Source organism: Anolis carolinensis, chromosome 3, assembly GCF_035594765.1.
Source record: "Anolis carolinensis isolate JA03-04 chromosome 3, rAnoCar3.1.pri, whole genome shotgun sequence".
Lineage (NCBI taxonomy): Eukaryota > Metazoa > Chordata > Lepidosauria > Squamata > Dactyloidae > Anolis > Anolis carolinensis.
In genome coordinates, this window is record NC_085843.1 from 12924922 (window position 1) to 12997010 (window position 72089).

Genomic DNA, 72089 nt, shown 5'->3' on the forward strand with positions numbered 1-72089 from the left:
TTGGGCCCTCCAGGTGTTTTGGTCTTCAACTCCCACAATTCCTAACAGCTGGTGGGAGTTGAAGTCTAAAACACCTGGAAGGCCCAAGTTTGCCCATGCCTGGTATAGCTTGTGAGCCAGGGGCAATTTCACCCCATTTTTGCAAGCCTTAACCCAACAAAACTACATTTTATTGGCGTAAAATTTCAAAATTTGGGAATGAAAAAAACAAACCTTAAACTGAATCGAATCAAAATGACATTCAAGACATTGCAGATGACACCAAATTAGGAGGGATAGCTAATACTCCAGAGGACAGGATCAGAATTCAAAATGACCTTAACAGATTAGCGAGTTGGGCTAAAATTATCAACATGAATTTTAACTAGGACAAATGCAAGATACTAATGCAAAGATACAGGATGGGCGATGCCTGGCTTGACAACAGTCCATGTAGAAAATACCTTGGAGTCTTTGTGGAGAACAAGTTAAACATGAGCCAACTGTGTGATGCAGCAGCAAAAAAGCCAATGGGATTTTGGGCTGCATCACAGGGAGAAGCGTTTAGATTGAGAGAAGTCATGGTGCCTTTGTAGTCTGCTTTGGTCAGACTTCTTTACCTGGAATACTGTGTCCAATTCTGGGCACCAAAGTTCAAAAGAGATATTGATAAGCTGGAAGGCGTTCAGAGGAGGGCAACTAAAACGATCAAAGGTCTGAAGACCATGAATCCCTATAAGTAGTGTCTTAAAGAACTGGGTTTATTTACTCTGCAGAAGAGAAAGTTGAGAGGAGACATGATAGCCATACATAAATATCTGAAAGGATGCCATAAGGAAGAGGGAGCTGTTTTCTGCTGACCTTGAAACTAGGATCTAGAGCAATCAGTTCAAATGACAAGAGCGGAGATTCCACCTGAACATTAGGAAGAACCTCCTCACCATACAAGCTGTTCAGCAATGGAACTCTCTGCCTCAGAGTGTGGTAGAAGCTTGAAAGCTTTTAAGCAGAGGCTGGATGGCCATCTGTCAGGGATACTTTGATGGTGCTTTTCCTGCATGGCAGGGAGTTGGACTAGATCAGTGGTTCTCAATCTGGGGTCCCCAGATGTTTTGGCCTTCAACTTCCAGAAATCCTAACAGCTGGTAAACTGACAGATTTCTGGGAGTTGTAGGCCAAAAACATCTGGGGACCTCAGGTTGAGAACCACTGGACTTGATGGTTCATGTGGTCTCTTCCACCTCTTATTATTCTACATTCTGAAAACTATTGATATACTTCTGTATAAATCTAGAAATTCGTAAAGATTCGGAGGGGTGCCCTGTTTCAATTCGTAATCCGAATCTTCGAAGCTTTGTTAATATTTGTTCCATTAGTGGCAATGGGGACATTGTCAAGGCTTGTTTCTCAGTCATTTTTATGGCTATCAGGATGAAACTTGGCACGCTTGTAGGCAACATTTATGGCTTTAAGTTTGCCAAGTTTCAGAATGTTTTGGTCCTCCACTGACTTTTAGGAATTTTTAAAAGCTGTTTCAATTAAAAATTATTTTAAATTCCCTCAAATTTTGGCACAGTGAGACAACATCAGCAGGGCAGCAAGCCTGCCAACTTTCAGAACAATCAGTCTATATCCACTGGTGTTTAAAAAAATTAAGCACATGTGATTAACCTATGTAGTTTAGGGTGGGGCCTTTTGAATATTCTGTTACAGAGGTCTCTATCATGGTTTTAAAAGGCACTGTGTTGTGTATGTGTTAACTGGAAAATGAAGTGCATGAAGCCGATTGGCTGAGTATGCGAAGACCTGGGATTGATTTGATACTGTTTCTGTTCTGCTGCTGCAGAACCAGTTTGGACAAGTTTTTTATTGCTGGTAAGAGAGCTGTGTACTCAGAAAAGAGGGTGAAGAACCAGGACTGTACTCTTCTCTGAAGCAGATTTGTGGACTGAAAAAGGGCTGTTTATGACTATGGACTTCTGTAAGTGATCAGAGGGACCATTGTAAATACTACTTTTTTATTTTTTGATCTCTTGGAATCAGTAAAGTTCCTGTATTTTTGCTCTGCAAACCTGAGAGGCATGTTATTGTTCTGCGGGTGACTCTGGATTGCGGGCACACGTAAGAGCTTCCATTTATCATCTCCAATCTACAACAGTCTTTGCCTTCCAAAACCATATTTTCCAGAATTGGAGTTGGATATAATTTCCACAGAGGAAGGCTATACGGATATACGAAGGGTCAGAATTGAAAACAGCAAAAAAGGGACAGCAAGGTGAACAAAAATTGCAATTTTCTACTCTGCTCTCTCTTTTTTTTTTGCTATTCTGGAAACCTGGCCATATTATGACCTTCTGCTTTCCATCCTCCTCTTTGCCAACTGAGGCCTAGCTGAGCCTCTCATTGGAGTACAGTGTACAGTGTTTCCATGGCAACCCTCCCCGGCAACTGCCACGGCAACAACTGAAAGGCCTGCCATTGTGAGAACCGAACAGCACCATGCCGGCGTCTGTTGGCCCAGATGGTGAGACCAATCTCAGTCTTTTCTGAGATACTTTATTTTTTATTTCAACTTCAATGCCTAATAATTTACTCTGCATTAAGTGGCTTGCATTCTGTTGTGATCGTCGCTGTTGTTTTTATTTTAGGAAGAGATACCGTACTTAGTCTCCTGCATGTTGTTGTTGATAATGTGGTTGCTGTTTTCTTTCTTTGCAGGTGGCCAATGGCTTCAAAGGCATCTTAAGCTAGGTGCCTCTGCGTTTAGTCGAGGCATGTGCAAACTTCGTCCTTCCAGGTGTATTGGACTTCAACTCCCACAATTCCTAACAGCCGATAGGCTGTTAGGAATTGTGGGAGTTGAAGTCCAAAACACCTGAAGGGACGAAGTTTGCCCATGCCTGGTTTAGAACAAAGAAGCACACAAAAAGTATACTTTTTTGATGAAAACATGTACAGTAGAGTCTCACTTATCCAACATTCACTTATCCAATGTTCTGGATTATCCAACACAGTTTGCCTGCTGCCCCGCTCCACAGCTGTTTCTCTAGGCAGCAAGGATTGAATTTTTTATGTATTTAATTTCTGACAATGTTGTTACTGTAAGTTCATTTTATGCAATTTTTATTTGCAGTCAAATTGTTAGTAGCCAATTTTTTTTTAGTCAATGTTTTCAATACATTGCGATGTTTTGGTGCTAAATTCATAAATACAGTAATGACTACATAATGTTACCTTGTATTGAAATGCTTTTCTGTCAATGATGTTTTGGGTGCTTAATTTGTAAAAACATAACGTAATTTGGCGTTTAATATGCTTTTCCTTAATCCTTTATTATCCAACATTTTCGCTTATCCAACGTTCTGCTGGCCCGTTTATGTTGGATAAGTGAGATTCTATCTACTTTCCAAATCATCAGACTCTTATCTCAAAACGGAAATACATCCAAAAAACACGATATTACAATGAAAGGTCTTCATCTACACAAAAATATTAATGCTGTTTTCACATAGCTAATCACAAGAGTTTTAATCATGTTCAAGTTTTGTTTCTCACCCTGGAGTGTCAGAGGGGTTGCCAAAGACTATCAGAAAACACATATTTCTGATGGTTTTAGGAACCCCTTTGGCAATGAAAGCTGAAGATCTCTTCACCTGTGCTTCTCTTCCTTTTTCTGTATGAGAAGTTTGGCCCAATTTTATCATTGATGAGGTTCAAGGGGCTCTTTGATTGTAGGTGAATAATAAATTCCAGTAACTACAACTCCCAAATGACAAAATCACCCCCCCCCCCCCAACCCCACCAGTATTCAAATTTGGCAGTATCAGGTATTTGTGCCAAATTTGGTCCAGTGAATGAAAATACATCCTGCATATCAGATATTTACATTACGATTCATAACAGGAGCAAAATTACAGTTATGAAGTTGCAACGAAAATAATTTTATGGTTGGGGGGTCACCACAATGTGAGGAACTGTATTTAGGGGTCATGACATTAGGAAGGTTGGGAACCACTGGTTTAGACAAAACTGGACTTTAGAAAACCATCTCCTTTTTTGCAAAAATGTAAAATATAGGTTGCAATTGATTTTTTATGTTTGGAGGGGATTTTTTCTATTGAAAAATAACAACAGCCACTGTTTGAATACTACTTACTGTATGTTACATGCAAGAAGCAAAAGCCATAAGATGCAAATGGAAAAATTGCTTGATTTAATGAGAGTTTCAACCATTTGGAAAGTATATCTGAGTTGGAGTAATTTGCTTTTGTTGAAATCGAGGCCAATCGCTTTCAGCCAATAGAAGTTGGTGGCTCCATAAGAATGGGGGCAAATTGACTCTGGACTTTGCTCCAAATTTCAACATTTCTATCCAAACGTCCTCTAGAGCACTATTTTCTAAACTGTGGGGCCCAACCCCAAATGGAGTCCCTATTATTATTATTATTATTATTATTATTATTATTATTATTATTAGACACAAAGATACAGCAAATGAGATATATATGCTGGATTTCGTATCACAAAATCACAAGTCGAACACTTCCCAAGCATTTAGGACCATGTGATATATTTTTGGATGATGCGCGCAGATCCCAGTAAGGTGGCCTTTTGCAGTTGACAGATTGTAATTTTGTTTTATTATTATTATTATTATTATTATTATTATTATTATTATTATTATTATTATTATTTATACCCTGCTTTATCTCCTCAAATGGGAATCAAAGCGGCTTGACATAAAAGCATTAGTATACCATTTAAAATTTACAAATATACAAACATTAAATCAGAATTAAACATAAACAGCACTAAAAATATCACAGATAAAATCCATCAAAACACATTCAAAGTTAGCTCAATGTTCGGCTAACATATTTTTTTCTTAATGCCACCTAGTTGCTGTTTTTGGAATTTACACGAATGTATTGAGCATTGTTTACAATGGACTCTGCAGAAGATGCTCCAGCTGTACTTTATAAAAGGGAAAATAATCCTGTTTAGCAAGCCTTGTACATGCTGATTTCTTCTTACGTGTTGTCTGTGAAATGCGCACATATGGTTTACCCCAGTGCGCCTGCGCAGATTTCGGAACCTTCTAGAAGTTCTTAGATGAAACTTTTTTGGCGGAGGCCCCGCCCAATCTCCCCATAGTATAAATATGCCCATAGGCGGGGCTACGCCTCAGTTCGTTTTTCCGCGCAACAGCAGTTAGTAGGACCTTCCTAGCAAATCTCCTCTCCCATTTCTAACGGTTTTTTGACTACGGATTGCCCCCGACCACGTCTCCGTCTTTCTCCCGACTACTTACCTTGACTCGGACTGCATCGACTATTCTTCAGCTACAACCCTAAACGGCTCCGATGACTCAGGCAGGCTATGTCTACCTTATATTTTAAAAATTGTGCGGCCTGCGGGGCGAAACTGCCCGACTCCGATGGACACAACAAGTGTCTTATATGCCTGGGGGAGGGCCATGTGCCTCAGACTTGCCAAATTTGCCAAAATTTTACCCCCCAGGCACGCCGCAACAGGGAAGCCCGCCTTAAAGCCACTCTTTATGAACAGGCCCTGACACCAGAAGCGGCGTGCGCTTCCAAACGGCCATGCCCTGAGACTCTCTCCCGCCCCTCCTCTGCAGAAGAGCAAGTTTCCCCTCCCCCCGCTGAGGAGGAATTGGCTGGCCCACTCGAGCTGCCGGCCGAAGTGCCGAGAAAAAAAGCCAAGGCCGCCAAACCACAGAAAGGGGTTAAATCTAAGGATGGCTTCAAGAAATACAAAAAAGGGAGGCAACTCATTGGCGAAAAGCCCCTGAGTCCCCCGCCACAAGCCTCACCTGAACGCGATTCTCCTCGGAACTGAGACTCTCCGATTCCGCCTCCCATGCAGGAAGCCCCGCCCCATCTATCCCTTGTGGAGCCCTCCCAGGCCCCGGGGGCAGCGGCGACGAGCGTGAGCGCGCACACCAATCCTCAGAACGCCAGCTATTCCCCACCGCAAACTTTGTGCTATCCCCCGCCCCGCCCAACAGCGGAGGCAGGGAGCAGCAGGATGGAGCGCCGAGGCCGGAGTACCGAGCGACGGCAGCAGACCGCCCAGGGAAGACGTCGGTACCGTGAGTGTTCCCCCTCCTCTGAATCCTGGGGCTCGCGTTCGAGGAGCCCTTCCAGGGCCTCCTTTTACCCACGGTCTCTATCTCCTGGCCATAGCTCGCTTTATCGTTATCCCAATTTCTTTTATCCCCCCCCCCCCTCCATTCCCTGGATATCCTCCTTACCATTATTTTGACTTCCATCGAAACCGAGGGGAACTGCCTCTCCCAGTACAAGGGCAAACTCCTGATGCCCTTCCTATTTCAACCATTCAATCCAAAGCTGTTCAACAGCTTCCAGCAGCGATTCCAGAGGCTGCAATTTCCTCTCAGGTAGCCAAACCCCAGTCAGCATTCCAGGAAGGGGAGCAAGTTCAGAGCCAACCAGCTCCATCTCCGGAGGGAATAGATGTGGGAGAAATAGATCCGTCTGTGGAAGGCGATGGACCCTTGTCTACACCTCTAACAGAAACGGAGCAAGATGCTCTGCGTACCGAGGAATTTCGTAATTTTGCTGCCCTTCTCATAAGACTCTCAAGAGCCCTTAACTTAGAAACACCGAAACCCACCAATGTTGTGAAGGACCCGTGCTTTTCTTCCTCGGAGCAGCAGTCACCAATGCCTACAGCTCTCCCAACCCTACCCTATTTGCTCCAGATCATCAAAACAGTTGGCATTGCACCATCCTTGGTTCCAGCTACTCCAAAAAGAGCTGAGAATCTTTACAAGTTGGACCTATCTGCAACCTCCTGGCTTGCCAAGATGCCCAACGCTAATTCTGTTGTGAAAGACTCTCAACCTAAACCAGCCCAGAAAGCCCAGATTACCCCTTCGGACAGAGAAGGGAGAAAATTGGACACTATGGCAAAGAAATTTTATTCTTCCGCTTGCCTTTTCGCCAGAATGGCCCACTTCGGAGTATATATGAGCGTATACCAGAACTATCTTTGGAACAAAATTGGTCCCTTTCTTGAATCTTTATCTCCCAATGATCAAATCTTGGCCAAGGCCTTTAAACAAGAAGCCACGCTGCTCGCGAGTCTCCAGAAGGAATTAGCAAAAAACACCGCCGATGCATCTGGCAAACTCCTGGCAGGAGCGGTCGCTCTACGCAGACACGCTTGGCTGAGAGCCGCTACATTGTCCCCATCAGCTCGTTCCCTCATCGAGGACCTTCCCATGGACGAGGCCGGGTTATTTAACCCTGAAACAGACTCACAAGTGGAACACTCCCATAAAATGAAACAGACCATTAATAAATATGGTCAACATCCTCACCAACCGTATTCTTACCATCAGCGTCAGCGTTGGGGATATCAATCCCAATACTACCGAGGACGTTACAGCCCTTCATTCTCTCGGGGAAGGCAGTGCCAGCAGCCCACCTTCACGGGAAATCGTAAGCCGTCTCTCCCATCCAGAGGTCAATACAGAGGGCCCAAGCCGGCGGACAATAGGAGACGGTGCTCTTAGCCCAATCTCTTCGTTGTCCACGTCGGTCTCCCCAGTTCATTCCGAAGCCCGGTTGGCTTCTAGTTTCTCGTTTGTTCAACATCCCTCTCCTCCAAAAGTTCCCCGTTTATACCTTAACAGGCTTGTTCCATATCTGGATGAATGGTGGCGAATCACATCGGATTCATGGGTTTTGAGTATTGTGGAGGAAGGCTACTCTATAGAGTTCTTTTCCCTTCCACCAGTAGGACGCGTTTGTGCCACCACTCCTTCAGATGTACTCCTTGAGGAAATATCTGTCCTGATTGACAAAGGAGCCATCTCTCCTATCCCGCCCGACAAGGTCCACCTTGCCTATTTTTCTCGTTATTTCCTGGTTACCAAACGAGGAGGGGGTCTCCGCCCAATCCTGGACCTGCGCGGTATTAACCGTTTCATCAAACCGCGCAAGTTTCGGATGGTGTCACTTCCCACAATTCTCCCCTTCATTAGGAAAGGGGCCTGGTTAGCCTCGGTGGACCTCAAAGATGCTTATTTCCACATTTCTGTTAAAGAGGACCACCGTAGATACCTTAGTTTTGCAGTAGATGGCCGTTTCTTCTCCTACAATGTTTTTACCCTTTGGCCTCTCCACAGCCCCAAGGGTCTTCACTAAATGCATGTCAGTAGTGGCAGCATACTTACGTCAACACTATATAATGGTTTTTCCGTATTTAGACGATTGGCTTTTCTCAGCAAATTCTAGAGACCAACTAAAATCTGACATTCGTTTCACCCTATCTCTCCTACAGACTCTAGGCCTCATTGTCAACCAAGAAAAGTCCCACCTCTTACCCACCCAACACATCAGTTTTATCGGTGCTATTATAGACTCGAACGCTCAAAGGGCTTTTTTACCAGAAGAAAAGTTCACAAACCTGAAGACTATGATTACAGAACTATGCCACTGTGGCCGCGCCACTGCATGGTCAATCCAGTCCATCTTAGGCCATATGGCGTCTACCACAAACGTCACCTCATTCGCCCGGCTTCGCCTGAGGCCCCTCCAAAACTGGTTTGTACGGGAATTCAACCCGCTCCTCGACCACCAAAGTCGCATCCTGTCCCCTCCACAGACAGTCTTAAGATCTCTCGCATGGTGGACAAAGGAATATAATGTCTGCTCGGGCCTCCCGTTCAACTTTCCTCACCCGTCTGTATCACTGACAACGGATGCATCCTCCCAAGGCTGGGGCGCACACCTCCAGGACCTGACCACACATGGCCACTGGTCGACTATAGAACTCAGACTTCACATCAACGCACTCGAGCTCCTGGCGGTGGAGAAAGCCCTCAAGTCCTTTGCCCGCCTTGTCAAGAACCGGGTCGTCCAACTGATCACGGACAACACCACAGTAAAATTCTACATCAACAAACAGGGAGGGACTCATTCGCAGACACTCCTCTCCATCGTGTCCCGAATTTGGGAATGGTGCATTCGGAGACATGTCTTCCTAGTGGCAATTCACCTGCCAGCGGTGGACAATGTGTTGGCAGACTCCCTGAGCAGAACAACTCTGAACAACCACGAGTGGCACCTCCATCGCAGAGAATTCGAATTCATCACTCGCTGGTGGGGGACTCCCACAATAGATCTCTTCGCCTCACCAGCGAATGCACAGTGTCCTCGGTTCTGCGCACGGATGCGCCCTCACGCATCCCCAGGATGCTTAGGAGACGCTTTCCTTTTTTCATGGGTGCCAGATCTCCTGTATGCATTTCCACCACTTCCACTCCTAGCCAGGGTTGTGGCCAAGATCGTTTCAGACAACGCCAACTGTATTCTGATCGCTCCCTGGTGGCCACGCCAACTGTGGTTCGCGACACTCCTGGAGGCATCACAGAGCGATTACATTCATCTCAGAAACAATGCAGACCTCCTCACAGTCTACGACGGCCTGGTCAGACACCCGGACGTAGCATCCTTCCGATTAACGGCATGGCAGATCAGACCACAGCTCACTTCTCCGACGCCGTCTGTGCTATAGTCCTTGCAGCTCAAAAGACATCCATTAAGAGATCATATACTTACAAGTGGTCTCGTTTCAAACATTTTATTTCCCCCTCTGGAGCTGACCCCTTCACAGTTCCAGTTTCGACGGTACTTGACTTTTTCGTTCATCTCTCTTCCAAAAAATGTGATTCTCATCTATCAAATGTTATGCAGTTGCCCTGTCCTGGTTCAGGAGGAAGGCAGGACAACCGTCACTTTTCCAGGACCCTCTGCTCCGTCTATTCCTGAAGGGATACAAAAATACTTACCCACCCAGTTCCCTGCCTCCTCCATCATGGAGTCTGGAATTAGTCTTGTCGCAGTTATCAAAGCCCCCCTTCGAACCCATGATGTCCATCGACCTGGCCCATCTTTCGTGGAAAACTGCATTCCTGGTAGCAATCACCTCTGCAAGACGAGCAAGTGAAATTGCAGCTCTCCGAGTTGATGCCCCTTACATCAGATTCTCTGATGATAAAGTGACCCTCTGAACAGACATCTCCTTTTTACCCAAAGTAGTGTCTCGTTTTCATATGTGCCAAGATATTGTTCTTCCCGCACTCTTTCCAAATCCGTCCACTCCTCTGGAAATGTCCCTCCACTGCTTAGATGTCAAGAGGGCACTGCTTTTTTACATCAAAAGGACTGCCGCTCACAGAAAGTCACCCAGACTTTTTCTTAAGTATAGAAACGACGCTTTAGGCTTACCTGTATCCTCACAAAGTCTGGCCGCCTGGATCACCTCTACCATTCGTTTAGCCTACCAACTAGCGGGTAAAGACCCACCATCCCACGTGGCGGCGCACTCCACCAGATCCCTTTCAACCTCCCAAGCCTTTCTTCGGGGTGTCTCATTAGAAGATATCTGCAAAGCAGCCACCTGGTCATCTCCATCGACCTGTGTATCCCACTACAAGCTGGACATCCAGGCCAAACGTGATGCGGCTTTCAGCAGAGCGGTGCTGTTTTCCTGCATGGCATGACCCACCTCCAGGTTGGTAGCTTGTTAGTCCCCATATGTGCGCATTTCACAGACAGCACGTAAGAAGAAGTATAGGTTGCTTACCTGTAACCGTATTTCTTCGAGTGTTGATCTGTGAAATTTGCACAACCCCACCCAGCCTCCCCGCTGATGTCATGCCTCGGTTTCTCAGCTGCTGTCGGCGGCGGAGAACTGAGGCGTAGCCCCGCCTATGGGCATATTTATACTATGGGGAGATTGGGCGGGGCCTCCACCAAAAAAGTTTCATCTAAGAGCTTCTAGAAGTTTCTGAAATCTGCGCAGGCGCACTGGGGTAAACCATATGTGCGAATTTCACAGATCAACACTCGAAGAAATACGGTTACAGGTAAGCAACCTATACTTGTCATCAGTAAATATCTGATTTTATGCCTATTTTATATACCTATACTATTCTAGAACAGGACTCAGTATTTTGGATACCCCCTTAACAGTTCAGACTAAAATGCAGAGTGGAATTACTGGCCAATTGAATACATCATTGCCCAAAGAGTTATTTGCCCCAAAGCCGTCTTAGTTCCAATTGTGTCCCTGTCTCCAAGCAGTTCCAAAGAAAAAGATGCCAGTGTGCAAGACCATACATGACGCAGTCAAAACTGGGAATGTCAAACAGCTTGCAGAGATGGTGAAATGTGGAACTAACCTTAACGAGGCGGACCCCATCCACAAGTTCTCACCTTTGCACTGGGCAGCCCTTTCTGGAAGCCTGGAGGTAAGCGACGGCTGAAGATTGAACTCAAGAAGCGGGAAACTTATCCTATCCCCTATAAAAATATCTGCTTTTATGGGGAAAAGACCTAGAGATTTGTGAGTGATCCAGTGCAAACTGGTGCACAATTGCTTGTATAAGGAAGAGAGGGAAGATCATATATCTCCAACTAAATATCTGAAGTTTGATTACTTACATACCAAATTGTGCCTTCATTACTAAAAAGAGAACATTTCTGGTCCCAGTTTAGTGTCCTGTTTTCAATCTTTGAATTCTGAATCACCTGGTTTGAATAAGAATTTTGGATAATTGTAGATTGTTTCCTTCTGATGGTGTTTTGGGGTTGCTTTAGTCTTTATTTTTCTCTTTTGTCATCTCCCTCCAACATTTTTAGAAGCATCCCAAACATGGACATTTCTTTCAGAAACATAGATTTTTGGATCACCTTTTTATTTTTATTTTTGTACAAGAATGGACACTACAAGGCATCCAATTCTCACTCCACTATAATGGGGATGGAAACAATTGTCATGACAGTGAAATTATTTTCTGTGGACAGCTCTATAATTGAAAGTCATAATTATATCATCTTTATTTAACAGGAGGAAGAAGTAATAAATGAGTTTGTAATTTGGTGGCATTCCCACAATGCTGTACGCTGAATTCAGCATGAAAAAGTAGTTTTCATTGACTTCCCACTCACATTGCAGAATAATACCAGTTTGACACCACTTTCCTGCAGTGGCTCCATCCTATAGAATCATGGGAATTATAGTTTACTAGCTGTGCCCGGCCACGCGTTGCTGTGGCAAAGTATGTGGCCCCTTCTACACAGCTGTATAAAATGCACACTGAAGTGGATTATATGGCAGTGTGGAGTCAAGATAATCCAGTTCAAAGCAGATAATAAAAGATTACAAATGGGTTATATAGCTGTGTGGAAGGGCCTTGAGTCTACACTGCCATATAATCCAGTGCAAATTAGATAATCTGTGGAAGAGGCCGCGGCCTAAGTCTGCCTGTCCCCTGGGCAGAGTTGGTTGCTAGGAGACCAAGTGGGCAGAGATTAGTCCTCTAACTGGCAGCAATTGGATAAAAACAATTATGATGGGTTGTGTTGTCAAATTTCAAGGTTGGGGGGCCTGTAGTTTTGTTGTTTTGTTGGTCGCTGTGATGCCATCACTCATTTATATATATAGATTGCAGCACTAGAATGCCCTGAGAAAGGTGGGTAAATATCTTACAAAACTACAAATCTCTGAATTCCATAGCATTGAGCCATGGGAGTTTATGTCGGATCAAACTGATATAATTCTGTAGTGTGGGTGTAGCCTCATTTAACCCAGCATAGGAGAAAGAAGAGGAAGGGCAGAACCTTACCTTTCCCATTAAGCTCAGGTAAAAGCAAACTGATTCAGACTCTTCTGATTGGTATGTTCCTAACAGTCCTACCGGCTGTTAGGAATTGTGGGAGTTGAAGTCCAAAAACACCTGGAGGACCGAAGTTTTCCCATGCCTGCTATAGTGGCTAAACCTGTTGGGACTTGCAGCCCAGCAACATCTGGAGGTCTATGTGGTTCTCATTCTTGGTAGTCCAAAAACATTATGGCAAAGATGCTAATTGAATAGTTACACTCTGTGTGTCCAAACAGTCTATACAACCCCAAACATGTTGTTCTTGTTTGCTAGTGCCTTCATTGGCTGCTGTGGCATGGAGCTGACTCAAATGCGGTGACAGGAAGGGGCTGGACTGCGGCTCACCTTGCTGCTATCAAAGGCCAGGATGCTTGCATGCAGGTAAGCAGCAAGCCGATGTTGTCTGGGGTTGACGCTGGGTGTTTTTACAATCCCAAGCTCCAAATGTTCTTCCTTGCTTGAGCAGATGGATGTGTGTGGGTGGAAATTCCTGGAGGCCTTACTGTACACTCAATGCACAAAGTCATAATTTCAATGTGTTGTCGAAGGCTTTCATGGCCGGGATCACAGGGTTGTTGTATGTCTTTCGGGCTGTGTGGCCATGTTCCAGAAGCATTCTCTCCTGACGTTTCGCCCACATCTATGGCAGGCATCCTCAGAGGTTGTGAGGTATGGAGAAAACTAAGCAAAGAGGTAAATATATATCTGTGGAAAGTCTAGGGTGAGAGAGGTCAGTGTGAATGTGTGTAGTTAATCACTTTAATTAGCATTGAAAAGCTTATCTGCTGTCTTCTTCCTGCCTCTGGGGCATCCTTTGTTTAGAGTCGTTAACTGCCCTAGGTTGATTCATGTCTGGAAGTCCTCTGTTTTCAGAGTATTGCTTTTTATTTACTGTTCTGATTCTTGAGTTCTTGATTCTTGATAAATCAATAAATCTGGCTACCAGTATTACAAAACTCAAGAATCAGAACAGTAAATAAAAAGCAATACTCTGAAAACAGAGGACTTCCAGACATGAATCAACCTAGGGCAGTTAACGACTCTAAACAAAGGATGCCCCAGAGGCAGGAAGAAGACAGCAGATAAGCTTTTCAATGCTAATTAAAGTGATTAACTACACACATTCACACTGACCTCTCTCACCCTAGACTTTCCACAGATATATATTTACCTCTTTGCTTAGTTTTCTCCATACCTCACAACCTCTGAGGATGCCTGCCATAGATGTGGGCGAAACGTCAGGAGAGAATGCTTCTGGAACATGGCCACACAGCCCGAAAGACATACAACAACCCAGTCATAATTTCGTTCAATGTTTCAGTATATTACAAAGACTAAAGTTGGAAAGTAGGAATTTTGCTGTGTACTTTTTTTCACAGGCCCTTCACCTTAATGGGGCAAATTTAGAAATCCAGGACGATCGAGGGTGCACTCCAGCTCACCTAGCAGCGACCCATGGGCAGTCATATACCTTGCAAACTATACTAAGAAGTGGAGTGGTAAGAAAACCTTCTAATTTTTTAAATCTTCTTGAAAACTCTGATGATTTTATATGTATTTATATGTTTCCATTATATTTTTAATACTAGCTTTTCAGTAATGGGAGTAAGCTATATTATAACCATCCCAATGCACCCTATATCTGTGGAGGAACTGTTCCTGGACTTGCTGTGGAAATGTGAAACTGGATAACACTGAGGTCTATTTAAATGAATGATACTCAGCAGAAGCATATCATAAAATGACACTGGAGGATCTAGAACAGTAGTTTCCAAACTTTGGTATTCCAGATACTTTGGGTTGTAGAACCCAGCACTTCTAACTGTTGGCCAAATTGACTGGGACCCTTGGGAATTGAAATCCAAAACACCTGGAGGACCAGAGTTTGAGAACCACTGGGACCTAAAAAATGCCTAGAGAGAGCACCAATCTTGCTTTTCTAGGTTCTCCAGCACAATTCATAATCAACTTCAAGCAGAAACATACCAAAGACATGTGATGGAGGACCTAAAAATGGCTGGAGAACATATTCTTGAGACATAAGCAAAACCACTTGTGCCAGTCCTGCAAATCCGAGTCACATTATATATCGTTTGAAGACTAAATTAAGGACTCTGAGAGCACAGGGTTCAAAACCAAGAAAATCATAAGATTTGGTTTTCATACATTGAGGTTTACATAACAAGAGCAACCACAAGACAGACTACAAGATGTCTCCTTTTCCTGAAGTCGAATAACTTAAGCTGCTTGCTTGGATGTTAGTGGAGTATTGAATCTTTAATGGAGTCTAGTTTGAACGTTAATGGAGCTGTCTAAAGTACTGACTGAAAAATAGGCCCAATACCATGAACAGCGCATTAAAATTTGGAATAAAACCAACCAAACCTTGTTGGCTGAGAGATAGTAATCTCATAGTGGATTTTTACATGTGACATATTGTAAATTGTTAAAGTCTATCCAAAAAGGTCCTGGTTTTTGCCTGTCTTTGGATAAAAGGACTAAGAAATCAACTCACGATCATTGTAAACGTTCTCCTACTTAGTGACAATCAACTCCCTGCTTCTATTGTGACATATTCCTGATGATAGTTTGATCTTTCCAGGATGGTTGTTTAAATAAAGGGTGAAATAAAAGATAAAGGTTTAGCATTTTTCTCTGAGTATAGATTGCAATTTGATTTGCCTAGTCCAGAGGTGGGACTTTCACCCAACCATTTTTTGATTTATGTCCTCATCTTTCCCTTCAAATAGAATAAGAATCAAAACACATGTTGTTAAAATATCCAAAAAGTGGAGATTAAGCCTGTGTTAAACCACAAAATTGAAGTGGCTTAAAAGATGACGTTAAAACAAAGAAAAAAAAGCAGTACAGCACCAAAAGAGAGCCAATGTGTTGTAGTGGTTTGAGCACTAGACTATGTCTCTGGAGACAAGATTTCAAATTCCCTCTCAGCCATGAAAACCCTTTGGATAATCTTGGGAAAGCCACACTTCCTAAACAGCAGAGGAAAGCAAAAGCAAATTCCTCCTGGACAAAAAAAAAGTGATGGACTCAGCTTAGGGTTGCCATAAATTGGAAACGACTTGAAGGCAAAAAGCAACAAGAAATAGCATTTGATAAGCAATTCTGTTGTAAGAACAAATTGTGCAGCCCTCCAGGTGTTCTTCAATTACAACTCCCAGCATTTCTAATCATTTGCTATGTTGACTGATAGGAGTTTTAGTCCAATACCACCCAGTTCTGAGTCTGGAGGTTAAGAACTAATTCTCTTTCCCCTCCTAAAAACCAGGATGCGAATGTTTCTGACAAGAATGAATGGAAGCCTGTTCATAATGCGGCCTTTCATGGCAGACTGGGATGTCTGCAGCTCCTTGTGAGATGGGGAGGCACTTTAGATGATGTGGAGAGCAATGGAAACCTCCCAGGTAAGGCAAAAGAAATCACTGTCACTTGTATAATGTCCTGAGGGTTGGGAATTTGGAGTGATGATGGCGAGTTTGGTGTCTTAGACCTGCATAAGTTTAAATCCACATATGGCTATACTTTCTGTTTTATTGTATAGTGTACCTATTCCATTTTCAAGTTCTCTACACACTGGTATCTTTTAGTTTAATAACATTTTTTTCCTTTTGTTCCACAGTTCATCTGGCAGCCATGGAGGGCCATTTGCATTGCTTTAAATACATTGTGAGCAAGATGCCCACTTTGGTCCATGCGCTGAAAGCCAGAAATGACCATGGAGAGACTCCTCGGGACCTAGCAGAGCGGTTCTACAAGAGCAGTATTGTTGAGTATATCGATGTTTTACAGAAGGAGAAGGATCCTTTGAAGAGGGAGGAAAGTGAGTAATTATTCATGGGTGAATGCTAGTATGAGGCAAGGCAGTGTGCGATAACAACCCAAAACATGTTGTTCTTGTTTGTTGCTATATGTCATCAAGCCAGCTTTGACTTACGGGTATCAAAAGAACTCCAAAAGTTTCACATCTGAATACTAGATTGGCTACTTAGTTAAGGGGATGACCTTTGTTCCAATCCTCTTACGAGCCAATGAAGATCTGTTCAGCACTTCACTGGAGTGCAAGGAGATGTTTCCATCTCCTTTCCATCCGTAAGCAAAACATAGTGAGGATTTGTGACAGTTTGATGGCACTTTAACAGCCATCGATCAATGCTAGGGCATCATGGGAGTTGAAGTTTTGCAAGGTTTTTAGCCTCTTCTCTGCCAAAGAGTGCTGGTGCCTCACCAGACTACCCAGGATTCCAAAGCTGCTATATCACTTTGAAGCATTTCAAGACTTTCTCTTCCAAACATAAGTTCATGTTGGAGGTGGCATTGTCATCCTTGCATCTTCTTCTTTTTTTATCCTTCTATAGATGTAACATTTCCAGGTCACGAGGCTGCCTTCAAAGGGGATCTGGACACATTAAGAATATTGCTGGAAAATAGAGTCATCAACATTAATGAGAGGGATGATAGGGGATCTACTCTGTTGCACAAAGGTAAGTTAAAGTGTTCTTGTTGGGCTTCTGGATTGTTTGCTCCTGTTTTCTGAATGGCTGTGTGCATTTAATTTTGCTTATTTATCTATCATGGGAACATAGGGACCCACGTTATACTGATTTAGACCTATCATTGGGGAGCCACAGTGGCACAATGGGTTAAACCCTTGTGTCGGCTGGACTGCTGACCTGAAGGTTGGGCTGCTGACCTGAAGGTTACTGGTTCAAAAACGTGAGATGTAATCTCTAACTTACACAGAAATCTATAAATTAAGTGTAAATACAAGGTTGTCCTGTTACTTTAGATTCACTAGTAATACAGGATAGAATAATAATTACAAACTGATTATTATTTATAATTCAAGAACGTAGGGAATAAACACATTAGGACTGGTTTACAACAATGTACCAAACATTATATTCATGCCTGAATGTTTTCCAAAGTAACTGATAAGTTCTACCATAAACTGTGGTCAACACTTTAAATAGATTCAGTATTGTCCCCTGAATAAACCCCACTTGCCTAGTTTCCAACAGACCTCACAACCTCTGAGGATGCCTGCCATAGATCTGGGTGAAATGTCAGGAGAGAATGCTTCCGGAACATGGCCATAGAGCCCAGAAAACCCACAGCAAAATCTAAGTGGAATTTCTTCTTATCTAATTTGAATCCATTGGTTTGCATTTTACAATCTTCTACATGCTATCTCTTCATATATCTGAAGATGGCTACCATATAAGATTAGTGAAGTTAGTTACAGTAATTTCAGTGGACTTACTCCTTCTAGAATTAGGGCAATGTAGTGGTGGCCTCATTAGATTTTTTTAAAGCTTCAAAAAGACAGTTTTCATTGGCACCAAATGAAACCAATCAGACCTACAAGAGGAGAGAGCATTCCACATTTCGGATGTCACAGCAGAGAAACCTTCTGACTAATTTAACCTCTAGTACAGTTTTTCCCAAACTTTTGTCTTCCAAATGCTTTGGATTTCTGGGATTTGAAGTCACAGACAACTGTAGATCCAAAGTTTGGGAACTATCAAAATTTGGGACCTCCGCTCTGCTTATCATTCATGTCATACTAGAGGTAACCTTGGCCTTCATGCTGACAAAGAACTTTAAAATCATGTTATTATATTTCAAGGCATCACTAAGTTCTAAGTGCCAAGATCTAAGAGGGAAACCACTCATTTCATGGTTCTTTTTCTCTTGCCAGCTGCTGGACAAGGCCATTTACATGTCTTGGAATGGTTGATCAATAGAGAAGCGGACTGTGATATTGCCAATGATGCTGGAGAAACGCCAAAAGACATTGCTAAGAGGTGATCATTTACAGTATTTGTCTGGATTTTCTTTTCCACTCATAAAGCCCTTCTGAGATGAACCATCTGGTTTACAAAAAATCCCTCTGACCTTCGGCTTTGACAAAATACCAATTTGAATTTAAAACTTCGCTCTATAGATTCAAGAGAAATAATTCCTCATTTATTAAAAGTATCTATAAATCACTTTTCTACTCTATAGAAATGTACCACAAAATTACAATACAAAAATAGAACAGGCATTAAACCTTATTCCAAAGCAAATTGGAACGGGTTTTAAAAACTAATAAATTAAGATAGTTCTGACCATCTGTTCGAAGCCCAGAAAGGATTGAGCCAATCTGACTTCCTACACTATGTAAGACATTTTCTATTTCTATTTTGAAAGTGTTATTCCTGTTTAATTGTGCAGTAATTACTTTGTAAATAGTAGTTATACTCCAGAAACTTTGTATTTGTGGCTACCACAAACTATGTTGAATTGAGTTGCTGTGAGTTTTTTGGGCAGTATGGCCACGTTCCAGTAGCATTCTCTCCTGATGTTTTGCCTGCATCTATGGCAGACATTCTGAGAGGTTTTTCAGAGGTCTGTGGGAATGAGGCAAGTGGGGTGTATATATATATATGTGTGGAATGTCCAGGATAGGAGAAAGAACACTTGTCTGTTGGAGGAAGTGTGAATGTTGCAATTGACCACCTTGATTAACATGGAGTAGGCTCTGGCGTGGACTGGTCCATGTGGTCACAAAGAGTCGGAAACAACTGCATGAATGAAGAAGAAGAAGAAGAAGAAGAAGAAGAAGAAGAAGAAGAAGAAGAAGAAGAAGAATAGCCTCGCAGCTATAAAGCCTGACTGATATTGCCAGGGGGCATCCTTAACTTGATAGGTGTTGACTGGCATTTGATTGTTGGCTGACTGGAATTATCTTCTTTTTAAGTGGTGTTCTTTATTTACTGTCTTGAATTCTGGCCAAGACAGTAAATAAAGAATCAAGACATTAAATAAAAAACATCACTCGGAAAAGAAGGGAATTCTAGACAGCCAACAATCAGGGCCAGCTAACACCTCCCAACAAAGGATTCCCCCAGGCAAGAAACAGCCAGATTTTGAATCTGCAAGGCTATTCAATGCCAGTCAAGCCGGCCAATTGCAACATTCACACCTCAAAAAAAGTTATTTCTCCCACCCTAGACCTTCCACAGATATATAAACTTCATTTGCCTAGTTTTCAACAGATCTCACAATCTCTGAGGATGCCTGCCATAGATGTAGGCAAAAAGTCAGGAGAGAATGCTATTGTAACAGCCATACAGCCCAGAAAACGCACAGCAACCCATGAAAGCCTTCAATAACATATGTTGAATTGGTTGACACTCAATGAGATATTAATTGAAAAACTATAGCAAAATATGCTGCAGGATGTCCTGCAAAAACAAAGTTTTGCAGTATAATAAACTTTTACCATGTTTTTATGATAGGGACAATTAGGAAATGGCATTTATAACCCAGGGACAAAAATTGTGTTAGTGAATGTGCTAGTGAATGTAGCCCGACTACCAGGATGCTGTTACCAAGAAAGCCCTCTTTAGTGATTCACCAGCCTAACCTCTTCTATTCATGGAGCCTGAAATGGGGAGTGGAAGATCTCAAATTCTAAGAGGACTCATACAGGAGGAAGTAGATGTCTTATGATGTTGTTTATTATATTTACTATGTTTAACTTTGTGGTATGGTGTTTTTTGACAATTGAATGCTTTTAATGTTAATGTTGGAAAGCGCCCTGAGTCCTCTCGAGGAGATGGAGCGGTATATAAATAAAGTTTATTATTATTATTATTATTATTATTATTATTATTGACACAACGACATAGTGTGACACAGCAAACAAGATAGATATGCTGGATTTCGTATCACAAAATCACAAGTCGAACACTTCCCAAGTGTTTAGGACTGTGTGATGTATTTTCGGATGATGTGTGCAGATCCCAGTAGGGTGGCCTTTTGCAGTTGGCAGATCCTAATTTTGTCAATGTCTATTGTTGGCATGGCACCCAAAAGATTATTATTACAGTAGAGTCTCACTTATCCAAGCTAAACGGGCCGGCAGAAGCTTGGATAATAAGGAGGGATTAAGGAAAAGCCTATTAAACATCAAATTAGGTTATGATTTTACAAATTAAGCACCAAAACATCATGTTTTACAACAAATTTGACAGAATAAGTTGTTCAATATGCAGTAATGTTATGTTGTAATTACTGTATTTACGAATTTAGCACCAAAATATCACGATATATTGAAAACATTGACTACAAAAATGGCTTGGATTATCCAGAGGCTTGGATAAGCGAAACTTGGATAAGTGAGACTCTACTGTATTTGAAACACAACAAGATGAGTCCACAGCAGACACTCTGCTGGCTGTTGTATTGGATCACATGTCGGACATATTATTATTATAGATGGGGATTTATGGCTCAATACCTACTTTCTCGCTGGGTGTAAGACAGAAAATATCTGACTTCTTTTCTTCAGAGGTTTGGGTGCAGTTGGACATGTTTTTTATGCTCTAATTTTGACTTTGATCCCTAGCCCGATCTATAGTTCTTGCTCAGTATAAAGCAGACTGCTATATCTTATTTAGTTACCTGTGTCTCTGGTATGAACAAGTTTTCCAGGTTACAGCTGGCATTAAACTGGAGAGTGGATCTTACTTTTGGGATCATGAGCTCTGCCTGCATTCTCTACTGACCAAATTGATTACTCCCATTGTGTAGGTTTGCCCAGTTGGCTGTTGTGGAATATTTAAAAAACAAGATGGGAAATGATTCTGATGAGGAAATTGACGTAAAGGACTCACAGTTCTTTGAAAGACATGGCGTGGAAGGGAGCACGGACTGTAAAAGTGATTTGAATGTAGAGGAGCAGACTAAAATACAAAGTCGTGGTAAGTTGTTGGCCTCTCTTTGTTGTGAGGAGAAGTGCGGAGCTTCAGGAACCTTCTGGATATATGGATTGCAACTCTCATCATCCCTATCCATTGGTTATGCTGTCCTGGCCTGATAGGAGTTGCAAGCCAAAAGTATCTGGAGGGCCACTTTTGCTATGATTTTGCTTTGGGGAAGGAAAGGCTAATGTGTTGTCAAAGGATTTCATGGTTGAAATGCAGCTGTGGACAAGTCTACATAGGGATCACCAAATGCAGCACCCAAACACGAATCAAGGAACATGAAAGGCAATGCAGACTAACTCAACCAGAGAAATTAGCTGTAGCCGAGCACTTGATGAACCAGCCTGGACACAGCATATAATTGGAGAACACAGAAATTCTGGGCCACTCTAACAACCACCATGTCAGACTACACAGAGAAGCCATTGAAATCCACAGGCATGTGGACAATTTCAACAGAAAAGGAGGAAACCATGAAAATGAAGAAAACCTGGCTACCGGTATTAAACAACTCTTAAATCAGGACAATGAATAAAGAACAGCACTCAGAAAACAGGGGAATTCCAGACAATAAACAATTAGGGCCAGCTAACACCTCCCAACAAAGCATTCGCCCAGGCAGGAATCAGCCAGGTTTTGAAACTGCAAGGCCAAGAGTTCTTTCTCCCACCCTGGACATCATTCCACAGACATATAAACCCCACTTGCCTAGTTTCCAACAGACCTTGTAACCTCTGAGGATGCCTGCCATAGATGTAGGTGAAACGTAGCTTATGTATTTTCTTCTCATTAATAGCTTTTGCTATCTTGACCACACTCTGATGTTACCTAGCCACACATGTCCCTGCCTCTGTCTGTGAAACGTTGGTTGTTAGCTAATGGCTGGGTTGTTATTGTTGTTGTTGTTTTTTGCCTTGGGCAGATCCCAGCAGATAAAAAGACTCAGAGAATGGTTTCTCTTCCAGAAAGAGCCTTCCAAAAGATTGAAGAGCTGAAGGGACTTCTGGAAATTGCTATCAACAATTATAAGCAACTTGGCGGAATAATGCCTGAAGAAAGGCAGACAAAAATTGAAGAGAAGCAGCTAACCAAGTAAATGTTGTATAAAATCCTGGAGAGCAGAGGTGGTGAATGGGTGACCTTTCAGAGATTGCCATACTGCAACATCCAGTGTGTTGAAGAACTTCTCAATGTTGGGAAGTAAAGTCCAGTCTGGGGAGCCACACATATCCATGCCATCATATTTTTGAGAAACATTGTGGGACCTTGCAAGGCACATTGTTAAGGAAAAAGAGTGATGGGTCTTCCTGGTGACTACTTACAGAAATCACCAGTAAAAAGATATTGAGGTTTCATAGGATATGTTGCACCACATTGCAGGTATTCCTCGAAATCAGGGGAAGACAACTTGTGGTTCCCACTCCAGGTGTTTTTTTTTTTTACTGCAGCTTCCATTAGTCCTGCTAGGATAGGCTGAAATCATAGACCTTCTATATCAGTCATTCCCAACTTTTGGGCCTCCAGTTGTTTTGAATTTCAACTTCCAGAAATCCCAGCCAGCTTACCAGCTGTTAGGAACTGTGGGAGCTGAAGTCCAAAACACCTGGAGGCCCAAAGGTTGGGAACCACTGTTTATAGAAACCTATGTCACCCAAATGCTCTTAGTGTTTGAGATGCCAAAGATCACTGGCTTCTCGAAACAATGTGCCATATTTTTTCTTCTAAAGAAAAGAACTAATGATCTTGTATGAAAAGTCAAAGCAAATCAGGGGACTAAAGTCCATGTACTAATACACGACCACTTGCTTTGTTTGATACCAAATATCACCTACTTATCAAAACAATGTGCCATTTTTTTCTTCTAAAGAAAAGAATAGTCCTGTATGAAAAGTCAAAGCAAATACATGATCACTTGCTTTGTTTTCAAAAGCCTGATGCGTTTTGTCCACTATTAGAGTTGCTTTTCCCAGGCTACACTAAAAATAAAATTACATTTATTATGTGATCAAGAACAACTGAAAAAGCTATAGTTTCCAAAAACATATAGATTACATTACTTTACATAACATGTCTCACCAAACTACAACTCCCAAGCCATGGCAATTAAAGTGGTGTTAGGCTTTCTTATTCATTAAAGTGTAGATATACCCATAATCCCTGCTAGAGCAAAAAACATGCTTGATCCATCTTCTACATCTATTTTATTCATGGCTAATAGTTATGGTGCCTCCGGTGTGTTAAAGCGCTGAGCTGCTGAACTTGCAGACCAAAAGGTCCCAGGTTCAAATCCAGGGAGCGGAGTGAGCGCCCGCTGTTAGCTCCAGCTTCTGCCATCGTAGCAGTTCAAAAACATGCCAATGTGCGTAGATCAATAGGTACCGCTCCAGCGGGAAGGTACGGCATTCCATGCAGTCATGCTGGCCATATGACCTTGGAGGTGTCTACGGACAACGCTGGCTCTTCGGCTTAGAAATGGAGATGAGCACCAACCCCCAGAGTCGGACACGACTGGACTTAACATCAGGGGAAACCTTTACCTTTACCTAATAGTTATGTATTGATACCACTTAGACAAGATATATCCATTGGTGTTTTTACTAGTCTCTTCTTCTCAAACAAAGCCTATAGCACTTGGTATTCATTGGCGGTCTCCTATCCAAAATGCTAGCATGGGCTGACCCTGCTTAGGTTTCAAGATCAGATGGGATCTGATGCTTTTGGGATATTTAGGTCCTTCATTAAACAATAGCTTTTCAAATATTTAAAGAAGGCTATCATATCACCTTGCAGTCTTCTCCAAACATAATCAGCTTCCTAAGCTCTTCTTCTTAAGGTTTGATTTCTAGGCCTTTGGCTTTCAGTCCATTTACTCTCCATTTCACAAAATTAAGTAAGTTACTTCGCTTTGTTTCATTTTTAAAAACCTGAATCCTCCAAGCTGTTGGCCTGTGGAACAAAACAGAGCAGGAGCACCGCAACTCAGGGAATGTTATTTTCTCAACCTTACCTTGGTTTTGGGCAGGTTGTGCAGGGAGTTGGAGGCCCAGCTAGAGTATGAACGGCTGCGGCGGGAGACGTTGGAGGCCCAGGTGGACGAGTACCGCGAAGAGATAAAAACACTCCAGGAGCAACTTGAGAAAACTCAGCTCGACACAGCCATCATCCCTGCGGTGGGTGTCCCATACCCTTTTCAGCATTTCTTTAGAAAACTGACACCAAGGACTTCATCCTACAACTTTTAGGCTCTGTTTCCATGCACTTCAGAGGCCATCACACAACATAAGGGCACTTCCAGTGGGACTCTGTGGAGCTCCGTTTCCGTAGTGCATGGAAGCAGAGCCTAGAAGGCTAATCCAACTCTGAATGGCAGAAAGCTGGGGGAAAAGGCAGACATTGACATGACCACTGCTGCCAGAATCAGTTATGTGAAATACAGTAGAGTCTCACTTATCCAACACTCGCTAATCCAACGTTCTGGATTATCCAATGCATTTTTGTAGTCAATGTTTTCAATACATCGTGATATTTTGGTGCTAAATTCGTAAATACAGTAATTACTATTTAGCATTACTGCATATTGAACTACTTTTTCTGTCAAATTTGTTGTATAGCATGATGTTTTGGTGCTTAATTTGTAAAATCATAGCCTAATTTGATGTTTAATAGGCTTTTCCTTAATCCCTCCTTATTATCCAACATATTCGCTTATCCAACGTTCTGCTGGCCCATTTATGTTGGATAAGTGAGACTCTACTGTATTGGAAGCAGAAAGAAACACCAAACATAGATGAATGGAGACAGAAACTGAGGGAGATTAAAGATATGGACAAATTAACATTTTTATTAAAGAAAAACTCAGGAAATCCGATTAAGCACACAGACTGGTCTAAAATAGAGGACTACGAAAGAAAGGGAAAATAAAAGAAACACTAAAATGGACAAGTTTCCTTTCTTGAATTAAGAATTATGAAGAGTTGTTCCACCTCTGTATTTGGTTTTTAAGAATTTCTTTTTTTTATCCTCAAAATGGATTTTATAAATGGAGACAAAGACAAAATCACAAAAGTCTAGGAAATTTATTAGGACTTCCCCCCCCCCCTTTTTTTTTCTCACAATTCTTTCATAATTTTCCTACTTTTCTATCACAATATTGGTCTCCCACTTTACTTCTAAAAAAACCTCCCCCATTCCCCTTTTTGCCAAACCCCTTTCCCCTTTATCTACCCATATACCCTTAATAAAATACATTAAAAAAAAGGATATGGGATGGCTGGCCACCCCAGAAGATGGGGAAAGTTGGGAAGGAACGAAGTGCGACAGTTTCCTCCACTTTCCTGCCGCTCATGGGATGAGGCCCATAGTCAGGCTCAATTTGGAAAATGACTTAAAAAAGGTGTATGTTGAAGTTAGCTATAACATTATGTAACAAAATTTGAAAATAAATTCTGTTCCTGGTTTGAAAGACTTATTTTCTGTTTTAATTGTGCGGTACTTATTTTGACAGTAGTTGTTATACTTTTGTGTCTGCCACAAACTATGTTGAATAGTTTGAGACTCTATGAGATGTTCACTGAAAAACTACAGCAAAATGTGCTGAAGGATGTTCCTCAAAAACAAAGTTTTTGCAGTTTAATAAACCTTTTCCATGTTTTTGTGATAAAACCAATTAGGAAATGACATTTATAACCCAGAAATGAAAATTGTTTTACATAATGTTATTAAACTGCCTTGGATTCCTGCACAGGAGACAAATAGTAGACAAGTAAATACATTTTTAAAAAATCTAATTGGTATTACTGGTGATAGAGATGAAAAATGATACAGTATGATCCCTGTATCTGCAGACTATTTAGATAGATAGATAGATAGATAGATAGATAGATAGATAGATAGATAGATAGATAGATAGCAGATAGATTGGTTTTACTGTATGCCATGCTAAGATGTTTGGATAAAGGGACAAACATAAATATATTTTAATAACAGCTAAAGATAGAGGAGCAAGGGACAATTCCTTCCTTAAATACTAGGTCTAGCAAGTAACCCGGGCTTGGGCTGTGGCGCAGGCTGGAGAGCAGCTGCAATGAATCACTGCAATGAATCATTCTGACCAGGAGGTCATGAATTCGAGGCCCGGCTTGGAGCCTATGTTTGTTTGTCATTGTTCTATGTTAAAAGGCATTGAATGTTTGGCTATATGTGTAATGTGATCTGCCCTGAGTCCCCTTCGGGGTGAGAAGGGCGGAATATAAATGCTGTAAATAAATAAAATAAATAAACCCAAATCACTTGGAAGACCACTAGATTTTGAAGCTTTTGCCATATACTAATACTCCTACTTCTGTCCTTTCCCTTCCTAGTTAGTATGCTAATCAGTTAACATTTTTGGTATTTCCACCCCAGGAGACTTCCAATTCTGATTTTGGAAAACCAGCCCCTATTTCTGTCAAAGTGACCATGGATTCTGGGAAAGAGAAAAAGAAACAGAAGAAAAAGCCTTTCTTCAGCCCTGGCGGAGTGTTTGTGAGAAGATGCTAAAGAAAGAAGAATCAATGTCTTCTCCATATTTTGTTGCCTCAACAGTTAGAATTATCAAGGGAAGTTAGGCTGATATTTTAGGGGGTCTTTGGGGGCTTATTTATATAAAATGGAGGGAGGGATTAGCTTATCAAGGTCCTCTGGGGAACTAGTTGCCCACCCTCAATGTATTGTATGTTTTTTCAAAAGGTTCTTTATTTCAAGTTCTGTAAATATGCATTCCAATATTCCCATTTGTTGAGCAACCACTACAGTGTGCTGTTGTTTTTAGTTTTTGTTCTTCTTTCTTGTAAGTTGGATTTATATTTTTGAATAAATATTTAGTTTCCAAAACGATTGTGGAAAGGATAATAAGCAGAATAAGTTCCATTTCTCCTCTTCACTTTCCATTCAATCACATGAACCTGCTGCATGTTCTTTGCATTCACACAATTAGTAACCTCTAATTTGGTCCAAATTTAAGTTTGAGAGAAATCTGTGGCTGCTAAATACTTGTATTTCCATAAAATCAGAAGTCTCTGGTTTTCCAGGCTGTATGGCTATGTTCCAGAAGCAGGGACAATGGCAAGAATGCAAAAACTGAACCAGGAGATAATTCCAACCAGAGGCTTCTGGGGGCAGCAGAACCTCAGCTTTGCAAATAATGAATGAAATCCACACGCATGTGGACAATTTCAACAGAAAAGAGGAAACAATGAAAATGAACAAAATCTGGCTACCAGTATTAAAAAAACAAACTCTAAAACCAGGACAGTAAATAAATAACACTCTGAAAATGGGAATTCCACCATGACACAATCAGGGCCAGCTAACACCTCCCAACAAAAGATTCCCTCGGCAGGAAGCAGCCAGGCTTTGAAGCTGCAAGATTTTTCGATGCTAATCAAGATGATTAATTGCAACATTCACACATGCCTCCAACAGACAAGAGTTCTTTCTCCCACCCTGGACATTCCACTGATATATAAACCCTTCTTGCCTGGTTTCCAACAGACCTCACAACCTCTGAGGATGCCTGCCACAGATGTGGGCAAAATGTCAGGAGAGAATGCTTCTGTAACATGGCCATACAGCCCAGAAAACTCATAGCAACCCAGTGATTCCAGCCATGAAAGGCTTCGACAACACAATAAATGCATTTGTAATTTGCAATATTTTAGTAGCAGAATTTGCACTTCAGTTTAAAAAAAGACAAATAATTGGATAATAGCACAACTCAAGCCTAGAAACCAAGATGATTGAACTAAGACTGCTATACTTTGGACACAGCATGTGAAGACACAGCTTCTACTTTGCCAAGACTATAATCTTGGCAAGGTAGAAGGCAGCAGGAAAAGAGGGAAGGAAAAAAAATATTCATAATGATTCATTCCCAGGTCAAAAACAGTTTCGTGACAGCTAAGAAATCCTGTTGACCAAGGAGAAAGTTTAGGCTTTCTCCTGATACTGAATGCCTTGAACTGTTGTAGAAAAATCATTGTATGGAGAGAAATTAATGTATAGAGTCTTTTGCACAGGAAACTTTTCTAAACAGAAATGGTTTCCTGTAGGGAAAATATATATTTTTCCCCTGCAGCACTTCCGGACTTTGGAATAACGGGAGAACAGTGTAGAGGACTATTGGTTTTCTCCCACAGCAGAGTGAAAACTACATAACTTTCTATTCTGATATGACGATGAGACAGTCAAAAGTTTACACATCCTTAGTTTACTTTTCTGTGCATTAGAACTTTCCCTTAAAACAATTTTGTAAATACGAGATGAATTTGCACACAAACAGTTCCCAGTAGTCCATGGTTTAAGGCACCTTTATATGCTTTGCTGTATAGAAATTTTTAAAATATATGATTATGTGACACTTTCAAAAGAACTTCTACAGAACATGATCCATTTTGGGGTTTCATGCATACAGAAAGAACATCAAATTCAGGTTGGAAAGAGAAATCACAATTTCTCTAAGGTCATCTGGGCCAATTCTGGACACCGCAATTTAAGGGATATGTTGACAAGCTGGAGTGTATCCAGAGGAGGGTGACTAAAATGATCAAGTCTCAGGAAAACAAGCCCTATGAGGAGCGGCTTAAAGAGCTGGGCATGTTTAGCCTGCAGACAAGAAGGCTGAGAGGAGACATGATAAGAGCCATGTATAAATATGAGGGGAAGTCATAGGGATGGCCATCTGTCGGGGGTGCTTTGAATGCAATTTTCCTGCAAGGGGTTGGACTAGATGGCCCATGAGGTCTCTTCCAACTCTATGACTCTATGATCTCTCCATCAGCAGCTCTCACCACTGAACAGTTTCCATAAATGAAGAGTTGGAGATCAAACTAGAAACATGTGGCATGGGGGAAACTGATGGAAGTGGACAAGAGTTGGATCAATCTAGATGTACTGACACAATGCTGGGGATGGCCACAGCATTCCAGCTTTTTCATCTTTTCTTTCCCAATGGCTAAATTATTTCCTTTTCAAATGGTCCATAGATATGTTGGCCTCCAGCACACACAAGCCCCAATGACACGAACTTGATCAAACATGTCCACTGATAACAACCACCTGCTGTAGGTTCAAGATCAAGACCAACAGAAAGGCTCTGGAAGAATCTGCCAGAAGGTGTTATCCAAAACAGGTTGAATTGAAACAGTCTCTCTGGTTTGGTCCGTCTTCCTTTTAGGCTGTATTTTTATTTCCAAAATCGATAAAACCCCAGAGCGATGGCAAGGCAAGTGAAGACGGAGGCTGCAAGTCAAAACAAAATAATACAGTGATAGCTTGAGTTAAGATTTTAATTCATCCCATAACCTAGCTCTTAACTCAAAAAACCCTTATCTCAAAATGAATTTTCCCATTGAAATGTGTTGAAATGCTATTAATCCATTCTGGTCCCCACCCCCACCCCATTTTTTTGTTGGAGCAATAAAAAAGATCAATTGTAAAAGGTAGCACAAAGTTGTGGCAAGGAAGCACAATGTGAAGAGGCAGAAGCATCATTTTCTTCATCCTCCCTCCCCCTCCCCTCTCTCTTCATGAAGCCAAACATATCAGGAATAAAAAAAATACAAAATCAATTAACCCAAAGTTCCTTAAAGTGGACAAGAGCAAAGCAGACAGCAGTCTCCCAAGGGAAGCTACTCCCTTGAAGCTCTGTACTCTTGAACTAGTGCTCCTCCTTAACTCAAAGCACTGCTCATATGTCAAAGCAAAATGGCAAAATGACAGCTCTTAACTCAAAACACGCTTAAGTAGAGGTTCCACTGTACATTGACGACATTCATATAAAATACTTGAGATTATATTTCTTCCTTTTTTCCCCATGATCATCAAAATAAAACTAAATTTTCAATTTGGAATGTGTGCTGAGCAATGGAGGAATGTACAAGAGGAAGGGCCATGGGATAGTTCAAAGTATGGATTTTGCTTTTGGATGGTAACATATCCAGGAGTCCCCTGGGCAACATCTCTGTAGACAGCCAATTCTCTCACACCACTGGCGACTTGCATTATGCTCTCAAGTTGCTTCTGAGATGATAAAAAAACAAACAAACAAAAAAAACTGTGGCATCAGCAACCAAAGAACTTCAGATGTTTTGAACAAACCGTCTCTGGCTGGCACAAACAACCAAGGGAAGTTTGCTAGTGGAAAACAATGGGTCCTCCCATATTTAGAAATAAGCCATGCCGGTTTGTATGGAAATTCAATGATAGGAAACCATCACATTGGAAATACAATGAGATTTCCCCAGGGAGTAGAGGAGGAGAATGGGAAAGAGGTGGTTCAAGTCCTGTACAGCAGCATTACATATAGTAATGTTATGTTCTTCCTTCTAAATATTTTTTTGTCATGGAACATGATTTTTTGCAAACTGGCCACATACCTGCCAAATAACGGATAGTGTCCAGTTTATTTGATTCCATGAGGGTTTTCAGGGCAGCAATTTCGGTATCTATTTTGTTGCTGACTTCAGTCACAGAGCTGTTGGTGCTTGAATCCTAGAAATATGTGACATGGACACAGGATGAGTTGCAAAGAGGTTCATAATGTTCAATTCATAGAATTACCTCTACTAACAAGGCCTGATCTGTGCAATCTTTTAACAATTCACAACGTTACTCTATCATCTTCTCTACTTTATCTTTTTAGCAATTGCCTGATATAAATGACTGCTGAGGATGCCAGCCATAGATGTGAGTGAAAGGTCAGGAGAGAGTGCTTCTGGAACATGACCATACAGCCTGAAAACTCACAGCAGCCCAATTGCTTTTTTATAAAACAGGAATGAATGGCAATGTGATTTTCCCACAAAGAACACACATAATTTCTGCACAGAATATTTCTTCTCCAAACACTTTGCAACCTGTGTATACAGGAAGAGTATAGTATAGAAGTATTTTTTTTCTTATAGCAGAGAAATTATGGAAATTATTGTTCCCTGCAGTTGAGGAAGATTTACATCCTTTAACACACATACATCAAGTCGCTCCTGGCACAAAAAAACCAAAACACACACAAACACATACATACATACTATCCACAATCAGCTCAGACACTTACTTTTTTATGGAACTCTGTTGTGGCTTCCATGAGTTTTCTCTCTTGGTCTGTGAACTGAAGAAGGATACAAAACAGGTAAGGAATTATAAGACTCCCAAAAGCTGGAATAAGAGCAGCAGAAGGGGAGTAACAAAGAACCGCTTACTAGGTCTGTCACCCGGCTTCTCTCCAAATTGATGTCCAGCTTGTTTTCTGCCCGGATCTGGTTGATTTCATTCTTAAAAACACAAACAATCTTTTTGAAAGAACAGTTTTTCTGTCGTGTAAACCAATCTGTTTCTCTTCCTTCAAGCCTACCACGAGATACAGTGGGCAGGGACCTAAAAGATCACCTTTGTACCTGTGGGAGCTATATGGCCTCCTAAGAGAGCTTCACAACCTGGTTTTAGGGCTGAAATATTATTATTAACTAGCTGTGCCCTGCCACGCCTTGCTGTGGCCAATTGGAATTGCACTGAATAGCCTTTGTGCTTCTAAGCCTGGGCAGTTTGTATATAGGGGCCTCCTTGCTTGGGCTGGTTGAATGGGATGGAGTGGCCTGATAGCTTACAAACCTGAGGGTTATCCATGTAGGGTATATTCTGGTTGGGCTGGTTGAACAGGAGTGAATAGTCTTGCTGCTTGGAAGCCTGGCCGCTTTCTACCTTATGGAATTGTTGGTTGGCCAGGTCGAATAGCAATGAATAGTCTGAGTGCAGGAAGTACGAATGTTGAAATTAGTTACCTCGATTAGCATTGAATGGCCTTGCAGGTTTGAGGCCTGGCTGTTTCCTGGTTGAGGGAATTCTTTGTTGGGAGGTGTTAGCTGGGTCTGATTGTTTTCTGTCTGGAATTCTCCTGTCTTGTGAGTGTTGATTTGTATTTATTGTCCTGATTTTAGAGATTATATGGTTCTGTTTTCTTATTAGAGCGGTTTTTGGGGTTTTGCGGGTCCCGGTTCTGTTTTGGGGGTTCAGTTGTGTTGTATGAACCTTGAGGCAAGGCTTTTGCGTTGTGTTGTCAAGTTTGGTGTTTCTGGGGTGCATAGTTGTGTTATTATAGTCACGGCGCAAATAACGTTACCTTTTTATATATATAGATTGGAGGTACCAAACATCATATGTAAAACAAGATCAGACCACCATAAGTTCCGACAAGCGTTCAATGGGTGAAAGACTCGGGGCTATGTCTGTTTTTATTGTTGCTTTTATTGTTGCTTTTATTGTTTTTATTGTTATTTTAAAGCCAAGTGTATTGTTTTAATCTATTTTTGTAAACCGCTCTGAGCCAAACCGGGAGTAGCGGTATATAAGTTTAATAATAAAAAAATAAAAATAAATAAAAGTGGTGGAGCCCCTGATGGTGCAATGGGTTAAATCCTTGTGCCGGCAGGATTGCAGACCAAAAGGTTGGTGGTTCAAATCCGAGGAGCGGGGTGAGCTCCCATCTGTCAGCTCTAGCTTCCCAAGCCTCCCACAGGATGGTAAAACATCATAAACATCCGGGCATCCCTGGACAATGTCCTTGCAGACAGCCAATTCTCTCACACTAGAAGCTACTTGCAGTTTTTCATGTCTCTCCTGACATGAAAAAAATAATTAAATGGTCTGGTGAGAAGAGTAAAACTGAGATATTTGGATAACAGTGGTGACTGACTTATTACAGTGCTGAGGCAAAATAAATCAGAAGATGGGTCAGGAAAGGTAATGGGATATGTCTCTTCTAGCTCCTTGATCATAACTGTAAAGAGAATATGTACAACTTTTCATTCTTAAAAATCCCTGTGCAAAAAACAGTAGTGTAGCATCATATTTGAAGAACCAGGAACCAATGACAAAAGTTAATAATTAGGGAATCAGCAGGAAACTGCCTGGATCAAAATATTAGCACAAATATTCAGTAGTACTGGTAGCTGTCTTATGTCCAATTTGGAAATAATCTCAGTTTATGGGAACTACAACAGAGAGATCCTCCTGAAAGTCACAACTCAAAGAATGCAACCCTCAGAGTACACAAGATCCAATGTAAGCTGTACTCCAGGAAACCTGCTCTATCTAAAGTAGGAAAGGCTAATAGTAATCAGGTTTAAGCAGTCCTGACTGTGCTTAACAAAAAACTGTTGTTGTTCACTTACCATAAGCTGTTGTTTAACTTGATCCAGCTCAATTTTCATTTTCTGTTTATTGGATGCAGGGAATGGGAGAAGAAAGATAAAATACTTTGAGTCAGTTCAAGCTCAGTTGAAATAAAGACAAAGTAATAATAAGAAAGACAAAGTAAGACATTTCACAGCAGAAATGAGCTTTGAACATGACAGCAAGTAAGGAATAAGGGCCTCAGATAATAAAAAAAACAACATTCGGAGTCCTGCTGGCACAATTGTGCCACCAAAGGCAAGTCAGTTATCACTGCTTGCGTAAGTCTAATTGATTTCAGACTTAATGCAGTTTGGAAACTGATACTGAACTGATTGCCTGGAGTTCTAAAGACCATTTATACCAGGCATGGGCCTGTTAGGAAATGTTGGAGTTGAAGTCCAAAACACCTGGATGACCAAAGTTTGCCAATTCCTGTTCTATGCCATTCAAAGGACATTAATTGTGGGAATGTGATAGATACCCTTGTGATTCCTGCAAGAGACTCTGCTAATCGAATCCCACCATTGCGAACCACTAAGCTTGCTGATATCACACACACTAGTTGAAGTGGAATAACAACACTATAACCATGTTGTGCAAAGGAATGTCAAATACATTTTTAAGAAAAAAGAGACTGGAGTGGGAAAAAAACCCTTCAACACATGGGAGATTTCTGTTAAGAGAAATACCTCATTCTCTGCTCTCAGGTTGGCAAACTCACTCTTCTCAAGAATGACCATGTCTTTCCGAATGGAGTCCAAATGAGCCATGAGCTGCTGCAAAGTGATTTCCTAATTTAAAAAAAATATATATACTTTTGAGATTTCCAGAAATCTTCCTATATTTCCCAGCACACAATATTATTTTATAGCAGGAGAAGATCTTCAACTAGAGTTTTTTGCATTGTGCAGAGACTGAACTTGGACTAAAAGTCTAACAAAGAACCAGCTGTTGCAGAGAGTGACACCAAAATGACTATCTGTAAGATTTTGGTGCAGTGTTTCTACAGCAATTTTTTTTATTTAAAAAAAATCTGTAGCCAGATATAATTAAAAAAACACCTTTTTTTCTTAAGCCCAGTTTGCATGGGGAGAGAGGGCGGTCTAGAAATAAAGTTTTTTTTATCATGACAATCATCAATCATCATCATCATCAAATAAACCATTATGTAAGTATCCACTTGGCACTCACTTATGTGCATAGTACAACCCCTGTTCGACTGTGTTGCACTATACATTTATCAATTTCTGACAAAAATATCCTCCTAATGAAATTTCTAAATCCCAAACATGACTTTACGGCCTTCTTGAGTAAAATTTGAGATAGAAACCACCACGCTGATAAGCACAATATGTAGATTTTCCTTGAAGGATAGGACATCAACGGAGGGGCAATTTTTTACCTGCTGGGCTTGGGTGACCATATCCTTGTAGACGGTGTCCAGACTGACAGTTGACAAAGCTGTTATGGCTGAAACAATGGTTTCGGCTTGCTCTTTTGCAAAACCTGCGGGGTTGACAGAAGCATAATATTTAACATAACATTTAACAAAAGACTTCCATCAACAGAAAATGAATGTCTCCAAACATTATAACTGGGGTTTGTGGTTACTTGCCATCAAGTTGACTTCGATGGAGAGACAGACCTCTAACATTGTAGATTCAATGCAATTTGACACTACTTCAATTGCCGTGGCTCACTGCTATGGAACCATGGGAGTTGTCGTTCCACAAGGTTGTTTAGCCTTCTCTGCCAAAGAGAGCTGGTGCCTCAACAAACTACAACTCTCATGATTCAATTGCACTGAGTGGTGTCAAACTGCATTAGCTCCACAGTGTAGATGCACCATAAGTCACACTTTTGACAGAAGCCCTGCTCAGGTCTTGAAGCCTCAAGGCTTCTTTGATGGAGCCTAATCCATCTGTAATGCAGTCTTTCTACCTTACCAAGAACTATTGTTTCTAGTGAGCCAATTCTCATGCTGGGCCCAATGTAGTGAAGTGAGTATCTGTCTGTCTGTCTGTCTGTCTGTCTGTCTGTCTGTCTGTCTGTCTGTCTGTCTATCTATCTATCTATCTATCTATCTATCTATCTATCTATCTATCTATCGATCGTATACACACACACACACCACTTATTTCACTATATACATGTGTATGTATCTATGTATCTATCTATCTGTGGAATGGAGGTGCAATAGATGGCCAGTTCTCTCACACCAGAAATGACTCGCAGTATGTTCTCAAGTCACTTTTGATATGATTTAAAAACCCGTGGAATGTCCAGGATGGGAGAAAGAACTTTTGTCTGTTTAAAGCAAGTGTGAATGTTGCAATTAGCAAACCTGAACAGCCATGAGTAGTCATGAAGCTGCAAAGTCAATCAGTGAGGGTATCTGCATAGAGGTGGACTGGCTGTTGTTGCCTGAAGGCATCCTCTCTTTGGTACATGTTAATCAGCACTCGATTGCTTGCTGTCTGGAATTCCCCTGTTTCCAAGTAGTGTTCTTTATTAACTGTCTTGATTCTGGTGCTTTTTACTACTGGTAGTCAGATTTTGTTCATTTGCATGGTTTCCTCCTTTCTGTTGAAATTGTCCACATGCTTGTGGATTTAAGTAGTTTCTCTGTGTCACTTGACATAGTGGTTGTGAGAGTGGTCCAGCATTTCTGTGTCCTCAAATAATATGCTGTGTCCAGGCTGGTTCATCACATGCTCTGCTGCAGCTGACTGCTCTGGTTGGATTAGTCTGCAGTGCCTTCCATGTTCTTATTCTTAATTTTAATCTATTTATTTTAACAGTTAATTTTAATTGTTTTGCTTGTTTATTTTGATACTGTACATAGCATTGAATGTTTGCCATTTTGTTTCTAGAAGCTGCCCTGAGTTCCCTTGGGAAGAGAGGGCAGGTTAGAAATAAAGTATTATATTTTTATTTGATTCGTATCTGGGCAAAGCTGCATTTGGTGGTCCCTAGGTAAGACTTGTCCACAACTGCATGGTATACAGTAGACTCCTGCAGAGATGAGAGGATCCCTTTTATCCTTTGCTGACAATTTCAACAGAAAGGTGGTAACCATGAAAATGAACAAAATCTGGTTAAAAAGGTAAAGGTTTCCCCTGATGTTAAGTCCAGTCATGTCTGACTCTGGGGGTTGGTGCTCATCTCCATTTCTAAGCCGAAGAGCCGGCGTTGTCCGTAGACACCTCCAAGGTCATGTGGCCGGCATGACTGCATGGAGCGCTGTTACCTTCCCGCCGGAGTGGTACCTATTGATCTACTCACATTTGCATGTTTTCAAACTGCTAGATTGGAAGGAGCTGGAGCTAACAGTGGGCGCTCAAGCTGCTCCCGGGATTTGAACCTGGGACCTTTCGGTCTGCAAGTTCAGCAGCTCAGCGCTTTAACGTGCTTCGCCACTGGGGCCATCTGGTTAACCATTATTAAAAGACAGTAAATAAGGAACACCTCTCAAAGACAGGGAAACAGAGGATGCCACCAGTCAACAACAGCCAGGTTATCTCTATGTAGATACTCTCACTGATACAGCCTGAAAAGCTCAACCCAAAACTAGAAGTGGTCTGATATCCATGTTGGAGATGCCAGTGCCTCCTTCATGGAAGAGTACAGAGGTGAAATGCAATCCCATCCCTTCTGCAGAAAGAAAAACAAACTTCCTTAAAGCGGTGGTTCTCATCTTGTGGGTCCCCAGATGTTTTGGCCTTCAACTCCCAGAAATCCTAACAGCTGGTAAACTGGCTGGGATTTCTGGGAGTTGTAGGCCAAAACACTTGGGAATCCACGGGTTGAGAACCACTGCCTTAAAGGGAAGGAGAAACCTTGAGCCACCGTCTGGACTCACCGTGAGCCTCGAGGTCTCGCACAAGGCTGTGCGTGTCAAAAGTGAGCTTTCTTTGCTCCAGCGGAGTTATCTCGACTCTTCGGACATCGTAGGACTTCACTGAAGCAGAGGCTGCAAAACCTGAGAAGGGCAAAGAAATAGGAATTACCAAATAATTTAATACAGTATTATATTTGAATAAGTAAAGCATAAGGCAGCATGGGCAAGCTTGGGCCCTTTCATATTTCCTAACAGCTAGTAGGGCCCAAGATTTTCCAAGCCTGGTTTAGCTCTTCGTTTATCAGAAATAAAATACGTTGTTGAAGGCTTTCATGACTGGAATCACTGGGTTGCTGTGACTTTTCTAGGCCATGTTCCAGAAGCACTCTCTCCTGATGTTTCGCCCACATCTATGGCAGGCACCCTCATAGGTTGTGAGGTTTGTTGGAAACTATGCAAGTGGGGTTTATATATCTGTGGAGTAATGTCCAGGGTGGGAGAAAGAACTCTTTATCTATTGGAGGAAAATGTGAATGTTGCAACTGGCCACCGTGATTAGCACTGAATGGCCTTGCAGCTTCCCCAGGCAGGAAACAGCCAGGTTTTGAAGCTGAAAGGACATTCAATGATAATCAAGGTGATCAACTGCAACATTATTCCACAGATCTATAAACCCACTTGCCTAGTTTCCAACTGACCTCACAATCTCTGGGGATGCCTGCCATAGATGTGAGCGAAACGTCGGGAGAGAATGCTTCTGGAACATGGCCATACAACTCGGAAAAATCTCAGCAACCCAGAAGTAAAAGAGTTTTTTATCAGGATTTTAATAGGATGCACCCTTATTTACTTCTATCAGACATCTCTCACCTCTCAGAGACGTGGGCAAGAGCTTCAAGCCGCAGCCACTCAACTTCAGCATCTTCCTGAATCAAGAATATTAAAAAAAGAGAGCCTATTTCCGGTCTGGAACGCAAGGGTTGCTGGGAAATGTAGTTCTAGCTACGGACCTGCATGTACCTCACTTCCGGTTGGAAAGTATTTCTGGCAAATGTAGTTCATAGGGCAGGAAGGCGAGGGAAAAGTGACATGAGTGATTTAAAAGCAGGATTGTTACTTCTCATCTTAAAAAAAGGGAGAATTCGGTGTAAAGAGAGGGGAGAAACAAAGAGTAAAGTTGTACAAGTTGCCAAGTTTTATTCTTCCCGTCCTTGCTCAGTGTGATATATAATAATAAACAAAAATAGTGACACTGTAACAAAATTGGAAAATATGTTCCTAGTTTGCAAGTGTTATTTCCTGTTTAACTGGGCGGTCCTTACTTTGCAAGTAGTTGTTCTACTCTAGACACTTTGTTTCTGTGGCTGCTATAATGTTGAAATGGCAGAGATTCATTGAAAAATGTGCTATAGCAGAATGCCTCTCCAAAGTTTTTTGCAGTTTTATAAACTTTTCCTATGTTTTATGCTAGAACCAACTGGGAAATGGAACAAAAATCTCAAGTGTTGCATAGTGTTATTTAAATAACTAAAAGCAGCCTATTTTTGAAGTTGATTTTACTTGGCTTGACTTTCTGCCATCAGCCACTAGGGGGCAGCACTCTGCAATGGAAGTAGCTGTTTGTAGGCAATTGCAGAAGCATCAATGAAACAGCAGATTGACTACTACTATACATACATCAACCTTTCTCTTCATTTATTTTATTTATTTGGATCATATTAAAACAATTCTGCTAAAGTGCAGTTATTAAAATATTATATAAAATTACCTTCTGATTAGTTGTACAAGGCATAAATTAATTATTGGGGTCCCATCTCCAAAGATATAAAGATTATTATGGATATGCATTCCAAGATCTAAAAAGATCCAAAACACAAAATGCTTCTGGTCCCAAGCCTTTCAGGTAGGGGATACCTAGCCTTCAAGTATTGAAGTCCTGAGCCATTTAGGGTTTTAATGTCAATACCAGCATTTTGATTTTACATTGGAAGTATATTCCGATAGACACGATTCAATAATAATAATAATAATAATCATCATCATCATCATCATCATTTTGTATCCTGCTTTTATCTCTTTTTAAAAATTAAAAATTATTAATTTTAAAAATTACGTAGGTTTCCTCTTGACATTAAATCTAGTTGTATCCAACCCTAGGTTGTGGTGCTCATCTCCATTTCCAAGCCAAAGAGCCGGTGTTGTCCATAGCCACCTGCAAGGTCATGTGGCCAGCATGAGTGACATTACCTTCCCGCTGGAGCGATACCTATTGATCTACTCAAATTGGCATGTTTTCGAACTGCTAGGTTGGCAGAAGCTGGGGTAATAACAGGAGCTCCCCCAGCTTCCCAGATTCGAACCACTGACCTTTTGGTCAGCAAGTTCAGCAGCTCAGCGGTTTAACCCGCTGTGCCATTGGAGGCTCCAATTCAAATTACATATTCAGTGCTTAAAAAATTCTTATACATGCCACTTTTCCGTAACAGATTTGTAATACAGAAATGTAATACAGAGAGCTGTTCAGCAGTGGCACTCTCTGCCCTGGAAAGAGTGGTGGAAGTAGCTTCTTTGTAGGCTTTTAAGCAGAGGCTGGATGGCCATCTTTCAGGGGTGCTTTGAATGGAGTTTTCCTGCTTCTTGGCAGGGGGTTGGACTGGATGGTCCACGAGGTCTCATCCAACTCTATGACTCTATGAAATATGTATGTATTGACTCCTATAATATGTTCATTACCTCTATCTGCTTTCCCCTTATTTACCCTTCAACTAGTGCTGACCATACACCCCAGCTTTTATCTCTTGATTGAAACTCAAAGTAGATCAAAATATAAGAACAAACAATAGAATTCAAAGTCTACAACATATAAGTATTAAAATAGAAGTAAACCTGCAAGTCAATTAAAATAAGTTAAAATGCTTAGAACACCTGGCAGGCTGAAGTTTGCCCATGCCTGGCTTAGAAACTTAAAATAATTAAAACATCCCCCTACCTTGTTCTTTCTAATTCCTTTTTATTACCCTCTGCTCTGCAGTCTAGTGGCTGCATAGTTTCTGAGTTGTTTTCAAGGCCAGTCACAATGTACAGTGCATTGCAGAAGTCTAATCAAAATGTTACCAATGTATGGACCGCTGTGGCTAAGTTATCCTTACTTAGGAAAGGCTGTAGCTGTCCAATCATTCAGATCTGAGTCCAATACTGAAGGGGCCATAAGCCAGAAAATAGTAAACTTTTGCATATATAGCTTTGCCTCTGCAAATATCATATTAGCCTTTTATCTCTTTGTATGAACCCAAGTAGTATGTGTAACACAGGATCTGTGCCCCTCCTTTCTTGTGGGCTGGTGCTTTTCTCCAAAAAGTTCTGAGGAGAGAAGCTAGCTTGGAGTAAACAAGTTAGGTCACGGATACCACCTGTGGAGAGGTGAAGAAGACTGTCAGCAATTGGTCAAGTTTAGATAAGCCAAGATATATATTCTTTGTTAACTGCAACACGCTTCGCAGCGGCCATTTGCATGGTACAGACGTTTGTGTGTGTATGGCTGTTTGCCTTAGCTATGATATCAATAAATACTTTGCTTGAGACTGGGTTTTCTGCCTGATTGCCTCCTGAACTAGAACCCTTTGAGGTAATTCTCTTACAATACCAGTGAAAGCTGGACTTCATGTGGATACGCAAAACCATGGATAATAGCAAATCCTATTGAAATGAAAGGCCCAAGAACTCCATAGCGTCAAGCTGGAGGACCTAGAAAATACCTGGAGATGTAATATTTTGTTAGAATTGGATAGATAAAAGTACTGGTGCCAGTCCTATGGATATGAGGTTTGGACTGTATTGGAATGCTTCTGGAAGCTATTGCAATATAGACCTTTTAGATCAGGCATGGGCAAACTTTGGCCCTCCGGGTGTTTTGGACTTCAACTCCCACAATTCCTACTGCTTTCAATCCCCTTTTCTTGCTGTATGAACACCATTCCTTGATTCACTAGAAACCCACAGGTGCTGTGAATGTTATTTGCAGGCTGCAACTGTTTCCATCGCCGCAAACCCTTAGGATTGCTCCTGCCGAAATAATTTCCCAGCAGTTATTTTTACAGATTATCTTTGCTTGAATAGATTATTACAGGATTAAGAGCTTTTTGCATGCTGGTCAACTATTTATGAGCTCAGGAATGTGGAGAATAGATTTCCTTACACATTCCCCCCCCCCAGAAATGATTTTCAACATGTAATGTGATAAATCTCAGCGGCTGGTGACGGGGAGGAGGAGACACAAGTGGCATTGAAAAATGAAAAGTTTTCAACTTGTTGGGAAGTATTCAGGGGAAGCGGCATCTTGCAGGAAAATTGCTTGCCATATATTGTTTTTTCGTTGATATCCCCCGGTCTATCATCAGGACTTGGAAACACACAGCTTTTGAACTTTCTGCAGTACGGTCTATATGATCCTGGGACTATTTCGGAAAATAACATGCCATTTTCTAAAAACAAAATCAGGCCATAGATGCATCTATCTCAGGTACACCTGTTGGAAATAGCAACCTCCCAAGCCCTTCACTATTTATTCGTTAATATATATATTTGCTAACCTGTATTCTATGTGTATGTTGATTTGCCAGTTTGACTTACCTCTTTGGTGTGGGAGGGGTTATAGACTTGTGATTGTACTGAGCAAGTTCAGACTCAGGACTCAATTTTGTATTCACGTTTGCATCAAACCTCAGTGGAGGAGGATGCATGTATGTTGCTGTTTGGGCTTCAATATAGAAGTATGCTTATGCTTTTATCTAGTTTTTAACATGACTGATATTTTAGACTGTTTTTTTGCTGGTCATATTTTGCGAGCTCTGTTTTATTCTCCTTGCATCCTGCTTTTAACTGTTGAATTTTACAGTGTTTTATATAGATGCTTGTTTGATATTACTTAAATTTTTAAAATGACTGATCTTTTATATTGGCTTTTAACCGGTAAATGTGCAGTTCCCAGCACATGTTGCTTTTCTGTTGCTGCACCTCACAATGTGTATTTTGTATATTTTGCACGCTGTGTTTTATCCTGCTTGCATCCTACTTTTAACTGTCGGATTTTACAGTGTCTTGTATAGATGTTTGTTTGATGTTGTTTTTGAAAGTGAATAAGACAATTGGTTGGAGCATTAATAAATTGATTGATATAGAAGTATGCTTATGTACTTCAGTGAGTACAACTATATCTAAAGACTATGGACTACTGATTAAGAATGATACCCTGTGTACTCAACACAGAGAGAAGCTATATCCTATCTATAACTGGACTTCAATAAGAAATGTGCGTGTATGTGAATTAATACAAGATGTTTATGAGTAAACAAGATATGTTATTTTTTCAAAGAAGACTTTTTAAAAATCTCTGAGTGCACATTTTAAGCTAAAACATTTTTAAAGGGAGTGTATATATTTTGGCAAATGCAAATACAATTACAACTTCAACCATCCTCTGCTAACCAAATATATTTTTGTAGTGGCATGTCTTTATCCTTGGCAGTTTAAAGACATAGTTCTTCAGTTTAACAGCTGAGTTACCTTTGTGCCATTACATTAATGATTGAAAATATCACTTGTTCAAAGAGTTGACTTCGAACAAGGTCATGCTTTTCTTGACTAGTGGTTTTCAAAAGGTGGTCTCAACATCTTCATGGAGATTCACATTTGCCAAAAGGATATGTGCCCACAGACTGGGTGCAGTTATCTCCCAATAGATTATGTCCAATAACACCTTGTCTAAGAAAGTAGAGAAAATTTGATACTGAAGGAATAATGAACATGGAAAGAATAGGAATAGATTCCTGCACCACCAAAAAGAAGAAGAATTTAACATGTTTTGGCTAACATTTTGGCTGACACAGAATAAACATTTTCATCACTCTTATCAGACTTTAAATCAAATACAATTTGAAGCTACTATCTATCCCAGTTTTCCTCCAATCCTAATTAAAGATTGTTTTCAATCTTTTTCCAAAGCAGGGTCCCTGGGCTGCAGGAAAACTTGTCTTCAGTAGCAAAAGTTTTTGAAAAGTAATTCAGAGAAAGTATTCTCTTCCATTGTGGAAAAACGGTCCCCGATGAGTGCTTGACAAATGAAAATGCAGATCAGGGAAGCAGACTAAGACAGTGTGTTTACACAGCATATCTTTTGTTTCTGTGCCACTCTGGGACAAGAAATCTGCTTGCATGTGTGCCAAAGAGAGAGACTTGCAGAATGTGGGCTTGGGATTTTATTGAGATCTTGGCCTGATTCCATTCATCCTTGCAATAACAGATGAGCTCCCATCCTGCAATCTGCTGTGATTTGTTTTATTAACATTTTCACACATTCAGAAACAGGGACCGTGTAAAAGACAATGACACCATTTATGCTGTAGAACTACTGTATAGCAGTTCGATACTATTTAATCCTGGAATTTGTTATCTGTTGTGGCACCAGAACTCTTTGCCAGAAAAAGGTAAATATCTCACAAAACTACAAATATGAGAACCCCATAAGCATAGATAATGTAGAGTCAAACTGCTGTAATCCTGCATCATAGATTCAGTATATTTTGAAGTTCCAAGATCTAAGTATGGCTGTTTGATAGGTCTTTTAACTTTTATAAATGTTTGTGTGTGTATGCATCTTCAATGTTGCTTGTTGACTTATGGAAACCTAAGAAAACTACGTGAATTTCATATGGTTTTCTGCAAGTTGCTTCTGGTGTGAAAAAATCAGCTGTCTACAAAGACGTTGTCCAGGGGAGATCCAAATGTGTTATGAAGCAGATGGTGAAAACAGAAGAATGGCTTGCTCCATCAATGCTTAACATTTACACAAATGACCACTCATTGCCAGAAGTGATAGAGAGTTTCATCTATGCTGACAATCAGGCCATCACCGCTCAAGCAGGGAGCTATGAAATGGTTGAACAGAAGCACTCGAAGCTTTTGGTGCTCTTATTGCCTATTACAGGGAAAACCAGTTGATTCCTAATCCATCTAAAATGCAGATGGGTGTTTTCCATCTTAAGAACAGACAAGCATTACAAGTCCTGAGGATGACCTGAGAAGGAATCCCACTGGAGCATTGCAGCACACCAAAACACTATGGAGTTACCCTGGACCGTGCTCTGACTTATAAAAAGTACTGCTTGACTATCAAGCAAAAAGTGGATGCTAGAAATAATATCATACAAAAGCTGATTGGCACAACCTGGGGATCACAACCAGACACAGTAAAGACATTTGCCCTTGAGCTTTGCTACTCTGCTGCTGGACATGTTTGCCCAGTGTGGAATACATCTCACCACGTTAAAATAGTGGATGTGGCCCATAATGAGACATGTCGCATTATCACAGGATGTGTACACCCTACACTGCTGGAGAAATTATACTGTTTAGTTGGCATTGCACCACCTGACATCCATCGGGAAGTAGCAGCCAGTAATGAAATGACCAAGGCATTGACATCTCCAGCCCATCTTTTGTTTGGATATCAGCCAGCATGCCAACACCTTAAATTAAGAAATAGCTTCCTAAAATCTATAGATATACTTGCTGGGACATCTCAGCAAGCAAGAGTCCAAAAGTGGCAGGTGATAACCCAGAACCTCAATCAGTGGCTGAGACTGGATGAGAAACTCCCTGCTGGGCACACAGAAGGCTGGGTGACTTGAAAGGCACTGAACCGACTGTGCTCTGGCACTATGAGATAAAGAGCCAATCCTAAGAAATGGGGCCACTAAGTAGAGTCCATGACATGTGAATGTGGAGAAGAGCAAACCACAGGCCACCTACTAAAATGCAGCCTGAGCCTTGCCACATGCACAACAGAGGACCTTCTCACAGCGACACTAGAGGCACTGAAAATGGCCAGCTTCTGGTCAACGGAAATTTAGTTTAATGCCAAGTTTTTAACTTTGTAGTTTTTCTATACGTTATAACTGTATTCTCAATTTGCTTCTGACAGGATAAATATAAATATCCAACTACTAACCAGGGATAATCATTTGTAGCATCTGGCATCAGATGGACCTAGATCCTTTTGGCAATTATTAGCTAAAACTCTTCTTTTAAATATTGCAAGTCACATTGGGTTCCTTGGCAGGAAAAAGACATATGTGTGGCAGGATCAATATGCTTTAATTGAACTAAATGACTCCTAATTAGCCCCTGACATTTGAGAAGTGAGTGAAAATACAGTAGAGTCTCATTTATCCAACATTCACTTATCCAACATTCTGGATTATCCAACACATTTTTGTAGGCAATGTTTTCAATACATCGTGATATTTTGGTGCTAAATTCGTAAATACAGTAATTACTACATAGCATTACTGTGTACTAAACTACTTTTTCTGTCTAATTTGTTGTATAACATGATGCTTTGTTGCTTAATTTGTAAAATCATAACCTAATTTGATGTTCAATAGGCTTCTCCTTAATCTCTCCTTATTATCCAACATATTCGCTTATCCAATGTTCTGTCGGCCCATTTATAATAGATAAGTGAGACTCTACTGTACTGTATATAGGTTGGTGGAAAGAAGAGAGAGATGCAGACTAGTAACAGAAGACATTTAAAAGATTATAAAATCAGATTTGATCCATTGGGACAGCCTTCCCCTTCCTGATATTTTCAAGACTTGCTGGATTTCCACTATTGCCAGGCAATAATCCTATTATAGGCTTTGTAACTGATCTGGGGAGAAAAAAAAATCCTGGTTGGAGAGAAGCAAAATTAAAAGGACAAAAAAAGAAACCTCTTGAAGGAATCAGCAACACAATGTGCTTACCGAAGGTCAACACACCGATGCCGTTACCAATGAGTTGATTAGTGAGGACATAATGAATTAAGCAGTTTTGCTTGGTTCATGTTTAGGTTGGTGAATTAATTTCCCAACTTCTCTTATTTGATATTATCTAATTAATTTACAAACCAAGCTCTGTTTCTGACTCATACGTAAGGGAGCTGGCTCACTCCCTAATCTACTTAGCCGTTAAGCCTCCATACCAGGTTTATGGGACTGATGCAGACTGGGAGTTAAGAGATGAAAACCATTGGCCTGTTGACAGCCGGAATCAGAGGCTTGGAGCTTGGAGCTTCCCTGAGGCAAAAAACGCGCTTGTAAGTCTGGCCAGAGCTAGCGGGAAATGGCTAGAAGAAGATGTGTACATCTAGAAGCCTATGGATGTGGGCAGCATTTCAGGGCAAGACTCTCAGGAAGTGGTCAATCTCACGGATGGCTGACTCTTACCTCTATATTGCTTATTTTTATCTTGTAGAAAAATATGCTGAAGTGTCATTAATGGACTGAGAAAAGAACAGAAAGTTTTAAGTATTCCACCAGACCCAAAATCTCCTTTTGGAGGAGGAGAGGAGAGGGATGGGTGGGAGCAGGCCACACTCTACAAATTATAGTGCTCTTGATTCCAGTTGATGGGATTTGTAGTTTTCGGCAGCACTGGGGAGTTCTAAATGCCCCTTCCTAAACTGCCACTGATTTCCCGGTGTTGCAAGATGATCCTCAATTGGGTTGCTGTATGTTCCGGTAGCATTCTCTCCTGATTTTTCACCTGCATCTGTGTCTGGCATCCTCAAAGGTTTGTTCAGAGGTTTGCTGGAAATGAGGCAAGTGGTGTTGGAAATAGCAACCTCCCAAGCCTCTCACTATTTATTTGTTAATGTATATATTTGCTAACCTGTATTCTATGTGCAGACCGAAAGGTCGCAGGTTCAAATCCCGGGAGTGGCGTGAGCGCCCGCTGTTAGCTCCAGCTCCTGCCAACCTAGCAGTTAGAAAACATGCCAATGTGAGTAGATCAATAGGCACCGCTCCAGCGGGAAGGTAACGGCACTCCATGCAGTCATGCCGGCCACATGATCTTGGAGGTGTCTACGGACAACGCTGGCTCTTTGGCTTAGAAATGGAGATGAACACCAACCCCCAGAGTCAGACATGACTGGACTTAAAGTCAGGAGAAACCTTTACCTTTACCTTTACCTTTACCTTTATTCTATGTGAGCTGAGGAGCCTTATCACCAAGGTGAAAGAAGAACGTGCAAAAGCTGGGCTGCAGTTAAACATCAAGAAAACCAAGATCATGGCAACTACACCTATTGATAACTGGCAAATAGAGGGAGAAAACATGGAAGCAGTGACAGACTTTATATTTCTAGGTGTGAAGATCACTGCATATGCAGATTGCAGCCAGGAAATCAGAAGATGCTTACTTTTTAGGAGGAGAGCAATGGTCAACCTTGATAAAATAGTGAAGAGCAGAGACATCACACTGGCAATGAAGGTCCGCATAGTGAAAGCAATGGTATTCCCCGTAGTAACCTATGGATGCGAGAGCTGGACCATAAGGAAGGCTGAGCGAAGGAAGATAGATGCTTTTGAACTTTGGTGTTGGAGGAAAATCCTGAGAGTGCCTTGGACCGCAAGAAGATCCAACCAGTCCATCCTCCAGGAAATAATGCCCGGCTGCTCACTGGAGGGAAGGATATTAGAGGCAAAGATGAAGTATTTTGGCCACATCATGAGAAGACAGGAAAGCTTGGAAAAGATCATGATGCTGGGGAAAATGGAAGGAAAAAGAAAGAGAGGCCGACCAAGGGCAGGATGGATGGATGCTATCCTTGAAGTGACTGGATTGGCCTTGAAGGAACTGAGGGCGGTGACGGCCGACAGGAAGCTTTGGTGTGGACTGGTCCATGAGGTCACGAAGAGTCAGAAGCGACTGAAAGAAAAAACAACACAATTCTATGTGTATGTTGAGTTGCCAGTTTTTACCTCTTTGATGTGGGAGGGACTATAGACATGTGACTGTACTGAACATGTTCAGACTCAGGACTCCATTTTGTATTCAGTATGTGTTCAGACCTCAGTGGAGGTGGATACATGTATGTGTTTGGTCTTCAATAAAAGCAGATGTATCTTTTGCATTAGACCTCAGTGGAGGTGGATGCATGTATGTTGCTGTTTGGACTTCAATATAGAAGTATGCTCGTGGACTTCAGTGAGTAAAAGTATACTTAAAGACTATGGAAAATTGATTAAGAATGATACCCTGTGTACTCAACACAGAGAGAAGCTACATCTTATCTGTAACTGAACTTTAATAAGAAATGTGACTGTGTGGTGAATTAATACAAGATGTTTTATGAGTAAACAAGACATGTTATTTTTCAAAAAAAGTCTTTTAAAGTCTTTTAAGTGTTTTTTTTATCTCTGAGTTCATATTTAAACTAAGAGGTTTCAAGGGAGTGTATATGTTTTGGGCAAATGAAATTACAATTACAACTGCCCAGGGGACACCCAAATGTTTGATGTTTTACCATCCTTGTGGGAGGCTTCTCTCATGTTCCTGCAAGGGAAGCTGGAGCTGACAGAAGGAACTCATGCACTCTCCCCAGATTCGAACCACTGACCTGTCAGTCAGTAGTCCTGCTGGCACAAGGGTTTAACACATTGCACCATCGGGGGCTCCATCAGTGAGGGTGATCTTCAATTTATTGAAATCTATAATTTGGCCCCCAGACCTGCCCTCAACTTATATATGAGGTCAACTAATATATCTGTATATACGGTATGCCACTGTGCACCATCAAGTTGGATTTCATAGTAAAGGTAAAGGTTTTCCCCTGACATTTAATCCAGTCATGTCCGACTCTGGGAGTTGGTGCCCATCTCCATTTCTAAGCCGAAGAAGCGGCTTTGTTCGCAGACACCTCCAAGGTCATGTGGCCAGCATGACTGCATGAAGTGCCTTTACCTTCCCACTAGAGCAGTACCTACTGGTCTACTCACATTTGCATGTTTTCGAACTACTAGGTTGACAGAAGCTGGGGCTAACAGAGGGTGTTCACTTCGCTCCCCAATTTCGAACCTGCAACCTTTTGGTCTGCAAGTTCAGCAGCTCAGCCCTTTAACATGCTGCGCCATCGGGGGCACATTAATACACATGTGATAATTGATTTGGATGAGTTTACAAAAGTTTGTTTCTTTAGTGACGCTGTCGCAAATGACCAACATCAATAATGCAATTTTCACTTGTCAGTATTTTTCTTCTAACATTACAATCTCCAGGTGGGTGATTTGGAGAGTTGCAGTCTCAAAAAAGTAACTTTTCCAAGGTCTGACGGACAAAGAACTGTGCATGAACTCTGGAAACAAAAATAAAATGGCCTTTTCTCTACTGTTGGCATGCCTGTTCCTAAGAAGACAGACAAATCTCCAAAGCACAGGGCTAAGCAATAAGGTTGTGTCTGATCTTTAGTGCCCCGTCAGTCTAATGAGAAGTGACTGAAAGAGGCAGTTTTATGCAGACGAATATTATGTTTGGGAGATGAGTGATGCTATAAGGGGGAAAAAAAGGAAAAGAAAACAGAGTACAGAACATATCCCCATGAAATGAAGTGGCTCCCTGGAGACAAACAGTTCATGACTGATAAAATTGCCTCTGGACAGAAGAGAGAGGAGAAATGGAAATATATATCCTTTTGGCAAATGTGAATCTCCATGAAGATGTTGAGATCACCTTTTGAAAACCACTAGTCAAGAAAAGCATGACCTTGTTAGAAGTCAACTCTTTGAACAAGTGATATTCACAAGCATTCATGTAATGGCAAACAGGTAACTCAGTTGTTAAATTGAAGAACCATGTCTTTGAACTGCCAAGGACAAACACATGCCACTACAAAATATATATTTGGCTAGCAGAGGATGATTCTTGTTGCCCAAAAGATATACCTTTAAAAACCTTTTAATTTAAAGTATGCACTCAGAGATAAAAAAAAAAACAAAGTCTTCTTTGAAAAATAACATATCTTGTTTACTCACAAACATCTTGTATTAATGTGTTGTCAAAGGCTTTCATGGCCGGGATCACAGGGTTGTTGTGTATTTTCTGGGCTGTATGGCCATGTTCCAGAAGTATTCTCTCCAGACGTTTCACCCACATCTATGGCAGGCATCCTCACAACCTCTGAGGATGCCTGCCATAGATATGGGTGAAATGTTAGGAGAGAATACTTCTGGAACATGGCCATACAGCTCGTAAAACATACAACAATCTTGTATTAATTCACTATACAGGCACATTTTTATTGAAGTTTAGTTACAGATAAGATGTAGCTTCTCTGAGGGCATCGTTCTTAATCAATAGCTCATAGTGTTTAAGTATAGTTGTGCTCACTGAAATCCATAAGCAAAAATGCATCCATCAAAGTCTCTAAGCAGATACATGCATCCCCCTCCACTGAGATCTGATGAAAAACAACTGCTCCCATTGAAGTCTAAACACATACTGAATACAAAACGGAGTTCTGAGTCTGAACATGCTCAGTAGAATCACATGTCTATAGCCCCTCCCACACCAAAGAAGTAAGTCAACTGGCAAATCAACATACACATAGAATGCAGGTTAGCAAATACGTACTTTAACAAATAAATAGTGGGAGGTTGGGAGGTTGCTATTTCCAACAGAAGGAACTCTCTTTGCTTCTGTAGGCAAGTCACCATGTTCCGGCAAAGGTAGAGCAAAGGAAGAGGGCTCAGGCTTTCTCCAGGTTCAAAGTTATTGAAGCTTCCAAGTCCCCCTTGCTTGATTCCTGCCTCCAATAGGTCCAGACTTGTCATGGGGGGAAAGAAGTAGGTGGAAGCATCACTGCTATATCCAGGGGCAGTCCAACCGCGAGGCTATTTAGGTACTTGCCTGTAGTGCCATTGTCCCGGGGGTGCAGTTGAGGCCCCTGGGAGGATGGCGCCACCCCCCACCGCCTCCTCCTTTGGGCCTTCCTTCAGCCTGCGCCCGCCTGGGCCTTCCAGCGCCCGCGCTGGGCCTTCCGGCTGGCGCGGCCCCACTTTTGCGCTGTGCGGGCTCACCTTTGCGCCACGTGGGACCGCCTTCGGGACCCTCAGAGGTTGTGAGGTCTGCTGGAACTTGGAAGCTAGGTAAGTGGGGTTTATATATCTGTGGAAATCCAGGGTGGGAGAAAGAGCTGTTGTCTGTTTGAGGCTAGTGTGAATGTTGCAATTGGCCAGCTTGATTAGCATTTATGGCCTTGCAGATTCAAAGCCTGGCTGCTTCCTCCCTGGGGGCATCCTTGGTTGGGAGGTGTTAGCTGGCCCTGATTGTTTACAGTCTGGATTTCCCCTGTTTTCAGAGTGTTGTTCTTTATTTATTGTCCTCATTTCAGAGTTTTTTTTTTAATACCGGGGGCCAGATTCCCTTTTGGTGGCCTTTTAATTTTCTACCTTGATATTCTGGGTTATATGGCTGTGTGGAAGGACCCTCAGGGCTCTTCCACACAGCCATATAACCCATAATATCAAGGCAGAATAACGCACAATATCTGCTTTGAACTGGGTTATCTAAGTCCATACTGCCCTATATCCCTGTTCAATGTTTGGTGCTAAATTCGCAAATATAGTAATTCCTACATAACATTACCATGTATTGAACTGCTTTTTCTGTGGATTTGTTGTAAAACATGATGTTTTGGTGCTTAATTTGTAAAATCTTAATGTAATTTGATGTTTAATAGGCTTTTCCTTAATCCCTCCTTATTATCCAACAGTAGACACCACTTGCATGAGACCCTTAGAACTTTGCTGAATCCATGGGCATCACAAGGGTTGATGGTGGAAAGTAATTATGGGTTCAATGTCCAGAGAGCTACAACTACAAGAGTGGTGAAAGTACAACTTGTAGGTTTTGTGCGTCCCCTAACCTCATCCCCACAAGTCCTTCAACCACCTTCCCTCCATGTCTAACATCTTTAGATCAAGCTATTTTTGCACTTGAAAGTGAGCAAGACTGCTAGAAAGCACAGGAAAATGCATCAGTTTAGCCTTCCCACCCATATGCCTCAAGGTGCCTGTTTTGGGCTGAAAACTATTTGAAAAAAGTAACAGGAAGTGACATGATGTCACTTCCGATACACCTCAATGCCCTACTGTGGCCCCTGGGAGATGGTGTAGGGATGGGATTTGCCTGTAATTGGCAAGGAGGACTTTACATTGACAGAAATATGAATGCCGCTCTGTACCAGCCTCTGCATTTTGTCATGTCCTTGAGCAAAATCGTAGCAAATGTGTAACCCTGCAGATAATTTTCTAAGAAAGCTGGAATGAAGTTGTTGTTATTTTTTTATTTTTGTTTTGATCATGTTGATTTCACAGACTGTACAGAGTCCTCAAGAAGATTTAAAGGGAACAATAAAGCGTGATGCATGTGCCCACCTACCTACCGCCCCAATTCCCTTTGCTCATTAGGACACAATGATCCCAGACATAATGGCATTTTCAATATCCCATTTGCAAAGCACATCTAATTGCCACCTTCTACTTGCTATGGGAAATGAATGTGCTGTTCCTGCTTAACACAATTCATAGAGGTTCCTTCCTTCTGATCTTTGTGATAGAGACCATGTACCGATGATCTGGCCATGAGTTTCAAAAGTAAGCCAGCACAGCTCCTTTATAATAATGTGCCACACCAAAATGGGATGAAGAATCTCTGGAGAAAACAGCAGAAGAGATGACTGACGGAGGCAAGGTGGAAATAAGCATGTTAAAGGTCTTTGTTTCATATGGTCAGAACTCCTTTTTTGGAGGAAGGATACATGACTTCCCTTTTCTTCTTTGCTAGGTTTTCCAACATGACTCTGTGATAACTTCCAGCAGAAGCATGCCATAGAATTGCCTGGAGAACTTAGAAAATTCTGAGAGGAGATTTTTTTTTTGTCAGATAGTTTTATAGACTCATGGAATCCTAGAGTTGGAAGAGACCACAAGGGCCATCCAGTCTAACCCCCTGTTATGCAGGAACACAGAATTAAAGCACCCCTGACAGATGGCCAATTGGCCATCCAGCCTCTGCTTAAAATCCTCCAGAGAAGGAGACTCTACCACATTCCCAGGTAGCATATTCAATTGCCTAAAATTTCTTACTATAAGGATGATCTTCTTAATGTTTAGGTGGAATCTCTTTGCTTCCTTTCTCCACTTCACTCACACAATTAAATAATAACAATGGAAAAAATAGAGTTAAAATACAGCAAATACATTAAAATGGCCTTTAAAACTCATATCCCCCCCAGTTCCACCCTCCCCAGAGCCTCTTTACCCTTCCCCAAAAGCCTGGTGAAAAAGGAAGGTCTTGACCTACTTGTGGAAAGAAGGCCAACAGGGTTGGGGCTATTCCGGTTTCTCTTGGGAGGAAGTTCCACAACCTGGGAGCAGTCACTGAAAAGCCCTCTCCCATCTTCCCATCAAGTGTGCTTGAGTGGGTGGTGGGACTGAGAGAAGGTCCTCCTCAGTAGATCGTAGATGTCTCCTAGGTTCATAGAAAGAGATGTGGTCCAGGCACTAGTTTAGCACAGGTAACCAATTCCTTGGAATTAGGTGAAAAGGAGTGATAGAGTTGGGTGTCAACTGCGTATAGATGGCATCACACTCCCAAACTTCAGACGACCTCTCCCAGCAGTTTCATTCATATATATATATATATATATATATATATATATATATATATATATATCAGCATGGGGGACATCACAGAGCCCTAATGGACCCCACAGGCCAGTGGCTAAGAGTCAAACAGAAGTCCCCCAGCACCATCTTTGTGATGCTTCATGGGCCTTGTAGTCCTGTTCCTAGTACTATTGTGGCAGATGAAGATGAAAACATGGGGTTTTCGCCGGTTCAACAAGAGCCGGAGTCTCTTCACCTGCCGGATGTTGATGTTTGCCCTCAAGAATTCAGTAAAACAGGCCTTGGGCATTACTCCCCTCCGTTTCCCAGGAAAGAATCTTATTCTAGAGACAGAGGAGTCAGAGAAGCAAATCGGAGGAGTTTACGGATCGCTGCCAAACAACAGGCTGATTAGGCCTGCTTCCCTTGGGAAATTCTAAGGAGTCTTGCATCTGGACAGAGTTGGGTTTCGCTTCTTGTTCTCTAGGGAAAGAGTTCTGTTGGCGGGAAACCGAGACCCAATATAGGTGTTTGATGCGGGAGATTCTTTGCGGAGTCAATTGATCAGCTTCAGGAGAGAGATCGTGTGTGGACTTCGTAACCGCAGTTCATTGCTTCCCGGATCAAGCATTCAAGCCTTTGCCTTGCCTTGCTGTTTAACCACGGACCTTGTTCCACGCTTCACGTTTTGCCTTGTTTCTAGTCACGGACCTAGTCAAGTACCAAGTTTATTTCCAGCCTTGTTGTCAAGCTTCATTGGACTTCTAAGACTCTGACATTTCCCCACACTATTGCCTGGCAAAAGTGTGTGTTTCGGTCAAGTGGATTAAAACTTTGAACTCTAATATCATTTATTGGACAATACATTTTTGGACTATATTTGACCTCATTTGAAAGGTCTGCTTCTGAACTATATTCTTCACTTGTTTTTATTGCTTTTATATATTTCCTTAATAAAGATATTAGATAGAGTTTGGCCTCCGTGTAAGGTTTTTTGGTGCCCAGCAGCCAGGGACCTGACAGTTTGACTCCGCCACCCACAGCACCAAATAACCTAAGGCCAATATGTCAACACCAGGAGCCGGAGCGGCCGCCCCAGCTCAACCACTCAGTTACACCATTTTTCAAGATGAATTCAATCGGATCCGGGACACACTCCGTGAGCAGGAGGGAGAGATATGGGGCTTGAAGGAACGAGGTGCCCGTCTCCCTGCTCTAGCGCTACCAACCAAGTTTTCTGGAGAAGCCTCCAAGGTTCATGTCTTCCGTCGCCAGTGCCAGGCGTACTTAGAAGCCCGTCAAGCCGAGTTTGCCCAAGAAGAAATCAAGGTGGCATGGATTTTCAGTCTCCTAGATGGGCCTGCGGCCACTTGGGCGACAGCATTGTACGACGCGGGGTCCACGCACCTAAACACCGTGCAGCAATTCTTGAACCACCTTCGGAAAACCTGGGGATCGAGGACGACAAAGAGGCGGCCGGCCATAAACTCCGACGCCTCTTCCAAGGGGACAGACCGTTGTCCCGATACATAGCCGAGTTCCAGGTGCTGGCTCAAAACACCGGCTGGAACGATATAGCCCTCCGAGGACAGTTTCGCGAAGGCCTCAATATTGAGATGCAGGAAGAAATCTCTAAGGTGGACCCCCCCAGGGACTCTTGAAAGACTCATCGCCCAGTGTTTGCGGGCTGAAGTCTTGCTTGCCAACAAGAAACAGTGGCTCCGGGGCCAGAGCGGAAGGGCCGGAGTAAAGCCTCCCACTTCTACCAGTGTCCAGCCTCGTCCAGTATGGAGACCCCCACCGCCAGCCCCTAATCCCATGGGAAGCGAGGAGGAGCCGATGTAGTTGGGCAATGTGTGCCCCAGGCTAGATGTTGCTGAAAAGGCCCGCCGCCAACGCTTGAATCTGTGTTGGTACTGCAGAAATGGGGGCCACTTCGCCAGAGAATGTCCAGCCAAAAAGAAACCCGCCGCCCGTCTGGCAGCGGCGTCCTCCACGGAGGCGGAGGCTGCCGAGGCGGCTGGAACAAAGCCGGCGGGGGAAGCCAGCGACCGGGTGTAGAAGGGCTCGCCAACCCGGTCAAAAACTCCACTCAAGAGCCGCAAACGGGGGTCCTATTTCTCCTGGTGGTCACGCTGTGGTCAGTGAAGAAAGGACCCGTCATGATCCATGCCATGATAGACTCAGGGGCAACAAACAACTTCATCGATAGAGACTATGCTGACTCTCTGGGACTACAATATCATGATTTCAAGAATGCCCGGGTGGTGCAAGCCATAGACGGCCGACCCCTGAAGACAGGTCCAGTAAGCCAATGGACCGAGCCCACCAGAATGTGGATAAGAGAACACATGGAAGAAATCTCCTTCTTCGTTACCGAGGTTCCCCATTTCCCTGTGATTTTGGGTATCCCGTGGCTGACACTCCACGACCCAAACATCTCCTGGTCCAACAGAGAACTGCAGTTCGCCTCAAGGTATTGCCAAAATCATTGTCTAGTAGCCAAGGTCTGCCATGCCACAGACGCAGAACCCATCATCACCTTGCCCAAGAAATATTCAGACTTTTGGGATGTTTTCAATGAAAAGGAAGCCGAGAAACTACCCCCACATAGACCCTATGACTGTGCCATTGACCTGGTGGAGGGGGCCCCAATTCCGCGAGGACATCTCTACTCCCTGACTGAACCAGAGCAAGAAGCTCTCAGGGAGTTTATAGAGTCAAACCTTCGCAAGGGGTTCATCAGACCCTCTCAATCCCCAGCCGCTTCCCCAGTGATGTTTGTGAAAAAGAAGTCAGGGGACCTACGCTTGGTTGTGGACTATCGGGCACTGAACAACATCACGAAGCGGAACCGCTACCCATTGCCATTGATCTCAGACCTATTGGACCGACTCCGAGGGGCCAAGGTTTACACCAAACTGGATCTTCGCGGGGCTTACAATCTAGTTCGCATAAGAGAAGGGGACGAATGGAAAACCGCCTTCCAGACCAAATTCGGATTATTCGAATCCCTAGTCATGAATTTCAGATTATCTGGAGCCCCCGCAACATTCCAGCATTTTGTCAACGATATTTTCCAAGACTATCTAGATCGGTTCTTGATCATATATTTGGATGACTTTTTGGTGTTTTCAAAATCACAAACGGAACACGATCAGCACGTCAGAATGGTGCTACAACGATTGCGGGATCATGGACTATATGCCAAGTTAGAAAAATGCGCCTTTGATTTGCAAGAGGTAGACTTCCTGGGATACCGCGTCTCGCCACTAGGACTCTCCATGGACCCGGCAAAGGTTTCGGCCGTATTGGAATGGCGGGCGCCAACTAACAAAAAGGAAGTACAACGCTTCTTGGGGTTTGCAAATTACTACCGCAAATTCATTCCAGAATTCGCTCGCTGGTCCGACCCAATCACCAGCTGCATCCGAGGGAAACAACCTTTCCGCTGGACAGAACAAGCTGAGAAAGGGTTCCACCAGCTAAAGCAATTATTCACGACTCAGCCAATTCTACAGCACCCTGATCCTAAAACCCCTTTTGTTGTGCAGGCTGACGCCTCCGATGTGGCAATTGGGGCTGTGCTCATGCAACCAGCGGGAGAACATCTCCATCCTTGTGCCTATTACTCACGACAACTAACAGCCCCAGAGAGAAATTATACCATTTGGGAAAAAGAACTCTTAGCCATAAAGGCAGCCTTTGAAAATTGGAGGCATTGTTTAGAAGGGGCCAAATTTCCCATTGAAATCCATACTGACCATCGAAATTTGGAGCATCTAAGGACCGCACGGAAGCTAAACTAAAGGCAGCAGCGCTGGGCTTTGTTCTTTGAACGTTTTGACTTCCGGATCCATTATGTGACTCCGGCTCAGACCAAGCAAGCAGATGCCCTATCACGGAAACCAGAGTATGCAGCAGGGCGCAGAGACATCTCAGAATCTCGATTGCTGCAACCCAAGAACTTTGCCACGCTCACAGTGGGAAACACCAAATCCACTTCAATTGAGCCAGCTCCTCCTAACCCAGAATCCCTTTTCACTCAAGAGATTAGGGCCAGTCAACAGACAGATGCCTGGGCTCAAGAACAGATTCGTCAAGGACTACGTTTCCCTTTCTCACTCCAGAACGATCTATTATGCTACAGGAACCATGTCTACATCCCTCCAGGTCCCGGCAGAGAAAAGGCACTTCATTTGTGCCATGACAGCAAGCCAGCAGGACATTTCGGGCTATTGAAAACCATGCACTTGATCCTGCGAGATTTCTGGTGGCCCAAGATCCGCAAGGATGTGGAGAATTATGTCAATACCTGCCCTGTATGCCAGCGTTCGAAGACACGAAGGGAGAAGCCGTCAGGGCTACTGCATCTCCTTCCCACTCCTTCTCGCCCATGGGAGATAATTTCCGCGGATTTTATCACTGATCTACCACCCTCCCTTGGATTCACCACGATTCTAGTAGTGGTGGACCTTTTCACCAAGTTGGCCCATTTCATTCCCTGCGATGGCCTCCCCACGGCCAAGGAGACCGCAGATTATTTCCTTCAACATGTATTCCGACTACATGGATTGCCCAAGAGTTTGGTCACTGACCGTGGATCTCAATTCACCTCTTGTTTTTGGAAAGCCCTGCAAAAACTATTGGGCATAGACTCTCGTTTATCTTCAGCTCACCATCCCCAAACAGATGGGCAAACCGAGCGCACCAATGCCACTTTGGAACAATACCTTCGCTGTTATGTAAACTACCAACAGGACAATTGGGCTTCCCTATTACCTCTATCAGAGTTTGCATACAACAATGATGTCCAGAATTCAACTAAGGAAACCCCGTTCTTTGCAAACTACGGTTTCCATCCTCGTTTCTTTCCTTCTGTCATAGAGACCTCAGAAGTCCCTGCAGCGGAGGATTGGCTACAGGAACTCACAGCGGTGCAAGAGCTCTTGCACCAGCAACTTGATCAAGCCAAGGAGGACTACAAATGCCATGCTGACAGCCATCGCCAGCCTGGCCCCGAGATCAAGGTAGGAGATCGGGTTCTGTTGTCTACTCGCTTTTTGCCCTCCCACCGTCCCTGCTGGAAGTTAGATGCCCGTTTCATTGGTCCCTACACAGTGGTGGCGCAACTTAACTCCGTGACTTTCAAACTCCAACTTCCGCGCTCCATGCGCATTCATCCAGTGTTCCACCGTTCCCTGCTCCTTCCGGCGGATGGTGTACGCCCCGACGCGAGTCGACCGCCCCCCGCCTCTGTTTTAGTGGACGGAGAGGAGGAATTCGAGGTTCAGGACATTTTGGATTCTCGCTTCCACCGCCGCCGCCTTCAGTATCTCATTGACTGGGTGGGTTTTGGCCCAGAAGAACGCTCCTGGGAAGACGCTTCCACAGTCCACGCCCCTGATTTGGTCCGCCGCTTCCATCAGGCCTACCCTTCCAAGCCACGGCCCTGCGACTCTTGGGGACGGGCCCTGAATGAGGAGGGCCTTGGGAGAGGGGATAGTGTGATGCCTCATGGGCCTTGTAGTCCTGTTCCTAGTACTATTGTGGCAGATAAAGATGAAAACATGGGGTTTTCGCCGGTTCAACAAGAGCCGGAGTCTCTTCACCTGCCGGATGTTGATGTTTGCCCTCAAGAATTCAGTAAAACAGGCCTTGGGCATTACTCCCCTCCGTTTCCCAGGAAAGAATCTTATTCTAGAGACAGAGGAGTCAGAGAAGCAAATCGGAGGAGTTTATGGATCGCTGCCAAACAACAGGCTGATTAGGCCTGCTTCCCTTGGGAAATTCTAAGGAGTCTTGCATCTGGACAGAGTTGGGTTTCGCTTCTTGTTCTCTAGGGAAAGAGTTCTGTTGGCGGGAAACCGAGACCCAATATAGGTGTTTGATGCGGGAGATTCTTTGCGGAGTCAATTGATCAGCTTCAGGAGAGAGATCGTGTGTGGACTTCATAACCCCAGTTCCTTGCTTCCCGGATCAAGCATTCAAGCCTTTGCCTTGCCTTGCTGTTTAACCACGGACCTTGTTCCACGCTTCACGTTTTGCCTTGTTTCTAGTCACGGACCTAGTCAAGTACCAAGTTTATTTCCAGCCTTGTTGTCAAGCTTCATTGGACTTCTAAGACTCTGACATTTCCCCACACTATTGCCTGGCAAAAGTGTGTGTTTCGGTCAAGTGGATTAAAACTTTGAACTCTAATATCATTTATTGGACAATACATTTTTGGACTATATTTGACCTCATTTGAAAGGTCTGCTTCTGAACTATATTCTTCACTTGTTTTTATTGCTTTTATATATTTCCTTAATAAAGATATTAGATAGAGTTTGGCCTCCGTGTAAGGTTTTTTGGTGCCCAGCAGCCAGGGACCTGACAATCTTCTGAGAACATCCCTCCAGGAAGGAACAGAGCCACTGAAGAACAGTATCTCCAAGGTCCAGCCCAGAAAGGTGACCCAGAAGGAGACCATTGCCGATGGTATGAAAAGCCACTGAAAGATCCAGGAGAACCAAGAGAGACATACTCCTCCTGTCTAGTTCTCTGCATAGGTCATATACTAAGGTGACCAAAGCTGTCTCGGTCCCATAACCAAGCCTGAAATCAGACTGCTTCATTCAGGAACCCTTGGAGTTGCGAAGCCACCACACGCTCCAGAAGCTGGCCTAAAAATGGGAGGTTGAAGACTGGTCTGTAGTTGTCCGGTACAGAGGGCTCTAAGGAAAGTTTTTTATGAAGTGGTCTTACCACAGGGAACTCTGTCCTGATGTAGGGAGGTGTTAAACACTTCCCTGATTCACTCCACCAGTCCCCCTCTGTCCTGTTTTATGAGTCTGGAAGGGCAAGGGTCTAGAGCATATGTGGTGGCTCTCACCTCTCCAAGAATCCCATCTACATCCTTAGGCTGCACAAATTGAAAAGTATCCACCAACACAGGACAAGCAGGTGCCAAGGTTGCATCCACTAGAGCTGTATCAACTGTGGTGTTTAAATCAGAGACTAAGACATCACAGAGGGCCACTGTACCCAGCAACAGCCTTTGTAGTTCAGATGGACAAACATACATACATACAGTAGAGTCTCACTTATCCAACACTTACTTATCCAACATTCTGGATTATCCAACACATTTTTGTAGTCAATGTTTTCAATACATCATGATATTTTTGTGCTAAATTCATAAATAGAGTAATTACTACATAGCATTACTGCGTATTGAACTACTTTTTCTGTCAAATTTGTTGTATAACATGATGTTTTGGTGCTTAATTTGTAAAATCATAACCTAATTTGATGTTTAATAGACTTTTTCTTAATCCCTCCTTATTATCCAACATATTCGCTTATCCAACATTCTGCCGGCCCGTTTATGTTGGATAAGTGAAACTCTACTGTACATGCTTTAACGTTTATCTATATAGATAAGATCTCCATTCCCCTTTTCTCCTGATGCAGGGATTCAAGTCAGTTAACAGCCTCTTCTTGTTCGTCTGTTCTTCCCTATGGCTAATATTTGTTATCTTGACCACAGTTGACATGCCTCTGAAGTTGACATGCCTCAGAATTCATCCTTTAAGTGTTGGAAGGCATGTGTTGCTTGGAGCTATTATCCATAGGCCCCACAATACAGTTAAGCGTCAATTTAGAAAAATACTGAAATGTACGTTTCCAGAGGTCCCAGACATTTTGTGGAGGTTGAAGTACCCAACAGAAGAAAACAAAGGCAGAAAGAGTCCTTGTTCCGATTTACTGCGACAGAGTCCCTGCGCTGAAACCCACAGAGAGGGGCATTCATCAACTTGGTAACCTAAATGGTAAGGGCAGCTCTTCAATAATTGATTGCAGGAAAAAGCCAAAGACTCTTAGGCTCCCAATGAACTGTTTCTTTTTCTTCTTCTTTAGTCAGGTAAAAGAGGACAAATTGAGCCCCAGCAGAAACAGACACACCTCCATTAACCTCAATAATTCAGAGATCTTGACTGTTCCTTGCGTAATAAGCTTTTTAGCCCGATGTGCCTTCCCTGAAATGCCATTTGAAAAAAGAAAAAGAATGAATAAGAGGAAAGTGAAGCTTGGGCACAACGTGTCACAAGCAATACAGTAATATCTACTAGTCACTTTTGGGGAGCAGACATGGGGGTCGCAAAAGTGTGTTTCAAAAGCAATATGAGTAAAATTGAGATTACTTTATGAGCTAGAGGCTACCATATCAGATAGGCAATGAGTCAACTCTGGGTTTTAGTCTGAACTTTAATGGATCTATCCAAGCTCCTGGACCTGTTTGAGGAAAGGATTCAACCCCATTAAGCTTAAGGTTAAAACCAGAGGTAGAATTTTCACTGTGAGGAGCTATGTTTTTTGCTTTGCCACTTCTCTTTCTGTAAAAGGTCAGTTGAAGGAGGGCTCTGCTTATGGAAGAAATGGATTGGATATTGGGACTTGACATGCTATTCCTCCATGGTCTAAATGTGAATTGAGAGGACATCCATCTAGTTTAAAATTCAAGTTTCCCACTCGAGTGGAAACTTTCCACTCTGATGTAGACTTGCTATGATAAGGATGTCCTTGGTACACCTTTGGGAAAAATACTGGAACATTATAATGCTCTGCCTCCTACATCTCAAACTATCATTTGACAGGCATACAGTTTGGAAACACTCTTTTTGGAACTTCTGCAGGTGGTTTTCAAATTGTAAGTACAGTTGAACCTCTGTATCCAGGGTTATGGTGGTAGTATATGTGCATTTTAAGGACACGAGAAGGCCCTTGGAGGCTATCTAGTCCAGATTTGGTTTCAGACAACGGCCAATGAGTTGCCTATGAGAAACAAAGAAACAGGCCCTGAAGGCAATAGGTTCCTCCCATTGTTGTTCCCAACAACTGGTACTAATTGGTATACTTATTCGTATATCATATATCCTTCGAGGTTTCATAGATCAAAACTGGGACACATTGGCCCAAGCAGTTTTTGCAGAATGGAGCAATACAAGTACAGCCAACATGATGTAGTTGTTTGAGGACTAGACGACGACTCTGGAGAATCTCCAATGAGCAATACAACCTACTGAGTGATCTTGGGCAAGTCACACACTCTCAGCCTCAGAAGAAGTCAATGACAAACCTCTTCTAAAACACATCTTGCAAGAAAACCCTTTTGATGGAAGAATAACTCCAGATTGTGTCACTGATTGCTTTGCTGAATTTCCATTATAAACAACTCTCTCCTACTTTTCACTCCGTCCCATTATGTTTACTACAAACAGCAATGGCAGTCTGGTAAAAGATGATGTTTTAGCTACTTTTGAAGCCCTATTAGGAGTATGCACACAAGCTAAACATGCAAATAAATGTAGACCAATTAAGTATTTTTTAAAACAACAACAACAACACAGGAATTAGCATCATGTGTATTTGGACCCTTATAGGTGATGGTTGATAATAACTTCCAGATCAGTAAAATGTGCCATTTTAATCTGCATTTCATCAGTGGATTTTAGCTTGTATTTTAACTCTGTGTATCTTATTGTATGTCTTTTAATGATGTTTTGTTTTGATGTTGTATTATGATGTTGTATCCCACCTCGAGCCACAGGGAAAGGCAGGTAATAAAATTATTATTATTATTATTATTATTATTATTATTATTATTATTATTATTTTATGACACAGCAAACAAGATAGATATGCTGGATTTCGTATCACAAGTTGAACACTTCCCAAGTGTCTAGGACTGTGTGATGTATTTTTGGATGATACGCGCCAGTAGGGTGGCCTTTTGCATAATAATAATAAATTTTATTATTATTATTATTTTAATAATATTAATATATTATTATTATTATTATTATTATTATTATTATTATTATTATTATTATTATTATTATTATTATTCAGTTGGAGCTATCCAAGGTACTGAACTTAATTTTTAGCACCTCAGAGAATTTCTTTAAACCTCAGTCTAAAATCCAGAGCAGATTAGCTATCTATCATCAGCTGCCATTGACCTCCATGAATTTATTTAGCCTTCCATTTATGTGATCCAAGATAATTTTTCCCCACTTGCTAAGTTTTGTTGGCTCTTCTTGAACTCTTAATGGCAATTGCGAACCTCTGCAATGATACAATGAGCTCCGAATCAAAATGTTCTGCAAGACTATCCTGGAAATATCTTAAGTTACATAGGCTTATGGAGCAAATTATTTATTAGATTATAGTTCTCTATGCTGGGTCTGCACTGCTCCGAATCTGCCCATGGTTGAAATCTGCCTGGTTCATTCTCCTTGTCTCTCAAATGAATGGTCCCTCCCTCTTCTCAGTCAGAGATTCCTCACAGTCACGCAATTTGCTCCATTGTCTGATCAATGAGCTCCCTGTCCATTACATGCTGCCTCTGTCCATTGACCCCTTAGCTAGCATGTTAAAAATCCTTCTGACATTTATCTTCAACAAATCTTTCAACGTGCTGTAAAACTGTCTTAATGAAACCTTGCTTGCAGGTCTTTGTAGCTACAAGACTGTCTTAACAGCGAGTTTCTTCTCCCTCCATTTCCTCGGTGTAGCTTCCGTTCCATAATAAGGCCCTTATCAAGAGCAGCAGCAGGAGGTACAATCCTGACAAAGGTAACTCTTTTAAACTGCAGTTGACTTGGCACACTTAAAACTGCAGTTCTCTGCACTCTTACCCAAGAAATGACTCCCATTGGACACAGTAGGACATTTATGAGATTGCACCATTAGCTTCTTCCATTGAAAATTGAACTTGGTGGAGAAGTTTTTGGAGCATGGAGGTGGGGACGAAATCATACTGGTTCTGTTAATGATGCCCTTATCCTGATAGAGGCAGTGGTTAGGGCAAGTCATGGAAAATGATGGCAGCAAAGGCTGCAACAATGTTTGGTAATGGGATGAGAAGGCTGTTGGCTGTATGCCACCTGATTCTCAAAAGAGTGGCTTTTTGGAGAGGTTCTTTAGCAGAGGGTGACCAGGGGTGTGTCTACATGGCCCAAATTATGCAAACTCATAATTCAGTTGCTGTGGTAAATCCACCTTATGCACAGGCTCACAGCACACTTATTAAATCCAGCTGTTACTCTGTGACAGCAGAACATGGGTTTGCTCCAAAGTTTGTTGGAAGCTACAGAGTGACCTCACACTAGCAAAGGTGTGAACAACTGCATTGGGCTGAATCTAGCCTGATACCCTGTCTACACCACAGACCCACCACTGCATCACTACTAGCATGCAGTTCTTTCTCAGAGGCTTGCTGGCAATGTTACATTTCTGGTGACTTCATGTTGGCACTGAGATGGTGATGCAGCAATGGTAGCTGATGCACTCTTAGATGGGCCGGCTGGTTGAATGGCCAAACTACTCCCAGGGCAGGAATGAACCAGTTTTTGACTTGGGAGTCAGCATGTAGATCATTGATTCAATCTGTATTGGTTAATACTTGGATAGGGGTCTGCCAGCTAGAAGGTTCTGTAGGCTATATTTCAGAGGAAGGAACTAGCAAAACCAACTCAGAATACTCCTTGCCTAAAAAAACCCTATGAAACTTAGCAGGTCGCCATAAATTGACAATGAAGAATCACAGACATACATGTATAAGGTGGACTAAGCTTGTTTTCTGCTGCTTCGGAGACTAGGACAAAAGCAATGGATTCAAATTACAAGAAAAGGATTCTGGATCGTAAGAGCTGTAGAAGATGGGAACGGACTATCTCTGAGCATGGTAGGCACTCCTTCTTTGGGGTTCTTTAAACAAAGGTTGGATGGACATCTTTCAGGAACACTTTGTTTTTGTGTTCCTGCATGACAGGGAGATGAAACAGATGGTCACCGTGTTCCTTTCCAACTCTATCTTTCTATGTTTGTATGATGCCAAATTCTGCTGCCAGCCTGAGGAGAAAGTTAACCATCCGGATATTACATATGAGAGAGTATCCTCAGCCACTCAACATCTACCGCTGAGTCTCCCCAGGACTCATTTTAGAAATCCATCTTCTTACATGACAACATTATAAAAGGATTAAGAGGCAGGCTCATAACAAATTTGATGTTTTGTTTTTGAAGCCTGTGAATCCTTGTCTGGAACAAAAACAGGGTGAAAACTCAGCAGGCTGAAAGAAGAATGGGGGGCAAGTGAAAATGCAATTTCTCATAGTTATTTTCGTTCTTTCTTGTTTTTTGGTTTCATTCTTGGTCTTTTCAGCTCAGAGAAATGCCATAGAAGAATCAAATTACAGACAAAAATAGTAAGGTCACATTAATGTTTAACTGGAAGTTAACCATTGGAAGACCTAAAGATTGCTAGAGAGAATCTTTTAACCAAATCTGTGCACAATAACAATAACAACTTTATTTTTGTATCCTGCCTCCATCTCCCCGAAGAGACTTGGGGCGGCTCACATGGATACAAGCCCAACAACACAAGTTAAAACACAGAACAAGCCATTAAAAACATTAAAGGTAAAGGTTTCCCCTGACGTTAAGTCCAGTTGTGTCCGACTCTGGGGGTTGGTGCTCATCTCCATTTCTAAGCCGAAGAGCCAGTGTTGTCCGTAGACACCTCCAAGGTCATGTGGCTGGCATGACTGTATGGAATGCCGTTACCTTCCCACCAGAGCGGTACCTATTGATCTACTCACATTTGCATGTTTTCGAACTGATAGGTTGGCAGAACCTGGAGCTAACAGCGGGCGCTCAGTCCGCTCCCTGGATTTCAACCTGGGACCTTTCGGTTTGCAAGTTCAGCAGCTCAGCGCTTTAACACACTGAGCCACCGGAGGCTCCATTATAACTACATAAAACAATAAAACACATCAACAGAATTAATAAAATTGCAAATGCCAAACCCACAGAAGTGAAGGGCTGGATAATGTATCAAAATGTATTTGCTTGCCAGTGAAAGGAGAGGAAAGAGGGGACCAGCCTGGTCTCTCGTGGGAGAGAACTCCATAGCTTTTTCATATTCTGGGGCAAACAGATGCAGTGTTCGACAGAGCATTGCTTTATCAAAAGAGGCCTGGATTTAGCTTTTAAATATCTTCTATGTTTATTTTTCTTTTGTCTGAAAAGCTCCCTTGTGATTTAAAAAGAAATAACCCAATACACAGTTTCATTTTTAAAATGTTCCCGGGCAGGAACCCTTGCTGTGCAACTTACACAAGAAGTGCATCAGTAGAAAACCATCAACAAAGCATTCTGATGTAAAGCAGTGATGGGTAACTGATTTGATTATTGTTCATAATGTCTAACATAGTCAAAGTAACCCAGAAAAAGTGCAGTTTTGAAAAGAGAAGTAGGAAATGGAGCTTGGGGAAGTTTTATTTATATGACAACACCCATAATTTCTCAGTCAACATGGCCATGTTGTTTTGTTGCTGTGTGCCTTCAAGTTGGTTCTGAATTATGGTGATATAATGGAGTTTTCTCAGTAACAGTTGTCTGCAGGGATTTGCCTCTGATTTCCTCTAAGGTTGAAAGAGTGAGAGTGCTCAAGGAAACCTAGGCTCTTTCTACACTGCCATGTCTACACTGTCATATAATCCAGTTCAAAGAGACAATCTAAATTTTATATGGCATTGTGGAAGGGGCACCAGTGGATTTCCATGACTGAGAGCAAGTTTGAACCCTGATCTTCCAGTTTTAATCCACACCTCAAAGTTTATGGCATGACAGTTTTCTCAAATTAATTGCCCCATGTGAAACATTTTCTGGCAGCAACATTTAAATCTGTCCATTTAGAATCTACAAAATGTACATCTGCCTATGTAGGTTACTAGTTCCATCTTTGGCTGTGGTGGTCAGTTCTCTTTGAATGCATCTACACTATAAAATCAATACAGATTATGGTCCCCATTACACCATACCCTGCCATCTGATAATCTTTATGATTAACTTATTAATAGTTCACACTGTTCCTGTCATCTATCTTGTGTTATAAATCTGTGATGCTTTTGTACTTGCATACTATCAAATAATTGATGTCAATCAGTGGTTTCTTCTTCTCTCCCACTTTCTTGTGCTTCATCTCACTATTTCTGAACTATTTTCTGTTTATTTAATATTTTAAAGTCATATTTTTTGTTATTTCCCATCACTATTACATCTCTCCTTTTTGAATGTGAGGTCATCTGTTCATAGAAGACACTATCTAGGTCCTCAGTCTGACTTGGAGGTCTGTAGAGGACCCCCCATAATGACATCCTCATTGTTTCTTTGCCCCTAAATTTTTACCCAGATACTCTCAACCTGGTTTCTAGTCTTTACATCAAAGCTCTCCTTACAGGGATACATCCTTGATATGCAATGCTTTTCCTCCTCCTTTCCTGTTTCGTCTTCCTTTATAAAATAGGTTATACCCCTCTATTTCTACATTTCAATCATGAGACTCATCTCACCAATTTTCAGTGATGCCAGTTTTATCGTAACTGCTTTATTGCATTAAGAGTTCAAGTTCATCTCATTTATTTCTCATTCTTTGTACATCAGTGTAAAGACAAAGGCAGTGGGCCACCCACCCACTCCTAGCTGACTATTTAAGTGTTTTCCCTTCACTTTGTTGAGTTCTTGTACTTCTTGCCCAGTTCTCTCTATAACAATTGGGGTCTTCCCTCCTGATAAATCATTGACCACCTGAATATTGTCTTCCTCTCACAGATAACTCAGTTTAAAGCACTCCTGATCAGGTTTGTGAGGTTTTTTTTTTTTTTTAGCAAAAATGTTTTGGCCAACCTCTGTAAAGTGCAAGCCATTCCTTACTAGAAGTCCAGCTTTATTAAAACTCAATCCATGGTTCAGGGAGTCAAATTGCTCCTGGTTGCATCATCTGAGAAGCCAGTTATTCACTATGGAATTACTCTTAAAAATATTAAAATTATGAAGCAGTAGAAGTGCAGGAAAACAGAGTTACAAAGAATGTAGAGGTACAATTGTGGGACCATGGACTGCCAAACTGGCACAATTGTGTGAGTGAAGAGAGGAGTGATATCAAAGGGCTCCTCCTGGTATGAACTCACTACCTATGATAGCATGACTGCTCTAGAATAGCAGCTTTGGGTGATACAGTCCTCTATCCTTGCTTTGTGTTAAGCAGGTCCTTTATATTTTGGGATGCAATTTTGTTTCTACAAAAGAGAAAAAAAACATATAAGCATAAATATATGAAAAAAACCCCATGAATCTATCTATGTCGAATAATTATCTGGAGACAGGCTCAGTTAAGACTTACCCAGCCTCAGCCCTCAGCATTGGTGCATTTTTCTTAAAAGAGGGTTGCATCAGTGCCAGGTAATACTCTTAAAAAGTCATCTCGCATCCAGTTCTTTTCCTTTGGTGAGCTTCTGAAGGAGAAGAAATCCACTTTAATTTCATTAGCACCGGGGAACATATTAACAAGAAGCTCACCTCAGGAATAAGTAGCTTAGTTTGTTAAAATATGAAAATTAATGGGGCTGGAACAAGTTTTTGTATGATTGATGGATATATTCCACAGGGCCAGATTAATTTGTGCAAATTATAACAGTGCTTCTGACTTCTGCAGATCCAAATGGTGGATTTTACGAGAGTCTTTCCCCCCCATCTGCCCACAATAATGGCAATAGCTGAAAGAATATTTACAGAGCCAATTCAAGAGGTAATGTTTTCCCAGGGTGTGAGATCTGTGTAGCTTTCATCTAATTAATATAAATGATTACCCTGAAAAGCTATTCCAAAAACCTAACTGATGCCTTGATACATCCAAGTCTGTTGTCATTCTAGTTTCTGCAGACTGTTCTGGAAATTTCTAGAAGGCTTTTAATATAAAGATCATGTCTTTACAGTCCCATCAATTTTGGAAGATAATCTGTATGTGTGCAGGCAACATACCATTGCTATGGTTTGTGAAATTGCTCTTTAGATACATGTGTTGCTCCTTCACAATTAGAACTGATGTTGCTACTATTTTGGAAAAATCTTGATTATACTCATTACAATGTTTGTCAAAGGAAGAAACCCTCTAAATTTTGGATACCACCATATTTAAATGGCATCATCCATTTTTAACTAAGTGTTGGGGCTCAGCAAGAGGCTGGGGATTTCTCAGAGGACGAGGTGGATGATGGGTTTCCAGCTGAGGAGTCTGTGTGTGATCAGGGTGAATTGCAGGCCTTAGATCAGAGAAAAGTGCAGGCAATGAGACAGGGGATGTTTTGAATTCCAATGTCATTCCTTAGCAACAGGGCAAAAGGAAATCGGTGAAAGGTCCATTTTTCTTGGGAACTGGCCTTCAGCTGATGGGGAGTTTTCCCACAATATCAGATTAGATCTTTGGATGGAGGGAGTGAATGATAGATTAATTAAGTGGCCAGAGAGACTAGGTGAGAAATCATTGAAACCCAGGTGTTTGAGGCATGATCTCATGGCTTCTTGTTTGGGCTTGGTCTTAAATTAAGTGATGTTTACTTGGTGTCTTTCAAAGCAGACAACATTGCCAAAAGATTCAGGTTCCTGTCTCAAGTTCATGATTCAAGTTTCCTGTGCTTGCCTATGTTTCTGAAAGACTTTTGCCTTAGAAAAAGTTCCTGCTTTCATGCTTATGGATTTATTCCTGTGATCTTGACTTCCTTGATTTCATGTACCTTGCCATTTTTGGACTACTGCTCTTTTGTATATGGACTACTGCTACTTTATAGCTCCTTTTCGACTGCTATTTTGGAAAATGCCCTTTCTCCCATTTGTACATGCTTTTCTTAATTAACTGTTGTAGTACTACTGGACTCTGGTGTGGTGCTGGGTGAAAAGGTGTCTCAAAGTTAGAGTACAACACTAAGAATACCTAAAATATCTTCCTTCCTTCACAATATCTAAATAGAGGGCAGCAATTTTATAAAAACAAAAGCAAAGTGGTGGAACACCATATTTACTTCCCTATATAACCTTAAATCTAAATGGAAGGCTCTCATTTTATAATTAAGAACACACCCTAAATGATGGAGCACCTCCATTTTTCTCAGTATAGCTCTAAAATCAAAGCCGTTTGATAACTAAGAATAAATACAAAGTAGTGGAACACCTCCATTCTTTCCTTAGACAATTATCTATCTAAACAGAAGATAGTTCTTTTATGATGGCACAAAATAGCGGGATACTTTTGTTCCTTTCAGTAGAAACTCAGAAAGGCTAATTTCTAATCCAAGGGCAACCGTCTGATAACTAAGAACAAAAGAAAAATATACCTCTGTTCCTTCCCACTATAGACACGCAATTTGGATGGCTCAAGCTTCCATCATCCAGAATTCCAAAATCCAAAATACCCCAAAATCCCAAACTGTCCACATGGTTGGCCGAAATAGCAACACTTTTGCTTTCTGGTGATTCATTGTACACAAACTTCAATTCATACACAAAATTATTCAAAAGTTTGTATAAAACTATTAAAAACATCGTATAAAATTACTTTCAGACAATGTGCATAAAATGTATATGAAATGCTAATTAAATTTGTGTTCAAACTTGGGTTCAGCTCCAAGATATCTCATTATGTACATATTATGTGCAAATGTAGACACTCCAAAATCTCACAACATCTGGAACTCAAAACACTTCTGGTCCCAAGCATTTTGGATAAGGGATACTCAACTTGTACCATCTGCTTTACATAAACCTGCCAGTTTACAAGAGTTGTCTGGGGAAGTGTTTAAAAGAAGGAATTGTAGCTCAGTTTTGCCTCATAAGCCCTGTATGTTCACATTTCTAGATTTAGTTCCCATTGTTTCCAATTGGAACATGTCAAATTATATAGATGATGAGGGAAAGAATCAACTTTTTCACTCTCAGTCAGAATAGAAAGAGTTGAGATAGGGTAGCCATACTGGCTAGTGGATTCTGGGAAACATCACTTTAAAAAAGTAATTTCTCAAGCTGTGATCTATAATGGAGCAACACTGGAGTTCCAGAACATGGGATCAGTCACTGAGAAAGCCTTCTCTTGTGTTTCCAATCTGTGTGGATGGTAGGGAAGAGAGAAGGGCCTTCTCAGAAGATCTCAGGATAAAGATAGGTTTATATAGGGAGATGCTGTCCTTCAGACAACT

The 72089-nt window shown here is 41.9% G+C and overlaps 2 protein-coding genes across 5 annotated transcripts; one reads left to right on the top strand and one right to left on the bottom strand.

The window, feature by feature from the left end:
* Positions 1-2351: 2351 nt before the first annotated feature.
* Positions 2352-27345, top strand: ankrd42 (ankyrin repeat domain 42). 4 transcript variants are annotated; one of them, XM_003219348.4, is made up of 12 exons: positions 2352-2503; positions 11121-11287; positions 12974-13081; positions 14080-14199; positions 15990-16125; positions 16341-16541; positions 17077-17202; positions 18420-18525; positions 21302-21471; positions 22440-22566; positions 24497-24644; positions 26878-27345. In XM_003219348.4, the coding sequence occupies exons 1-12, from the start codon at positions 2479-2481 to the stop codon at positions 27010-27012; spliced, it is 1569 nt and encodes a 522-aa protein (XP_003219396.1). In that variant the 5' UTR covers positions 2352-2478; the 3' UTR covers positions 27013-27345. The 4 variants fall into 4 exon arrangements, 3 of the variants coding, with proteins under 3 accessions (XP_003219396.1, XP_008106363.1, XP_062830589.1); XM_008108156.3 differs by having other exon boundaries at positions 2363-2503; positions 11118-11287; XM_062974519.1 differs by lacking the exon at positions 2352-2503 and adding an exon at positions 10414-10548.
* A 1355-nt stretch (positions 27346-28700) lies between these two features.
* Positions 28701-38517, bottom strand: ccdc90b (coiled-coil domain containing 90B). The gene is made up of 9 exons (XM_003219347.4): positions 38393-38517; positions 37544-37663; positions 35084-35187; positions 34371-34472; positions 33678-33719; positions 31710-31781; positions 31565-31618; positions 30888-31002; positions 28701-29751 (listed from the first exon to the last, which is right to left on the bottom strand). Exons 1-9 carry the CDS (start codon positions 38442-38444, stop codon positions 29696-29698), a joined length of 717 nt encoding a protein of 238 aa, XP_003219395.1. The 5' UTR covers positions 38445-38517; the 3' UTR covers positions 28701-29695.
* Positions 38518-72089: the final 33572 nt, after the last annotated feature.

Coding starts and splice junctions, on each gene's coding strand:
- ankrd42 (XM_062974519.1), top strand. CDS start 10,494: ATGCGGCTTTCAGCAGAGCGGTGCTGTTTTCCTGCATGGCATGACCCA. Junction 14,200..15,989: donor CTATACTAAGAAGTGGAGTG/GTAAGAAAACCT, acceptor CCTAAAAACCAG/GATGCGAATGTTTCTGACAA. Junction 17,203..18,419: donor ATCTACTCTGTTGCACAAAG/GTAAGTTAAAGT, acceptor TTCTCTTGCCAG/CTGCTGGACAAGGCCATTTA.
- ccdc90b (XM_003219347.4), bottom strand. CDS start 38,444: ATGCTGAAGTTGAGTGGCTGCGGCTTGAAGCTCTTGCCCACGTCTCTG. Junction 33,720..34,370: donor ACCTGAGAGCAGAGAATGAG/GTATTTCTCTTA, acceptor TCCAATAAACAG/AAAATGAAAATTGAGCTGGA. Junction 31,782..33,677: donor AAGTTAAACAACAGCTTATG/GTAAGTGAACAA, acceptor TGTGTTTTTAAG/AATGAAATCAACCAGATCCG.